This window comes from Mchenga conophoros, linkage group LG4 (assembly GCF_057382185.1).
Source record: "Mchenga conophoros isolate Kocher_MC1m ecotype Shallow Benthic linkage group LG4, M_conophoros_male_GT1.1, whole genome shotgun sequence".
NCBI lineage: Eukaryota > Metazoa > Chordata > Actinopteri > Cichliformes > Cichlidae > Mchenga > Mchenga conophoros.
Window position 1 is genome coordinate 5604307 of NC_140529.1, and position 71536 is coordinate 5675842.

The 71536-nt window shown below is 42.0% G+C and overlaps 3 protein-coding genes across 12 annotated transcripts in view; 2 read left to right on the forward strand and 1 right to left on the reverse strand.

Annotated features, from left to right (window-relative positions):
• Positions 1-3727: 3727 nt before the first annotated feature.
• On the forward strand, positions 3728-43282 carry LOC146575387 (neurabin-2-like). Of its 3 annotated transcripts, none has more exons than XM_085270060.1 (15): positions 3728-4161; positions 9961-10356; positions 12282-12490; positions 12585-12917; positions 13033-13740; positions 28573-28705; positions 29133-29253; positions 29969-30073; positions 30530-30665; positions 35559-35702; positions 35838-35891; positions 36078-36209; positions 36363-36460; positions 36600-36696; positions 37009-43282. In XM_085270060.1, exons 2-15 carry the CDS (start codon positions 10047-10049, stop codon positions 37060-37062), a joined length of 2634 nt encoding a protein of 877 aa, XP_085126186.1. In that variant the 5' UTR covers positions 3728-4161; positions 9961-10046; the 3' UTR covers positions 37063-43282. The 3 variants fall into 3 exon arrangements, with proteins under 3 accessions (XP_085126186.1, XP_085126184.1, XP_085126185.1); XM_085270058.1 differs by having other exon boundaries at positions 3729-4161; positions 12279-12490; XM_085270059.1 differs by lacking the exon at positions 3728-4161 and adding an exon at positions 4248-4384 and having other exon boundaries at positions 12279-12490.
• A 2371-nt stretch (positions 43283-45653) lies between these two features.
• prpsap2 (phosphoribosyl pyrophosphate synthetase-associated protein 2) lies at positions 45654-60770 on the reverse strand. 3 transcript variants are annotated; one of them, XM_085270063.1, is made up of 11 exons: positions 60658-60770; positions 58027-58187; positions 56886-56938; positions 51676-51742; positions 51415-51587; positions 51167-51282; positions 50300-50355; positions 49960-50108; positions 49793-49863; positions 47075-47221; positions 45654-47007 (listed from the first exon to the last, which is right to left on the reverse strand). In XM_085270063.1, exons 2-11 carry the CDS (start codon positions 58107-58109, stop codon positions 46849-46851), a joined length of 1074 nt encoding a protein of 357 aa, XP_085126189.1. In that variant the 5' UTR covers positions 58110-58187; positions 60658-60770; the 3' UTR covers positions 45654-46848. The 3 variants fall into 3 exon arrangements, with proteins under 3 accessions (XP_085126189.1, XP_085126188.1, XP_085126190.1); XM_085270062.1 differs by having other exon boundaries at positions 49793-50108; XM_085270064.1 differs by lacking the exons at positions 56886-56938; positions 58027-58187; positions 60658-60770 and adding an exon at positions 55311-56001.
• A 4826-nt stretch (positions 60771-65596) lies between these two features.
• The window catches only part of caskin1 (CASK interacting protein 1), a 120255-nt gene continuing 114315 nt past the window's right edge, over positions 65597-71536 (forward strand). For all 6 annotated transcript variants that reach the window (XM_085270065.1, XM_085270066.1, XM_085270068.1 and 3 more), the window contains exon 1: positions 65597-66341. In XM_085270065.1, coding sequence (XP_085126191.1) covers positions 66248-66341 — 94 coding nt within the window. In that variant the 5' untranslated portion in view covers positions 65597-66247. The remainder of the gene's footprint in view (positions 66342-71536) is intronic.

Below are 71536 nucleotides of genomic sequence, written 5' to 3' on the forward strand. Positions count from 1 at the left end.
AGATGAGGGGCCAATCTCCAAAGAGGCTGACAGCATCACCACTGATGAAGAGTACTAGCCAGTGCCTGAATCCTCTTCTTTGGGGGAGGGTTGGGGTTGGGGGGCATGGAGGTGGAGGCCGAGCAGCTGATGGAAAAGAACATAGGAGCATTTTCTGAGACCGAGGAGCCGGTGACTGAGTGGATCCCTCATGAAAGGAAAACCATGTGGGTCCCACCACTGAAGAGAGACTGCTCTACAATCCAGTGCCCACTGGTTTCAAACCAGGGCTCAGCCTGTATGCAGTTTTCTGCATTAGCAGCCTGAGATCTGCTTTTATAACAAAGGAGATCTTTTAGCTGCTGTGCACCTTACAAACCTGCACGGGAGGCCAAGGTGTGAGGACTGGAGGATTATAGATGAAGTGGAGATGTGAGCCTAAACCACAATAAAGCAATACATAGCATGTTGGATGACAACACTGGAAGTTCTCAGGAAGTAAAGAAGGCATGGGGTTCAGACTCCAACTGACGGAGGAGCTCCGAGGACAACGTCTTTCCTTCGGTCACCTTGGCAGAAGAACTCCTCAGATGAAAACTGGCACAGAGGAAACAACCCAGAGCTTCCTCCCCAGCTCCTCCAGATGCAACAGAGGAAGATTTTGTTGTCTGTCTTTGGCTTCACCAAAACTACCACGACAATATCCCACATGCCAAAGCAACGGAGGAATGTGCTTCTTTTGACAGCAACACACAAGGAACCAGCAGTCAGTGACGGGGAATAAAGGATGTGTGAAAGCAAGAAGCAGTCCTGGACTACAATACGCACAAATACAGCTTGGATAACTTAGAGGGTGTTGGCACCTCGAGCTGTTGAAGGAAAACTAACTGATGGCTGATGGCTCTTTTCTCCAATCTCCTGGATGTCTTGGGATACGATGTCTTTGTCCTGCCGGCAGTGTTGGGAAGGTTACTTTTAAAATGTATTCCATTACAGAATACATGCCCCAAAATGTATTCTGTAACGTATTCCGTTACGTTACTCAATGACAGTAACGTATTCTGAATACTTTAGATTACTTAATATATTATCATGCTTTTTACAACTACATGAATGTACGATTGCTGTGTGATTTATTACTGTTACTGAAGGTCCGCGGCTCCGAACTGTAGTAAAGGGACCTCTGACTAATACTTCGGGTCCCTGTCGGCTCGTAGCAGAAAAATAGCTTTACTTTGTTGTCTGGGTCAACTTTTCTTGCGAGAGACAGAGAGAGGCGTTGAAAGGCTGCTCCAACGGAACTTATTGTTTCGGAGGAAAACACGAACACGGTGTACAGTCGAGTCTTAATAGCTTACTTACAGCTGGGCTTTTGGCTGCAGTGGTTATTATTATATTTACATGCTGCTCGATGACAGCTCGTACTTTTCTCCTTTTTCTCCCTCCGTCGCTCACAGACACATAACGGGTATGGTAGTTCATTCTCCCTGCAGCGCGGACTACACTGCCCATGAGGCTACATTCTTTAGCGCTATGCCTGTAACACTCTGCCTAGTGCATTCATATGAAATCACAGCCGTTTATTTTCCAACAGAAACACACTGCTGCTAACCAAAATGAGAAGAAGGTGCAAAAAGGCACACCTCCAGGATTGGAACAGCAGCCCCTCAGGTGTAGAAAGTGTGCCTACAAAAACCACTCTAATGTGGTTAGTACATCCTGCTGCTAATGAGGATGCACACAGAAGCACACACTGGAATATAAATTTTGATCATTTTATTGGGTCATTTGGTCATTAAATTGCTTTTCTGCCCACTAACACACCATGTGTGATATTCTTTTTAGCCATTCACCCCCCCCACCAAAGAAAAAATGTAACAAAAACAAAAAAACAAAGTAAAAATAAATCATTGTTACTGTTACTGACCTGCAATGATGACAAAAGGAAATATTAGGTTTCATCATTTGTATGCTAATGGTGCTAATTTAAAAAATCAAGTCAATGAAAGTAGAAAAATGTTTTAATATATATGAATTTTATAGCATTTTGTAAACATAAACAGGGGGTGGCCATTTTTGGCCACGAACAAGCTGAGAGGGAGTTTTTTTGTTTTTCTGTCACTGCACAAAAAAACAAAGATGCATAAAACTTATTGATACTTTTAATTATTGCTACGCATCTAACCTCCATCATGGTTACAAAATAAATCAGTTTGCATGTATTATTTAGAAAAAAATTGTGATTTTATGCTTTTATCCCTATTTAAATCATTAAAATTATGTGATTTAACTGGTATTTAAGGGGTTAAAATTCTGGATTTGATTGAAATTTTGGTCTTGATGAACAGCACTGATGCTAATCTAAAAAAACAAGTCAAAAAATTGGAATTTTTTTCTTAATACATATGAATTTTATCATAAGTAATATGATACAAACATATGTTTAACAATTATATAAAATTGCGAGATTTGAGGTTGTCTTCCAGCTAGTGCAGTGGACAAACAAACTGGTGTTTAAAGGGTTAAAAATTTAAAAAGTAATAATTATTTTATGTTCATGAAAAGAACTAAAGTTACTTAAAAGCTTTGTGTAGAAAAAATGGCAAAAAAACATGAAAATAATCAAAATTACAGACCTAATGTGTTGGTGGCCACTTTTGGCCACGAACAAGCTGAAAGGTTGTGATTTTGAACAAACCCAGAGGGTTAATAAAGTCAAGTTCAGGTTATCATCTATGAATATTTACAACGATGCAGCTCCTTGTGACCACTTGTATATGGTGAACTCTCTTGTTAAAGGATCACAGCATCAGCAAACGTGTGCTTTTAACAGCTTTCTACAAAGCTGTTTCCTTTACAAGGAAAGATCTTGTGGATTTAAATATTCTGAGGACTTTTATTCACTTGTATTTAACAAAAGATTGTGTTTTTATTGAACTCACAGTTCAGAATAATCCTTGTTTATGTGAAAGTGGGTCGTGGTACGGCCTCTCAGTTCTGCCTGAAACAAGTGTCTCTCCCTTCGTCTTTATTCTGACTGCTTCCTGCTTGTCAACAGAAAGCTTTAAACAGCAGGTAGGCTGTGGTGCTGCTCGCATTCATTTGAAACGTAATTTTGTGGTATTTAAGCTATGTGGATATTTTCAATTAACACTGTTTATTTGACTGCATTTGAGAGATATGGCATGCTTTTTACTCCACAGTGACAGTTATAGTAACCACCTGTTTTTATCAGATTTTTATTATTTTACACTTTATAAGTTGTTTAAATAAAAAAAATCATTTCCATCACCTTATAGAACAAAGCACTGGCTGACATATGCTCCCTTCCTGAGACTTGCCTTGTGTATAAAAGTATATCAAAAGTATTGTAAACACAGCAGAAAAACAAAAATGAAAGTGATGTAAATGAAAATACACCCATAACAGCATCACTGGAAAAAATGTAAAAATACAGTAAATTAAAGCTATAAAGGTAAATGAAAGTATAGAATTACAATGATGTTAGTAAAAAAGTTCTGTATGTACTGTAAGGTATTGAAAATGCAATAACCTGTCAATAAAAAGCAGTAAAATCACAGTAAAAGTACAGTAAATGAGTGCAAACAGCTGCTGCAGCGGTGGCGTCACTGCACCTTGCGTTTGGCAGTGACAGCTTCTGCCAGCAGAGGTCGCTGGAGCTCTACTGTATCTGGAGAGGAGCTCTCGCTGATCGGTTTCTACCGAGCAGCTCGTAAAAGTCATCCAACCACAGAGACACAAAAACAACAACCAAAAAAAGCAGCTAACCAGCGGGGGCCGGCAGGACCCGCTTTATATAAGATCAGGTAGTTGCTGCTTGTTTAACGGAATGAATTCAACCACACCTGATGAACGACGACCGAGGAGGGAGAAGGCTGTGTGTGTGGACAGAGTGTGAACAGATAAAGGTGTGAGCGAGCAGGAAACGGGTTGGGGGAGAAGATGAGGAAGAGGAGTAGGGGTGAGGAGGAAACAGAGAGAGAGAGGGGGACGGAGGAAAACAGATGATGTGAGGGGGGAGGAGAAGGAGGAGCAGAGAGGAGGCAGGCACTCAGTCTGCTTTGCTTCGCAGGAGGAATCGGCAGCAACAGAAGGACAATGGACAGCGTTCACCGCGGGTCCTAACGAGCACCGGGCAGCTTCATCAAGCTGGAATACAAGGTATGGCTGAAGGTTAGCACACGGGTCAGTTCGTGCCGTCGTTTTACCCGCGTTAAAAAAGCTGCCGTGTGTCTGCGGGAGAGGAGAGAGGCTGCAGGAAGGAAGCGACGCGGCGCAGCAGACGCTGAGCGGGGCCTGCGTACCGGCTGCCTCTGGGTCCTGGAACCGGCCGGTGAAACCGTCCGATACCGCCACAGCTCTGCGCCTTCATCGTATCAACCGGGTAATAACGGCCGCGCTGAAACACAGCAGGGAAAGACACGCGGGAACACCCTATTCCACTGCTCACGCTTATCCTTAGAGAACGCCACCCCAAAGTCCTTTACAAAAACGTGAAATTTTGCACTCGACTCACTGCCAGCAGGGCTACCCACCCTTTTATCAGACCATTTGAAACTTCTCCGGGTTCCTCGGGGTACTCTGTCGGATTCGGCGCCAGACTCATTAGTCAAACCTTTTTATTTCAAATTAAAACCAATGATAACGTGCGAGCATAGTGCTACAGCGTATTGGTATTGACGTGCAGTGAGCGGGACCACGGCACGCGACCCGCAAACAATAGTTGACATTAGTGTGAGATAAACGCTGCTGTGTGTGCTGCTCGGACGCCGATTTGTTGAAAAGTGTGCGCTTACTAACAGTACGTATTCAGTCTTATTTGGCGATTGACGTGTTTGCTAGAAAAGAAGCGGCACAAAAAAGGAGCCGTTTTCGGATAGGAGTTTGGTGCGTGGAGCATATGTCGCTATGCCAACAAAGCCTCTCTCGAGCTTGTGGCAGCAGCAGCAGGAGGAGCACGCAGGCAGACTGTCTGCCAGAATGAACCTTTGCACTAGCCGAGGCCCGATGCAGCGATTGTCGTGTGAATAGATGGAGTCATTGTGTTTACCATAATGTGCCTTCTGTTGGACACTGTGCGTGACGCACGCAGGGCATAAGGACTTTAATGCTCGCGTCTGAACGGCCAGTGTATTATCGTGCCAGTTTCAAGCATTATGTAGCTGAGCTACTGCAGAGACTGTGACACAGACAGATGTGAGCGGTTACAGTGAACTGAGCACTCCTCGGTTTTACAGTATATCATGAGACAAGGTCACTTGTGCCATACTAACCACCCAAACACTTAGAAAAACACAGGGAAGGCTGTGCGTGTGATGTAGCCTGTATTTAGTGATGGGAGGAGGCGTTCAGGGACCTCCCATAAATAGATTACAAGTCAATAGATGCTTGCCTCCATATGCTTAGGGTGACTGGTGCAGGCAGTGGTTCTGGTGCATTGTTTTTATTTTTTGGATCGTATTGCCGTACTTGATACTGAGTGTGTGTGTCTGTGGGTGGAGGATGGGAGCCCTGTCTGTGAGTACAGGTGAAAGCAATATCCTGTTATCTAGTTAGAGATTAGAGAAGTCAGTAAGAGCTGAGGCAAATCAGTGACCCTGATGTTTCGAGAGTGAGACCAACTGGTTATAATAAACTGAAAAGGACGCTGCTGCGTGTGAAACCATGTGTGTTATTGAACAGGAAACCTGGAGCCCAGCTGGTAGTTAGACTCTACACTGAATGGCAGGAAGCAACCCCAAACCGCGAGGGATGAGAGGCAGGCAGGAGGCGGATTGAGTTGTTCTTCGAAAGAGGTGCTTCACCATACTTGTGCTGGATTTAGTTACGTTTCTTTTAACTGGTGGCTACACACCAACGAATGAAGAGGCGCAAAGGCCCGCCCACGTCACGGTGGAGACTGGAGTTGGAGTCTGTTTGCTGGTGTTGTGCGTTTTGGGGGTTTATGTGTGTTTGTCATGCTGTTTGTCAATCAGAGCGGGAGCTTCATTTGAACAATATCAGGAAACGAGCCAAGAACTATAAAAGCTGTGTGTGTGTGTCTGTGTGTGTGTGTGTGTGTGTGTGTGTGTGTGTGTGTGTGTGTGTGTGTGTGTGTGTGTGTGTGTGTGTGTGAGAGAGAAAGTTATTGGCTTTACATTCAATTTGCTCACTTGACTTCACATGATCTGTATGTGAGAATTGAGTATTTAGCAAGACAGTGTCACAAGACCGTTGTTGCAGTGTGTGTGTCTGCCCCCCCACCCCACCCCCCATGGCCGGCAGTGCCATCTGGAGTAAGTGTGAGGCCAGACTGTACTATAAACACTGCTTCTTATTACCCAGACTGCCTTTCAGCTATGTTTACAAGTAGAATTCATCATTGTTTTGTCTGATAATTTCTTTTTAATTACTGGTTTTCTCCATAAAAGGACTTCCTGCAGGCAAAGATGGCAAAAGTTCAGACATGTGACCCTTACGCTAGCATCCAAAGATATTCAGATTGCCCTCGTGTCTGAGTAAGAAATCATTATGTCCTCATAGGAGGCGTCGAAAAGGTACATATTGACATCACTGGATAACACTTGAGCCAGTCCATAATACTGTTTGTTTGCCAGGTAACTACACACTACTTACATTTACTTACAATGTAAATTTATCTTCTACCTGAAGTGATGCAATACTTAAAACTGATCGTGCATCACTTATAACTAGTTGCACATTACTTAAAATTACTTACAGTTTAATTATTTGTTCTTTCCTGTAAAAACATGACCTTATTCTAGTGTGTCTACCTTAAAATGTTTGTAGGCAATTATAATGATTTCAAAATAAATGCATTGAGATTCCACGTAGCTACAGCCGTGGGCGGTAATATAAAGTGTTGCCTTTGTTTAGTTTAATTAGTTTCACATCTCTAAAAATGGTTTCATCTCCATCGACATCCTGTTTGTTAGCACCGTCACGGAAAGCTAAACGGTTACATGATCCAACCTGCTCGGGGTTCCTTTAGCAACGATGCATGTTGCTGCAAAGCATTTGTAAGTAGCTGCAAGTGGGAATGAGAGGAGTTTTATGTGCAACCGCAAACGCTGGAACGTCAAACATGCACCATGAATCTCAGTCAGTATCTCAGGCTTCTGCAAACATTCTGTTTCAACCATTTTTCCTACCTTTGGGCCTCTGTGATGTCAGCTACTCCAGCTATTCCTAATACGTCATCTTAGGCTCACAGCTTTGGTTGTGAGCACAGAGGTCAAGCCAATCCAGACCTTCTGTTTATGAGGCGCAGCCAATCAGAATGAAGCTGTCTTAGAACAACTTGCTAAAAAGCTATTCCAGAAGTTCCAGCAATAAAAACATGGAGATGGAAATGTTTAAACCTTAAGCACAAGCCACTGAGGAACATTCATTTTCATTAAGTTCTAGTTTATCATGCAACAAAGGAAAACATCTGCTAGTTCTTGTTACTGAGCTGTATAGATTTCTTAGTCTGTTGAGTAGAGAGTTGTTCATCTTAAGAGTTTAAAATGTAATTGCTGCATTGACTTTTGATTAACAGCCAAACACAAACTCGACTACGTTGCACAGAAGATACTGGAAAATGTAGCGATTTAGTTCAGGCAGTTTGTGGTGACCTTGTAAATTCAAGTTGTGGAAGACAAATGAAACACAGCCTTAGTTGCCCATGAAATCGCGGGCTCCTGTATCGGTGGCTATCCTCATTTGGAGTCCGTTTGGTACAATCCTTAGTGGAAATTCTGATTCAGGTTTTATACTTGAGACTCAACGAGGCAAAGTACAAGTAAATGCTGCTCGCAGTAAAATAAACTGTTGCGCTTCTTTGCATTGAGCAATGATAAGTTAAAGTAGAGGTAACATTGTGACAGTGTAACATAAATGACAGTATGAATTTTCACACAAATCCCACAGTCTGCTGGAAAAATCAGACGTGTCTCTGGCTGTGTCCACGTTCCATTAGATAATCCTTGAAATTACAAATGTATTTATTTATTTTTCATCAGGGTTAGATTATTGAAGTACTAAAGAAGGGGAATCACCTGTCTTATCACCTTGATGCTACTTCGGCTAGCTAAGAAATGTATTTGCACAAAACCCCATGGCGCTATTTATGAAGATGTAACAGAGAAGATTGCTACAAATTGGTAACCATAGACTGCATGTAAAAGATGGATGCCGTGGTTGGTTCTGATTTTACATTTTAAGGCTTTAATGTTAGTGTTTTGGCTTCTGCCATGTTCATTTCTTTCAGCCAGAAGTTAGCATATTTAGTTGAGAGGCTTAGATGCTAATTAGTGCAAAACAACAGTCTACTGAAATACAAAAGCTGAAGCACATATTCCTTGGGCAGGCTGTACCACACAGCAAGCCATAATACTTGTCTGATAAGTCCAAAACAAACAAAAACACTCCAGAATGGATCGATACTTCACAAGTGGTAGAGACGTTCAGATCAGTGATGCTAATAATTACAACTGTGGCGTAGCACTAAGCTATCAGCTGTGTATGCAGACTCGGCAGCAGCCACACTCTTTAGCACCTTTTAGGGCGTAACAGATGTTTAAAAAAACATGCATTATACATTTGTTATGAAGAGGGAGACTAGGGATCCAAACCTCTTGTGCCAGGTTCACTTTTTAATATTGAAAAGTTGGACGTTTTAGCATTGGAATCTGTGGAGATTGAGTCGCGTTTTTTTGTTTTTGTTTTTTTTAAGTCAATTTCAAGTGGTCATTAGTAGAACTGCAGGTTGTTTTGTTGTTTTTTTTTGGGAACTTGTGCTTTGCCAGGGTTGTGCAGTGATGCCAATGGTAGCATGTGAGGGGTTGCGCAATGTAGGAGCTGGAGGTGCTAGCAGGAATTGTTTGTTTTGGATTGTACAAGGCTAGCTGTCTACCTGAGTTAAGCTAAGCTAATCTAACTTTCCTAATTTAGTTTGATCTGTTAAATTTGGTGCACTCAAAACTACTGCCGTGACCTTAAATCATAAAAGGTCACGCAACTATCAAAGAAAAAAAAATCAAATCAAAGTTGCCGTTATTTTTTTTTGTAGTTTAGCACGTCATTGGCAGATTATCAAGAAACCTCGTTACTCTTTCTATAATTCATTGTGTTCTAATTGCTGTCTCTGTTATACTACATAGTTTTTATAGAGTCAATCAAGCCTGATGAAAACATCAGGAATCCCTGTTGCAAAGATCTGACGGCACAAGCCACAAATGCTGTCAACCAGTAAATGAGATGCTATCACGAGAAAACACTGTGATATCTTGGGACCAAAGGGCTGTTCTGTGTTCGTGCTATGTATTTATCTGGCAAGTCTATCACGAAGCAAGTTTGGCATTAGGAGCAGCAATATAAACACGCGGGGGGGGGGGGGGGGGGGGAGTTGTCACACTGCGTCATTGTTTTAATTGGATTATATTGACTGCTGCGGCAGCGCCGTGTGGGTGTACACAGAGGGGCGATTGTGATGTCGTCTAATGCCAAGTTCGCTCATCTTCAGCTTAGTTATACTCTGTTAACACTCTCCCAGCTGGCTCCTACAGGTGGCACAAATACATGTGTTCGTTAAAGAGTCTTTGATTATTGATCACAATCATATGCAACCTAATTGTATGTATCAAAAATCTTGTCTGAGCGACAGCATACAGCCAAGAGGTCCTTTGTAAACTAGGATAGTTACCCTTGAGAAGCTGGCACCGCTGGCTGTTTGGCATTTTGGGCTAAAGTATTACTTCAGTGCAACAAAATGAAGGCCTGCTGGGTGGCTTCAGCTGTTCACTGTGAACATCTGTGGTTCTTATCTGCATGTTTGCAGTTGCACAGCAATTTGCTGGTTAAAGCTTTGAAAAATGCAACATGTAAATTTCATTTGCCTCATATCCTTCAGAATGTTTAAACCGATGCACAGACGTGTCCAGAGTACACGGCTCATTGATCTCTTTCTGTTTTATTCAGGAGGTGAATGTCAGACAGCTCCAGGATGCTGCCCCCCTCATTCATGCCAACCTGCTATTCACCACGGGACATTTGACTCACCAAACATGATGAAGACTGAGCCTCCGTCGGCCACGGGAGGCAACGGGGCCTCCGGTGGGAGCAACGGGAGCTCTAATCTGCGAAGTCCGTCTCCCCACCGCAATGCCTACGAGGCAGGTCTTGCGGCGCTGAAGAAGGCCACAGACCACCTCAACAATGCCGCCAATGGAGGCGCTGACCCTGCCTCAAAACCCGCTCCTCTGCCCCGGCCTACTGGGAGGGGCCGGAAATATGGCTCAAATGTTCACCGTATCAAGAACATGTTCATGCAGATGCAGTCTCCCGGCGATGAAGAGGATGGAGCCAAAATGATTGGTAACTAGCCTTTTCACAGAACCCTTTAGAATCAAGGAATGTAGCAACTTGTAGGGTCGGTTACCGAATTCAGTTAAGGCAGCGGTCCCCAATCCCCGGGCCGCGGACCGGTATCGGTCTGTGAGTCGTTTGGTAATTTCACACCCGGGCCTGTGAAATTTATGGTTTTCAGGGTTTTTATCTGATTATTTTTATCGTTTTTAATAGTTAACTCGGTTTCTCTGGGTCTGTCTGTTATGAATAAATCTTGTTGTATTTATCCGAGACACCTTAAAGGCCAGTCAGAGAAAATATTGTCGGACATAAACCGGTCCGTAGCGCAAAACAAAAGTTTACGGACTGCTGTTTTAGGGTACCGACAAAATTACATTGGTACTAATGAGGACTGATTCATAGTAGATAAGGTTCGGCTGTTCGTGTTCCCCTCGATGTCACACGTAGCGTCACCAGTGATCGTGTTGGGTTTTACCATCATTTCAGTGCTGAAAATTACAAGTTATACAGAGAGCGATGCGGCAATAGTTTGGGGGGAAAAATTCTGCAATGTGTTGATGTATTTGCTTTCTGTCTCGACTGCTTCTACTACTATACCAGCGCTGATGTGGAGGTTTTGTGTCAAGTGTCGATCAGAAGACTACTGCAGCAAGTGCGGCTCTCAGACACCAAATTTAGAATATATTATGCCAAAAGTAATATCGGTTGGTACCAGTATTCAAATGTGCAAGATAAACCCAATACTTTCAATGACAATGATTCCTTTTCTGACTTCTGACAATAACAGGCCAAGTAACAACTGGTGAAATGAAGTGGCTGAGTATCAAGTTAAGCTAATGTGAAAAATAAGGCGAGATTGAATGACTACCAATGGAAAGTTGGTAGACAGTAATGTGAGTGATATGTTGGAAATATACAAGAGGGTTACTTACACAACTAGAACCACAAATATCCTCTAATTCTCAGGTGTCGGCCATCGAAAGACAGAAAAATTTTAAATTCTCCAGTGTTCACAAAGAGAAGCGGGTTTACCATAGTAAAGGTTTGATCTAGAAATCTTTAAAAACACAAATTATCTGATAAGTCAGCTTCGAATGTTAGCACGGCTAGTCATGTTTTTGTGTGTGTGTGTTGAGTGCTGTGCTCAACAACTCTTTTTACCTCTCACCAGTCAAACAGTCAGAGAGGGTGGGGCTTTCAGTATCTGCATTGTGATCAAAAGATGGTTTTTTGTAACCTGGAAACAACAAAAGCTTGAGAAGTGCTCTGAAAATAAAGTCACGGGGACCATTAGTCCTCACACTCAAAGCATTTTGCTGTGATGATTCAGTTCTCCTCTGCCTCCTGTCAGAGTGGAACTGAGCATCCAAATACATTAATAAAAAGATTTTCATATCCTCAAAAGATTTTATCTTAAGCGTAAAAACACTGTAGCTTCTGCATTTTTCCACCTGGTATTTGCAACCTTAGCACTTGCACTACTGCTACACTACAGACAGAAGAAGCCCTTTTTTACATGGATTAGCTAGTAAGGTTGCTAGCTAGGAACTAGCTAACTAGCCTTTAGCCGTTAGCCTGTCTTTTGTGACCAGTATCCTTATGTTGCATATGTGTGTATTCTTTTTACAAGATTATGGTTTTGAAGTGAGTTCAGATTTTGTTTTTAACATATATTATTAAGCTCCTGCTAAAGCGGCTAAATTTAACCACCAACACTTAAGGCCATGTTTATTGATAGTAGCAGGCATAGAAACTGGGTTATGAACAAAGACAAATGTGTTGATGATATCCACGCTGTGATACTTCGTGTAGCCAAAATTCATTAATGATAAAAACCACCTGCTCTGGTGAACTCCAGTGGTGTTAGCCTGTACTTCCCTTAAAGGACAATTTCGTTTTTTTACAACTTGTTTATTTTCTGTCATTAGTAGGTAAGGAACAGGCAGTGAAACTGTCCCTGCCGAGAGTATCCAGCCTCAATGAGCACGTCGACCACAGCGCCCTGCTGAAACTTGGGGGCACGGTCTCTGAAAGGGTCAACCGTTTTGACTCTAAAGTTGGTAGGGAGGGCAGTGGCTCATCTGTGGGCTTGTCCAAGCTCCAGGAGACCAGGAGGATCTTTGAGCAGCGGACTCTGCAGGTCAGATGTTACACTTGCGTTGTTATTTTTTATCATTTAGTTGACATAGCTCGCTTGTAATCTTTAACTGACTGGTTATTTGTGCGTCCTTCAGGAGAAGCAAGCTGCCACTAACCGCATCTTGCTGAAGAAAGAGCGGGCGTCAGGCTTCCAGGACAGCCGTCTAGATGTTGTGGCTCGCTTTAATGGGTCCACCGAAGCTCTGGACCGGCTAGATGATCCCCCTGTTCCCACCCCTCCTTCTATTTCGTCTACTGCAGCTTTAGCCGGGCCAGGCGAGGCCGTCAGTCCCACTGTGAGCCAGCTCAGCGCCGCATTCGAAAAGGGTGACCTGCAAAACAATCTCTACCTCCCCCAGCGTCGGTCAGCCCCTGCTTTGGCACCAAAACCCAAACCTCCACCCAGGGTGGAAGCAGCAGACAGGAAGGTGAAAAGGATTTTCTCAAAAACTTAAAACTTTGCAATTAAGCTGTAGGGAAGTTCTTGAACTAGAAAATCTTTTGATTGCACTACTACATGATCTCCCTGTGCTTTTCTTCCAGACAAAGGTGATACCTGCAGATAAGGACGAGAAAGATGAGGTAAAAGCAGGAGTTATAAGTAACCAGGCAGCAGAGCTACATGAAGAAACGGGTTCTCTAGAAAGGAACATGGAGGGAGCCGCGACCAATGAAGAGAAGGATGCATTTGGACTGTCGGGGGACCAGCTCTCCAACTCTTCCTATTCCTCCTCTTCCTCAGTGACTGTCACTTCCATCTCCTCTTCATCGGAGGCCAAACCAGAGCCGGCAGCAACTGAGGCCAAGGGTTCGAGTACAGTGGAAGCCTCTGGGCTGCAGCCACAGTCTGGCGATCAGGACAGCGCCACTGCGGGATCTGAGGCCGCGGGTAGGCTGGTGCAAGCTGAGGTTCATGCCTCGCTGGAAAATGGAGAGAAAGAGCCTCCATCTTCCTCTCCTTCATCGGAGGAGAAAGAAGAGGACTCTGAGGAGAGGGCCAAAGAAGATGAGAATGACGAGGATGGTTCAAGGAAGGAGGATTATTCTGAGGGAGATCTGATAGATATCAGCGCATACAGCGGGCTTGGGGAGGAGGACTCTGGGGGAAGCCAGCTGGACGATGAGGACGACGAAGACGAGGAGGAGGCATATCAGCCAGAGTCCAGCTGCTCAGAAATCCCTGGCCTTCCTGAGGAAGAGGAGCCTCCGCCACCCAGTAGAAAGATTCGCTTCAGCACTCAGCCAATCAGAGTGAGTTTTTTCTTCTTCTTTTTTTTTTGTGCTCACATAGCGCACATTAGTCTTAATTTTACTGTATCCACCACTCCGATTTCATAAGAGGAAGTCAATCTTGAGCCACTTCCTCTGTGGTTTCATCTTCCAGACACGGCAGTTACTGCTTTAGTGATATTTAAAGCAAACGCCACCGACTTTCCAGTAGTGCACAGACTCTTAAGTGTTCATTACACTTAATATGAAACAATCAGCTTCATTAGATTCTCTGGATTTATGTGTGCATTTTGTGCTGATGTCAGCACAGAAAGAGAGGTTAAGGAGCGAGCTGATCGTTAGGATTCATCCTCCTGAATTAAGGTGCTGGTCGAGGGAAAATGTTGAAGGTAGCACCAAACAGAAAGCGCTGATCTTTTAATAAATATGAGGACTTGACAATTTATTTAATTGCTCATAAACTTGTACCTGTTACATATTTTTCTATTAGATTGAATAATAGAATAATAAGTCCCTTTTGCCTCAGTGTTTTAGCATCTTGAAGTTATATATGTTGGTATTTCAGAACCACAAGTTTAGTTTCACAACAACCCGAGTAGCTGCTGTTTTCAGCAAGGAAGCGAGCGCTAGCTGCTAAGCACTAAAAAGGCAGGAAGACGGGGTCAGTAGCATTAAGTTAGAAAGGCCTTCTGCTCAGTATCTTGAGCTCCAGACTCTTGGTTTACAGTAAGTTAGATCATAACTAACTTAGTCGAGCGATGGCACTCGCTTCATGCATGCTCTGCAATTTACGAAACCACGGAAACTCAAAGAAAAATGAACACTGCCCTAAAACAATTGAAAAACACTCAGTGACTTCCTTCATCACACACGAAGGGTGCACAGGGGATTTTCACTCTTTGATTTCGCCATTCTACTTCCTGCCAGTGCTCAAAGTGTTTGTTAATGTAGCTCTTGATTCAAAAGAAGCTCTCCTGTCTGATGGAGAGCTGTCCTGCAGCCTCGCAACAGTCAGCTGGTTGAGCTTGTTGCGTCGTGCAACTTGTCTCGACCTGCATTAATAATAATACGACGCGTCCCCTAATATGTTTAGACAGCCCTCTGAATGACATACCACAGAGTTTGATAATGTAGCACGTAACACTGATAAGAACAGGAAGGAAGAGCGCTGCATGCCGATCTAGAATTGATGTAACTGTATAACGGCAAGTGATGGCGAGCTTTGCCCGCTCGGTCATGTTTGCTACTACGGGGTGGTAGCAGGAAGAACGGGTTTAATTTCAGGCCAAGCGTCAGGGCAAAAAAAGGAATTCCTTTCATTTTCATGGACCTGGAAACGTTTAGCTTCTGACCTCTTTGGCCACAGAGCGGCTAAAAGTGGAGCTGTGGCCTGAGGCTGTGTTGTGTTGTTTACTACAAAGGTAACAGCTGCACCCGGGTAGATTTACAACTTTGGGTCTCAGATTCAGATCGGGTTTTTTTTTTTAAAGTAAATATGTGTCCGTGTTTGTGTGTTGCCGTTCTTTCCTCTTGATTCAAAGACATATTTAAGTAACTGTGATAGATTTACAGAGAAGATGTATAATTCTTGGCGATGAAGTGCAAGAGTGGGCTGCAAAAACATTTCAGCCACAGTGATTCAGTTGGTTGCTAGCTGCAGCTTTGTGGCCAGCGTTTTCAAGGTACACTTCCTCCATGCCCGCCCCATCTTTGCATCTCTGCATCATCAGAGTGGGCTCTCACTTTGAATAAAACACAGCGGCTTCTAAGATTCAACATTTGGGTTGTTTTTTCTTTTCTTTTTAATGCACTTCATTTGAGTTCTGCACTAAACACTATCTGGCTCGTGCGAGTTAGATGATGTTTGTGTGCGTGGCTTTTCTGCTGTGGACAAAAACAGCAAAGATACAAGGATGCACCTTTATCCAGCCTGATACCTGATGATGATGATGATGATGATGCATGCAGGTGAAGTGCTGATTGGCCGACACAGGGAGAGTAATGGAACCAGAGTTTGCAACAAAGAAAGACAAAATAATAAATCATTAAAGACGGAGTAAAAGCGAGCCCAGACGATTAGCACAGATGACATCGTTCGTTGTTTTCGACTCTTTGTCCTCCACATCAGGAGGATTTTTCATTTACTCTGTTCTTCGTTTTATATTTGAGCAGCTGTCTTGAATCATTATTCAAAGTTAAGGTTATTATTGAAAATAACTTTGACTAAATTTACTTAACTCTACTTTAATGGTTATTAAGATGTAAACACTGCGTGTATGCAATCAACAGTTAAATCTGAAGACAGCATTCAAACCTCTTTGTCTTTACTCCAACAAATTGTTCTTTTTCTCATGAAGGTGTCCTTCTAACTTCATTCCTCTGATAACATTTTCTGAGCATTTGAACCATGCCTAATGCACATTAATGGTTGTTCTACATATTTTGACAGTGGCCCCCAGCTGTGTGTGCACTAAGGTTGAAACACGTAGACGTGGGTCTACAAACGTAACACCTACACACTTCCAACACAGCAGCAGCTTAAAGCACAGCTTCTGTTGTTTTTTGGAGGCCAGCAACACAGTTTTAATCAAGTTTGAGGGTCAAAACAGGGAGAAAAATATTGGTTTACCAGTTTATCCTCTGCAGTGTGGACATGAGCTTAAAAAGAGCTAGAAAAACATCCACAGAATTAGACCTAAGCTAGCTAAAGGCTGACTGTGCTGACATGGACTCAGTTGGGAAGGTTCCAGTTTCCTCCTGTTATTTCCTTTCAGTCACACTTATGAAGCTGACTTATAAAGTCACAGAATAAAACATGACATGTGGTCCACTTTCGTGCTCCTGTTCACTTTGTCGTGCTCCAGTACAACCCTGGCACTAGCTGACGGTAGATTTGGCGATCGCTCTAAAATGGTCAAAGTCAAGTAACATCCGCCACTTGGTCGTCACCCTGAAACACCTCGGGGCATTTATTCTAACTAAAGTGGTCACTGGGAAATAAAAACGCCATGAAAAGTGCTAAAAAATAGCTTAAAGAGTTTGACAACTTTTCCCCAAAACAAGGCTTTATCAAGCTAACCTCTCCTGTACCTTTAACGACTAGTTTTGACACCTTGTACATATCAACAAAGAACAGTTTCAGGGTTTTTCCAGGGGCAGCTGCATGGCAGAGACCATCCGCTCGAACTTCTGATAAACACCCTGTCGTACAAGCAGGTCCGAAACATGACAAAGCCACTCAGCACAGAGGAGAGATTCAGGGTTACTCCTAATGAGGATAAAGCGTTGAAAAGCCTCTTTCCACTGGAAGTTACGCTTCTAAAACCATCTTTTTTTTTTGCACAATTCTTCCAAAGATCTGAACTCAGGATTCTTTGAGTCCCTTTATCTACAACTTGCTGTTCACGGGGAACTTATAGACGATTATACTTAGTAAAGAATCTGACAACTTCATCCACCTTTGTAAAATGTAAACATTTTAGTATACATGACATCATCTCAGACTCTTGTGACCTGTTAGAGTTTCAGGAGAAACTGAGTAAGCATTCATGTATGAACTGGTGCCGTTTCTTACAATGCAAAGAAGAAAACAGTGATGCTTGTCCAGTCGCTTTGACATTACTGTGTTACAAGAAATGTCAGACATGAAGAATTATTAATAAATCAAATCTGACACAGCAGAGATCATCGTTTTGGTTCAGAGGAAGCTTCAACAGTTAAAGCTAGACTCAGCAGTTATGTGCACACACACACACACACACACACACACACACACACACACACACACACACACACACACACACACACACACACACGCTTCCTACTCATATGCTCGTTGCTATAGAAGATCTATAAATGACGCCGCACTGAAGCGGAGGTTTATGAGGGGGAATGAAATGAAATCACAGCCAAGCAGCAGTGCAGATTACTCACAGTCTAAAGGAGGAAAAACAAAACAACTTGATTTCAGAGTACTGAAGCTACCGGTCAATAGCTTCAGCTGGACCAGGGAACAATAGTCTTTCAACAGGCCTCGCCTCAGGGGCATCTTCTGTCAGGAAAAGTTGTCCAGTGCTGACACGGTGCCAAGCCAGCTAAACTTGGAAACATAAACATCCCGTCTGACAGAAAGTTGGCTTGCTTCAAAAGAGTGTTGGACCTCAACCAGATGCAGGAAGACCATTGGTTGCTGGGTGAAGCGCCTGATAAGCCTTTAGATGCAGGTTATATGCTTTTGGAGGGGCCTCGGTTCGCGGCACAACACAAGCAAAAGAACATTACGTGATATATCGGCTGTTTCGGGGTAGATATGAATGAGTGTGGAAAAGCTTTAATTTCAGGTAACACAAATGAGTCTGACATATTTGTTGGAACAAACACACTTGGTGTACATGAAGCGCCATTAGAGGAGCGGACGTTGTTTGATTTGAACCCATCGCTCGTCTGAGAGGTGTCCCGCTGCAGGGAACAGAGACGCTCACTGTCCGAGCATGTCGAGTGCCGTCAGCAGCCGGTTTCTGGAACGGAGTAATTGCTGTTCTTGCATCATGAAGTTGGCGTTAGCCAGCACAGCTCAGAGCTCCTCAAGTGTTGAGCAAGTCTGCAGAACATCGCTTCATTAAAATGTCCTCTGCAGCTGAAATGCCATGTGATTACAGCACGGGTTAATCAGCCTGTGTGAGAGGTCTTGTGATTTTTGGACTTGCACGCGGACGCTGTGTCATCATAAAGGTTAATGCGTGATGAAGACACGTCGGAGTGGCCGCTGTAGGTTGCTATGCGATTGGTCTAAACTTTCTCTCACACACACAGTGCAGATGCTGACTTGTGTACAAGGCCACCTCTGTAGGACTGTTAAAAGCAGCAGTTGGAATGTGGATGGGTGTGTTTGTTTTCCTCGGGGAGGAAAAAAAAGCGCGCACAAGCAGGGGAAGCCGGCTGATAAGAATCACAGAATAGAGCTTTGTTTGGATTTAAAAAACTACCTGGTGTGTACAGTTATGTGAACTGAAGGGGGAAAATCTCTTTACAAAGGTAATGATGCTCCCAGTTGTGACTGAAATCAGTTAAAAGCCGCCTTTGATTACGTGCGTCACAGATTCAACAAGATGCTGCAAACGTTGCTCAGCATCACATAGCGGCTGCAGATTTGCCAGGATGTAAAATCTCTCGTCTCATCTCGTGCTCCACTGGATTAAGATCTGGGGACTGTTCAAACTGGTCTCTTTAACAGGTTCAAAAAACCAGTTTGAGATGATTGGAGCTTTGGGACATGGTGTGCTATCCTGCTGGAAGTAACCAGAGATGGGCAGTAACGCGTTACTTGTAACGCGTTACTGTAATCTGATTACTTTTTCAAGTAACGAGTAAAGTAAGGGATTACTATTGCAAAATCGGTAATTAGATTACCGTTACTTTCCCGTAGGAACGCTGCGTTACTGCGTTACTAAAACCGTGATTTTTTTTGCGAGAATGTCTCATGACAGTGACGTAAGCGAGTGCGCCGTTAGTGGCAACAGCTGTGTGCAGATCAACAGTGGATCATATATCGAGTGCAGAGAGAGTATGAGCGTGCAGCGTTTAAAGCGTGGAAGTACTGACCTTACTTTGAGTTTGATTCCATAAAAAGTGACAAAAACATTAGCGTCCGTTGTGCGTGGGAAGAAAACTTCTTTTTACAGCAAAAAAACCCTAAACTTCCAAGCAAGCACCGAGTAGCTACGACGTAATGGGAAACTCACAGAGAAACTCACGGATTCTTCCACTGACTGCGGCACACCTGCACCAGGGTAAACCTCCGCCTACCCTGCTCCTGCTTTACAGGTGAAAATAGAGCAACAGGACCGCTGAGTCTTTGACTTTATTTATTTTCTGCTGTGTTTTACTTGCATCTGTTTGAAAGACTGAGTGTAAACACAAAAAATATTTTATTTTATGTGCTGGAATGTGCAGAAAATAGGTTTAAATGTTAAACTAATTTCTTCCAGTCAGAGAATGTTGCAGATAATTAAATTTTTTGCTTGATGCATAAAGTTAAAAGATTAAAACTGATAAAACAAGTTTAAAAAAGAGACTTTTCCATTTGATTACATTTTGTATGATGATTATGTAGAAAAAGTAGAATTGGGCTGAAAGATCTATCGCTTTATCACCTACTCAGGTTGTAAATCGTGTTTTTAAAAAGTAACTAAGTAACTAAGTAATTAATTACTTTTGAAAATAAGTAATCAGTAAAGTAACGGGATTACTTTTTGGGGGGAGTAATCAGTAATTAGTTACTGATTACTTTTTTCAAGTAACTTGACCAACACTGGAAGTAACCATCAGAAAATGTGCACACTGTGCTAATAGAGGGATGGACGTGGTCAGCAACAATACTCAGATCAGCCCGTCTGCCAGTTCAGTCACTTAATCTCCTTTTTTCTTCATTCTGGTGCTTAGTTTGAACATGTCCGGACGTCTGAATAAATGAGTTACTGCTGCGATTGGCTGATTAGATAACGGAGTGAATAAGCAGGTGGACCTAATGAAGTGGCTTGTGAGTGTTTATAGTGTTACAATAGTGGATGTTCATATTAAACAGGGTTTCACATATGCAGAAATGTTTAAAGCTTCAGACTGCTCTGTTTCAGGCCTTTTTTCTGCTCTTGGATCTTTATGATGTCATAAAGACAGTTTAGGGAGTGAATGTGTTTGAATGTCCTCATTGAGTCTGCAGCAGGAATAAGATAAGTAAGGATTATTTAAAGTTACCCTAGTAGAGTCCGAGAATAAAAATACTGAGCTTGAAATGAGCATAAATAAAATGGACCCAACCTTAATGGCTGCAGGACCAGTGTGGAGGGGGAGGAGGGTCGATGGGATGTGGCAGGAAGTGCTGGAAGAGTGGCTTCCCTTTGACTGTGACATGAGCAGAAACTGAAAGTAGTGCGATTCACAAATTCAGAACTATTTATGCAGATCCCCAGAGGAGCTCTGCCCACACACTCGTGCTCAGTGTCACATCACTAATCAAATCGATTAAATCTGGTGCCTGTTGTTTATTAACTCGAGGTTCACTCAGAGGTCACGTGTCCACAGCGCTACGCAGCCATACCCCGAGCCGCCCAACGAAGACTGGCTGGCTAAAATTCTGATCCCATCTGAAATGAATGAAAGACGGCAAAAAGAAATTCGATTAAAGATCCAAATTCAGACGTCACCGTGGCAGTTACAATAAAACTTACCTGCAGACCTGTGATCTGGACTCAATCCTTGCAGCATTCAGTGAGAAACTTTCCTCTGCCAGCTGCTTCTCGGCTCTGTGCTGCCTTTCAGTACGGACAAATTACAACCCAGGAGATGCCAACGCCTGAGGACTCGTCTCCACCAGATATGACTCAACCTGAATTTTCTTGTGATCCATCTGTCAGACCTTAATTTAGAGCCATGCTTCATCCAGGTGGCATTCACATAAGACGCTTTTTCAAATATTTATCAAGGCACACCTCGCTCCTCTGTTGTACAGCCTGTGATAGTGCTCTCAGTTGACCGGCGGCTAACTCAGATGGCGGTTTTGATATCTCTCTGGCAGCTCGCGCCACTTACAGAGGCGGTGTCGGCGGATTCGATTTTGTTTCTACCTGTTGGGACGCGCCAGCCGCCGGGACAATTAGATCACATGACTAAGCTGAACATATTTGAAAGAGGTGTTAAAATTCAGACGTTAATTCCAGTTTTATTTTTCCAGCTCCGGCTCACAACAACAGTTGTCTCACGATGCTTTAACGGAGAGTTTAAAACTGTCAATTACACTGTGACTGACCTCCTGCTTACACAGGCCTTCGGAAAATACTGGTTTTAAAGACCGGCTGAGACAGGCAGACCTGCAGGAGGATACAAACAAACTGAGAACACCCACACGTTTATAATTACGCTGACATTTTACAGTGGCAAAGGCGAGTTTTCTCTGTATAAACACTGTTTAGCTTGTTATCACATGGAAAACTCGTTTTTTAAAAAGGAGCTGATGCTCACGTATCAGAAACCAGAACTAGGAAGTCTCTGATAAAGTATGAGGTGATTCACCAGTACACCAGTACACCAGTATAAATCGATACATTTCAGCATGACTGCAAAAAACTCAAAATATCAGGATGTGCTTGTTTGCGTTTTGGCTAAAAAAAAGAAGAAGCATGTTTACATGATTAATACGACTTTAAAAACCTCTACAGTAGGTAAACAAAAACCGACGGGTGCTAACCAATGTTAGCCTGACCCACAAACAAGCTAGCTGCTTCCTCCTGTTTCCAGTGTTTATACTACGCGACATTATCTGCCTGCTGCTTATAGAGATCTAACAACATGTATGTAGCTCATGTCAAGTGAACGCCCCAAAGCTTTACTTATTGCTTTTATTTTTTACTTAAAAAAAAAATTATTACATTTTTATTTAACTTATTACTTGTAGGGTATTTTTAATTGAATAAGTAAAATTAAATGTTTAATATCAGTAAAGAACGGCCTCGTATATCCATCCATCCACACTGAGCCCGGCCGATATATTGGACCATGTCAGCTATTTGCTGATCTGAGCAAAGAATTTGAAATGAAATAGGAAATTAAACGAGGATCTTTTCAGATATAACCATCAGATATAGTTACATGAGATTTTTAATTGCAAAATATTGGCACCAGTTTGGATCTGACGGGCTTTAAATCAATCCTTCATTCCAGCTTTTTGTGTAGCTTCACGAGTTTTGTGGGGCTCCTCTGATTGGTTTAAACTTCACATGACGTTGGAGACAAAGCCTACTGCTGTAAGCTACAGAGAGGCTACACAGCCCTGTCATGGCGGCTGTGTTGGAGGCCCGGGCTGGTCCCCGGGGACTTCTCGGTGGCTTGGCTTTTATCCAGCGTGTAGTAAGTTTGTAGCTTCTGACTGGCCCGGTTCTGCTGAGGCTTCCATTCACAGCATTGTCAGTCGAAAGAAAGACATGTATTGTTTTCACATCATATTCACTGAAGGGCTGAGCTGATCTGTATGAGCTTCACTTGTTCCCAAAGACGCGAATACTGGTTATTCATTCAAACTGACAAAAGACGAGGTCTTAATACACAATTGTGAAGCGGTCTGCAGGTTCGATTTGATTCTTGTCATCAACAGTCATCATTACAGAGTGACTTCTCTTTTTGAAGTAAAAATGTTCAAATACACCAAGTTGCCCAAGTTTAAATGAACATTTTAATATTTGTCGGTGTTTGTTTCTCTGGGACTCTGCAGCAGAGTCTGTGAGCCACGCTGCCAAACCCAGTGGAGCTTTAAAGTGGATACTGTTATAACAGGACGGAGCCTCTTAGCTGACCCGGCAGCTAGCTGGTCAAATCAGTAAAGAGCCTGATACCAAGGGTTTATTATGATTATGCAAAGTGAACAAACTACCAGCATATGTTTACAACAACAACAACAACAATCTTTATTTATAGAGCACATTTAAAAGCCTTGGGCATACCAAAGTGCTTTACATAAAACAATAAAAGGTTCAAACATTGATAAAGGATAAATAAAAATAACGAGTTATGTTCATAGATAAAAGCTACCAATAAGAATGACTACAGCACATGGGTAATAGCAAGATAAAAGCTGTACCACCATAATAAAAGACACCAATAGAAAGATAGGAGGGAATTAATACAAGAGGTCAATAGGTCACAGCAACCAAACAAACAAACAAACAAACAAACCAGCAATTAAAAGGTGGAGAAGGCAAGTTTAAAAAGATATGTTTTAAGCTGTGATTTAAAAGAATGAATAGAATCAGATGCCCGGATGCCAATCGGGAGATTGTTCCACAGCACAGGTGCAACAAGAGCAAACGATCGATCACCTCTAGTCTTAAGTCGAGATCTGGGCTGAGCCATGTTTACCTATTTCAAGAGAGTAACATTGAACGTATTGATCCTGTGTTAAAAAATCAATATAGATTAGTAAAGTAACAAACTTCATTGAAATACATTAAGGAGATTGTGAGTATGGATTGGACTGTAACTCACGTTTAAGTGCGTAACCTCCATTGGTTTTACTCACTGTTTAAATACTATGTAGTACCACAATCAGTACTGTGGAAATGTTCTGGACTGGAGGAGGAAGAATAGCCCAGATTAAGTCATAATGATGTCATTAGGTTTATCTCAGCCTGAAATCTGAGACCATAAATTTCAGAGAGATGGCGTGAGTGGATGAAAATCCCTGTCATGTTACATTATGGGGTTCTTCTTCAGAGTGGGCCTAAATTAGGACTCTAATGCTTCTCCCAACAACCACACCTTAATCTTAAGTTAATATATTACTAAACTGCTGAAGAAGCCAATTTATCTTAAACCGTGTTTGCTGTTTAGTTTTGTGGCAATTTTGACTTTTATTTTAAGGCACCTGTTGTAATATTGGAACGTGTATTGATCTTCTGTAGAAACTTTTCTATCATTGCTGTTATGTTCTGGTCACGGCTGATGGCCCCGCCCCTCCCTGGTTCTGACAGTTTCTTTCCCGCTGTCAGCAGATGCTTTCTCCTGTTAGTTTTCTCTCTCTTATTGTTTACCTTTGGCGCTGTACAAGTAACGCTGGACTGAGTCTAGGTTGTTTACTCCCATGAATCTAGGTTACAGGTGCATGTTAACTTTAAGGGTCAGCTTTTCAGTTCAGAGTACTTCTGCAGGGTTACAGACTTTAGAGGCGACCTTGTTCCTGTCGTTGGGTGCACTTTACTTTTTTTGTTATTTTGTTTATGTTCTACCTGCTGTTTTATCTTTCTTTGTTTGTGTGTTTGTTTTCCTGAGGAACAGTAGAGATTGTGTTTCTGACATCTTAAAGGAACACCCTAAAGCTTCATGTACGCACAGACACACACGCTAACTAAGCTTTAAAGTTACTCGACAGGAAGGAAGCGTGACAACAGGAAGCAGTCTTACAATCCCGCCCTCCGACCCTGTTTGTGTCACAGTATTTGTGTGTGTACCTCCTACGCTCGAGGGAATGTAATAATACTGTTACATAAAGGCCTATGGGTCTGTGTGTACACACACACACACACACACACACACATTAGCATATCTACCAGACAGGGACAGTGAGAGAGAGCATATCAGTGCCAAAATCCCACTGGGCAAGCCTGAGGTTGCCATGGAAATGAAGCCACGTGATCACAGAGGTGGTCACCAGGGAGACAGATGCTGCTGACCTTTTTTAACAGGGGGGTGTGGGGTGGTTTGGATGGGCTTCAGTAGAAAGATATGGAGCACAGTACAGTGAGAGTGTACGGACTGTGTCTAAAGCCACAATAGATGTAAATGGTTATTGTGAGATAATATTTCTGGATGCTTCGCCCAGTATTGCAGGCTAATGATGTGCAGTGAAGATCTAATGCATCAGTTAAAAACAAGGGAAGTATGTAGAAGCGTACTTCCCTAGCATGCAAACATGCCACCTGTCAAAACCAAGCCACAGCGAGACCCAGCGTCCTCCTGCATGTCCTGGTCTGTGTGCAGTGTTTGTAACCTTATGGCTCTAGAATAAAAAGAGCTAAAGCTGCACCTTTTTCAAAGCAGCACTGGATCAGAGTTGGAGATGGAAAAAGTGTTGAGACGGAGGTTTATTATGAGGCTCTCCAGCTCCCCTCAGCTCATTAGTTCTGGTGTGTGTCCTTGCACCTTTTGATTGACTCTCACCGTTCTCGTCTGCTCCCATTGGAGAGCTTTAAGTTTCTCTTAGGAGTTGATCAAGATGAAGCCAGAGGTAAATGCATATAGAGCTTATTCACTGTGTGGACGGGAAGAACAACTTTAAGTGGCTTCAAATGTTGCTGTATGATGAGACATATGTATAATCTAATAATAATACAAGAATAATAGTATACACACTAAATATATACATTCTTTCACATTATGATCATTTCTGAGCTTTAATTTGTGATTTTTAATTAATTAATCAATTGTTTTGCAACTAAGAGGTGTCTAAAATATTGAATTAGGTGCACCTTACAGGATGAACCACTTTTCCCTTCATAACTTCCTTAATTATCCATTGCATAGATTCAACAAGGCGCTGGAAACATTCCTCAGAGACTGTAGTTCATATCGACGTGACAGCATCACACAGTTGCTGCAGATTTGTTGCCTACACATCCAAAGGTGCTCTATTGATTTACGACCTACAGGCCATTTGAGTGCAGTGTGTTGGTGTGAGATGATTTGAGTTTTGTGACATGGGACAATATCCTGTTGGAATATGGATACGCTGTGGTCATAAAGGGATGCACATGGTCAATAACAATACTGCTGTGGTGTTAAAATGATGCTCAGTTGGTACTCACGGGCACAAAATGTACCATTAAAATATTCCTCACACCATTACACCACCAGTGGCCTTATCCAGTGATACAAGGCATACAGTGCTTTGATGCTGTTTATGGCAAATTCTGACTTCTGAGAGTAAGAGAAAATGAGACTCATCACACAAGGCAACATGTTAAAAATAAGCTTTTTTAACCTTTATTTGACAGCCTTGCAGTGAAGAGTAGACCGTAAAGTGTTTCCCCAGAGAACTGCTGCTCACTGGATATCAACTGTAAACCCTGCAGATGGTGGTGTGGGGAAATCCAGTGTTGTGTTGTCTGAACAGCAGTTTGTGAAATACTCATACCAACCTGTCAACAACAATATGTTCAGACTCCTCTTTCTTTTGGGCACAGCTACAGCTTCTTTGTGCCTTCCCTTGTTTCCTTTCCATTCTCTACAGCTCCTGTCCAAAGAAGAATAATTGGAGAGAAAGAAAATCCCCAGTCTTATGCTTGGTCTTCTTAACCATACCTCAGTGCACAAAGTTCCTGATTAGATATTCTGTTTAACAAGAGGTTGAACAGGTGTTGCTAACGTCGTAGCCATCTTCGTTCTTGTCTACAACGTGAGCAAAATATCCCCAAACAGTTGAGTGAAAAAGACCTTTTTCAAATGGCAGATACAGTTTGATTGATGACGTTTAAGGTTAAATATTTCAATTTTTGTATGAAAAATGATTGGGACATATACCTGAACATGCAAAAAGACGTGTGTAGCACATCAGCATCAAACCTTCACCAGTCACTGTGAGCTTATGAGGCTTTCATGTAGGAGTTCCTCAGGGAACTTTCCGAGTGCCTCTGTTTTTACACTTACAGGGCTCTAGAGTGCGACCAATTTGGTCGCAAATGCGACCAAATTTTTCAGTGGTGCGACTAAAAATAAATATTTGGTCGCACAGGTGCGACCAACTGTTCCGGTAACAAAAAAAAATCTCTGTAACTCTCCGTGTGGTCAACAACAGACACACATTATGCCCCTATCGTGGACTAAACCAATCAGAGATAGTCAGGGGCGGGACCTCTCTGATTGGCCGTGGTCCAGTTGAAAGTGCAGGTGGAAGAGAGAGGTGAGTAGCTTGAATAAAGCGATATCAATTCATTAACGGATTCCACACAAAGACCTAAACACGGAGCGGACCCAACACATCAGAATCAGCTTCGTCTTTCTCGGCTTTCTCACCCGACGGCCTGAACACGGACATGCTGTCGGAGCTTAGCGATTCTTCGGGTCCGCGCTGTGTTTACGTCTTTTTGCGCTGATTCTGAGCTGCAGGTTTTGCCTCTCTCCAACCAAAATTCACCGAGCCTGCAGCAAAAGAAGCAGCAAACTGCGCTTCACATTTGATCAATGTCGTCATGAATTCCCTCTGACTTTTGCTGTTTTGCTTCCACCACGATAAAAATCACACTTCCTGCACAGCTCTCTCTCTCTCTGTACTTCAGGAACAGTTTCCCGTCTCAAATCTGTTTTCTGCATTATTCATTCGCTTATTACCCACCAGTCTAGCGTTGTTTACAGCGCTTTTTCTTTTTTCACTTAAATGACCTCGGACAAGAAAGCCTAATTTCTGCTGTTCAATACTGAAGAAATTTAAATTTCTTAAAATTATGCAAAATTGCAGAATATTTTTAAGGTTATCTGCTATAAAAAGCCAGACCAGGAAAATCTCCTTCATGTTTTCCTGTGTTTTATTCTCAGTTACTTTCACACAAAGGCATCTGCTGTGATTTTCACAATTCTGATGAAGTCTCATGTGTATCAGTACTGATAAATGATCAGAATTATAATATTTCTGACTGTCTGAGGCTAAATTGAATCAAATCAGGACTTTGAGAACCGGAATTGAATGGATTATAGAAATCAGTGATGATACTCAGCCCTAGTGAGCAGCCTAGGCCTGAGAGAAGTGGATGTACTGTAGCTGTGGGTAATAAGAAAAGATGAAAAGAACTATTGATAACTTTTTTGTTAAGTTAAGGCCTGATCTGTCTGAAATTCATAGCCAGTGCTCTGACACGGTGCCATCAATATTTGAATGCTGAAAAAGCACAGTGTATCCAGAAAACACATTATATGCTGCAGTAAATGCACTGCCCAAGTGTCCCCTCTCCCCACTGCCTTTCAGCAGCAGACAGCAGCAAACAGGTCGTCAGAGGAGGCCAAGATGATGATTAAGTTTTTAACATTTTCTACAATATTGACAAAGCACTTTAAGCACAAGTTTGTTAGTTAATAATTTAGAAATTAATATTGTCTGTATGGACTTCCCCCCCCAAAGAAAGTGCACATGTAAAACTGCGGTGTTAAGCGATGCGGTTGAAAAATTTGAGTGCGCCTAACTTTTGTGCCGGTACGCCTAAATTTTTAAAGTTAGGCGTACCGGTGCGCCCATGTCAAAAAGTTAGTCTAGAGCCCTGACTTAGCTAATCCAAATGCATCTAACTGAGAGGGCTATCTGATCGTTTGCCCTCTGCATAGGTCTTTACCACCTACTCTAATGAAGATTACGACCGACGTAATGATGACGTTGACCCCATGGCAGCGTCAGCTGAGTACGAGCTGGAGAAGAGGGTCGAAAAGTTGGACCTGTTTCCCGTCGAGCTGGAGAAAGGTTTGCATGCGTCTTACATGTCACCGAGAGTCACTCAGTCAAGCCTCTTATGTAACTGTACACACTCACACAAGAGGCTGCAGTTAGTGGACATACACTGTCGCTCTAACAGCTCCATTATCCCCTTATGGGATTAAATTTAGCACAGATTGGCCTAATTAGTAGCCAGTAACTCTGAAGGTAATGGATTTGAACCAGCAACCATGCGTGACGGCTGCTCTCAGCACTGTATAATAGCTATAATTTCACTAATATTTAATAGCTTGAATGTGGATAAATCCCACATGCTTTTCCCTGCCACTCTATAATATGATTAGTTATTATGATAGCAAAATAAATATGACAGGATTCTAATTAACAGTAATGATGTATTTATGTTTTAATTTTCAGCACTGAGATGTGGCTCTGTTGTCTGTGTGTCTTTCAGACAGTGACGGCCTCGGTATCAGTATCATTGGTATGGGTGCAGGAGCTGATATGGGCCTGGAGAAGCTGGGGATCTTTGTTAAGACGGTCACTGAGGGCGGAGCTGCGCAGAGAGACGGCAGGTACCTTCTTCAACCTGCCTGCCCCGACATGCATTTTTCATTCTTTCAGTTTTATTTATATAGCTCGAAATCACAGCAACAGCTGTCTCAAGGTGCTTTATATCGTAAGGTAAAGAGCCTGCAGTAAATCAAAGAGAACAGAGAAAACCCAACAATCATATGACCTCTATGAGACAGTGGGAAGGAAAAACTCCCTTTGAACAGGAAGAAACCTCCAGCAGAACCAGGCTCAGGGAGGGGCGGCCTAGACCTAATGCAGCATAAGGGACGAGTCAAGGTCACATGATCCAACACTAACTATGTGCTTTATCAAAAAGCAATAGTTGGCCCTTTTTTGTAGGCTTAACACTATTTTTCTTTGGACAGCAGGCATGATTATTGATTATTAGCTAAATGTACACTTTTGCCTTAAATGTATTTCTTTGCAAACTTGATTCTTTAGCTGATAGTTGCTCACTACTGTTACCTTCTTCTCATTAGTGTGAGTGCAAGTTTTTAAAGCTCTTTGTTAGAGACACCAGTTTAAAATAAACAGGCAAAAGCATAAAATGCCACAGGCTAGGATGTTACATGGAGCCAGTGCTAGTCCACAGGCCTGTCTGGTCAAAGACACTCATAGTTACATTTGTCGTTGCATGTGAGAGGTGTGTTCACTGAGCGACCTTGGTCTTCTCCAAACATCGCTCTGCATACAGTGTTCTCTTTGTGTCTGTAGGATCCAGGTGAATGACCTCATAGTGGAGGTTGATGGGACCAGCCTGGTTGGTGTTACTCAGAGCTTTGCTGCCACTGTCCTCCGCAATACCACCGGCAAAGTCAGGTCTGTGTCGCACTCACTCTAAACACGCACACAGTTGTGTTTTCATATCTTTGTGAGGACATAATGCTTCCTGTAGCTGCTTCCCCTAACCATCAAGAATGAGTGTCTAATCCTAACATAACCTCATTGCAATCGTCACGCTAAAACCACATTTTGTCCCCATAAGGGCTGCTGGTCCCCACAGGTAGAGTAACACTCCAACGTGTGGTCCCCACATCTCCATTTTTGAAACACATTTCACATTATGGAAGCTCTTTTTGTCCATTAGTGGTATAAATTGCATATTATTACTTTTTTTTTTTTAGTTGGTGTGTTTTGAAGCTCTGGAGTTTTTCAGGTTTGATGTTGATACAGTGAATTTTTTCATGTTTTCCACATATGCAGTTTGTGTAAAATGTTTCATTGTTTCCTTTTCTTGCGAATGACAAATCCTAAGTTTTTGGTTTTGTTTTCTAGGTTTGTGATTGGCCGGGAGAAGCCGGGGGAACAGAGTGAAGTGGCTCAGCTGATCCAGCAGACTCTGGAACAGGAGAGGTGGCAGAGAGAGATGATGGAGCAGAGATACAAACAGTACATGGATGATGATGAGGAGGTACATGCTACACCTCTCCGTCGTGTGGGAGGGAAAAGAACAGCCACTGATATCATTTTCGAGGCACAGCTACCACACCAACGTTGGCTGGGTGCACGCCGCGCAGACATAGCTCAGTAGGCAACTCCCCCGTGACATTTCATTGTCCTGCCCTGTTGATGCGCTGCTGAGGGGCGGTTCTTGACACATGCCATGTGACACATTGCAGCAGCAGCGCTCTCAGCTTGAGAGGGTGATAAACACAGTGAATGCTCAAACACAGTCAGTTCTCCTCACTGCACCTCCTTTGTCCTTTGAAATAGTCAAAAATAATGAAAAAGTCGTTGTTTTTAGTCAGTAAACACAGAATCCAAACGCACTTTGGCCTGCATTTGGAAGGCAACATTGCTCTACTTCACAAAGATATCCTGCATGTAGTCATTAAATTCATTTTCACAAGCCTTTTGATGGTGTTAGTGGTTGTTAGCCACAGGAAATCCAACATGTGTACATGGGAAAATGCCTGTCTGTGCTCCACCACATGCCATTTCAAACTTAGTCCAGCATCTCCACCGTCTGGTCAGAGAGAGAAACTGCATCAATACAGAAATCATTAAATTCCTAGTTTCTAGGGTCAGGTTTCATAATTAAAACAGTGGGACCAGGCTGTTTCCTACACATGGCTCATGGGACAGAGTGTGGCTTGTAGGCTGGGTATCGTCACTGATTTCCAGAATCATCTCAGTTCCGATTCACAAGGTCCTGATTCGATTCGAATCGGGGAAATTTTGCCTCAGACAGTCAGAAATATTATAATTCTGGTCATTTATCGGCACATATCCATATTTTTATAGCTATAAAAAGAAAGCTGAGACTTATGAGACTTTGTCAAAGGTGTGAGCATCACAGCAGACGCTTTAGTGTCAAAGTAACTGAGCATAAAACACAGAAAAACATGTTATTGGGTTTTTATAGCAGAGAACCTTAAAAATATTGTGCAGTAGCATGAATCAACATGTAAACATCACCTGATGCTGCTGAAGTGAAGCAGAGGATTAATTAGAGACACAGCTGAGCATTTTGCAATTTCACATCATTTTAAAAAGTTTACATTTCTTCAGTATTGAACAGCAGAAACTAGACTTTCTTGTCGGAAATCAGTTAAATTTAAAAAAATAAAACCAGCAGCAGACAGCGCTGTACACAACAGTAGAGAGAGAGAGCTGTGCATGAAGTGTGATTTTATTGTGGTGGAAGCAAAAGAGGAAATTCATGACGATGATGATGTGAAGCTTAGTTTGATCTTCAGTCGTTTTTGGTTGTAGAGTATTGAAACCTGCAGCTTCGGAGTCTAGCGCCAAAAAGACGTAAACACAAAGCACGGACCCGCCGACGCATCAGAATCTGTGCGCTGACGGCTGAGAAAGCAGACATCTGTGATGCGTCGGCGCGTTGTGTTTACGTCTTTGTGCTGAATGCGTGTACCTGCTCTGGTTTGCTGTTTGGTTGTTGTCGAAATTTTGTGAGGTTTAACCTGAGATTCTGGCATGTCGGGCAAAATAAATTTACATTTAAAAATCGATTCAGGATTCTAATGATAGACTCCTAACATTTCATCACTCTACAGCCTAAAATGAAAGAGCTCTGATTTCATGCCTGGGGGCAAATGTCAACTCAAGGCTTGTGTACTTTGGTTTGGTTAGCCAGAGAAGCCACAGAGCACAGCTGCAGTTATCAGAGGATGTTGATATGGACGGCAGCGTGCGCTCTGGTTTGCTGCAGTCTTGTAATAAATACAGTTACTTTACAGTATTTACCTCAAATTGTGTCCGAGTAGGAAGAGTAAGCAGAGAGGAAGACACGGTGCAGTCATTGTGCAAAGCAATCATGTATTAAGTAATACATTTTAGTTAATGCGTTTGTTAGCCTGGAAGAAAACATGCTGGACACGGGCTAATGTGAGGCTAATTTACTTTGTAACACAAAGAAGAATAAGACGAATGATCAGCAGGCTGTTATCGATTGTGTGAATGCTTTTAGTGGAAGACGATGTGCTGGCTGCTTTTTGTTCCAAGGGAATGAGTCTGAACTGTCAAACCACTGACCAGATCGTTTCTTTCACTTAATTTGTGACTGCATACTTGACCTAGTTGCCATTTATATCATTTTATATGACGGGTACTCCCGCCAATTAGATTATGAAGAGACAGACGACTGAAATGTACCACACAGTGCTATGAGTGTAAAGCTAATGCCAGCAACTAGCTAACATCTAACAAATGACTAAGTTCTGTTTGAAAAAATAAATAAAAAATAAAATTCACTAATCATGTTTAGAGTTTTTTTGTAACGGTTACCTTTGGAGATGTTGGTAGGTGACTGAGATACCTTTTGTCTACCAAAGCAACCTGGCTTTGCACTAAGTAGCATAAGACTGTTTTAAGCTAACTAGCTTAAAGAGTATAAGCCACCAAACTGTGAAACCACATGCATGAGCTTAGCCTAGCCAAGAGTCCTTTTTGACTCTTGGAATGACCAAAACTTACCAAATGGACTTTTGACTTCAAACGATCGCAACTGAACTCCTAAACCCAAAGGGACAGTGTATAGTGTATCAAACATGAGCATTGAAAAACCAACTAAATGTGGTGGTGCTGTAAGCCTGCATTAGATCTGAACGCCACCAGGGCCCTATTTCAGGAAGCCGGTTTAGAAAACTCAGAGTGAAAAACGATACTCAGGGTTGAGTAACCCCGAACTGTCCAACTCGGAATATTCCGTTTCAGAAAGGCTGATAACAAGTAGTTCAGTCAACGCGGAGTTGCTTTAACCCTCGCGCGCGCACGAGGATACATAAAGCCCTGATTAGTGGAGCACAGAGTAAGCGAGTCACCATGGAGACGGAGGGAAAGAAGGCGCGGTCAATGTATTTCACAGCGCTTGAGGCTGAAATTCTGATGGCAGTATATGCCGATAACATGCAAATTTTGCGGAAAAAAAGTAACACAGCCTCAGCTGCAAAAGAAAGAGAGCATGCATGGCAAAACATAGCCGACAGAGTCAATGCGTGAGTGTTAATATAAACATTGATCGAGGGATTTCCACCCATTTAACACGTTATTTTATCATATGTTATTTTATTTGTTATTTTATACATTTGATTTTGTGATGTGATGTGAGCGCAGGTGCAACCCAACAGGCCCCAAACGTTCCTGGCAGCAAGTAAAGATGAAATATAAAAATATAGTCCAAACAGGTGAGGTGTAATTGTATTATGAGCCATAGTGCTTGGTCTGTTTGTCCGATGTAAATCAATTGCAGTTAGAGGCTACATTAATTTCCCCTCTGTAAGCACTTATTGAAATTATCTGAGCACATTACAAGTACATATTTGCTTACTCTGTATGCTCAAATGTGACCCGTTATAGCCAACAGAAAAAAAGCGGAGGCCTGAAAAACAGGTGGGGGTCCTCCACCACCACCACTCACAGAGGCTGAGCAGTTGGCTTCCACATTTGTGATAATGTTGGCAGCATCACATATGATCTTCACAGTGCAGAGAACACAAATTAGCATCCATTACTATAATGAAATGATTTGTTAGTTTGAAATGCTACAGGGAACTATGTACCTGTACATTAATGCTGTGGAAAGACTTCCTGTTCACATAGTCTCCTTCATTTACTGAAGGAGCAATGATTGGAATGTGAGTGCCATCTGTACAGCCAATCACGCCTGGGAACCGTGAGAATAAATGTAAAATTTAAGTAGTAGTCCAAGTATCACCACATCATGAATTAAGTTTCATTCATCCTGATACCTGCAATTTTGTGGCATCCCTCTTTGATAAATCTTGTGGGTCTATGACCGGGGAACACCACAGACGAGTACAGGAGACGTTTCAGTGCTACTGTAACATTCCTGACTGCCCGACAGACGGTAGCCTTGGAAACGTGCTCAGCTTCACCAATATTATACAGAAAGCTCCCGTTTGCAAAAAACCGAAGTGCAATACAAATAATATGTACAGAACTGAGAGGATGTCCGCGATGTGTCACATGAGCAATATTAGGCCTGAGGATGTTATTCAAATAAATTATAGATTGTGCTGAAAAACGGTAACGTTCACACAGGAAATCATCAGGAAATGATCAAATGTCCAAACGCGCTCTAATCACTCTCTCCCGGCGGAGAGCTCTGCGGAGAATTTGGGCTTCAACATCTACTGGCTCTTCAAGGAAGGAGCACGCCATGTCTGACACTTCCTACAGTCAGGTTTCTGACAAAGAGGCGGAGAAGGTCAGGGTTAGTTGAAGTAAACCTGCTAGGGGGCAGGTTAGCTTCACGGAGTGTGTCGTCATAGTAACTCACTCAGAATTAATCTAAACTCGCTTTGTGAAACCGAAAACCCAGAGTTTCCGTTAACTCAGGGTATACTTACTCAGAGTTTGCACTAAACCGGCTTCCTGAAATAGGGCCCTGGAAACTAATGAAGCACAAACCTGGAAGTCAGTCTTTTATACCATCTATACCAGGGGTCCCCAATCCCAGTCCACGAGGGCCGGTGTCCTGCAGGTTTTAGATCTCACCTTGGGTCAACACACCTGAATCACATGATTAGTTCATTACCAGGCCTCTGGAGAACTTCAGGACATGTTGAGGAGCTAATTTATCCATTTAAATCAGCTGTGATGGATCAAGGACACATCTAAAACCTGCAGGGACACCGGCCCTGGTGGACTGGGATTGGGGACCCCTGATCTATACTAACCAGCTGCTCCAGCTCCATATCGGATGCAATCATTGGTCTGCTATGTAACCTGATACCTGTAAAACCTACTCATACAATATGTATAAAATATCACAACTATTACCAAATGTAACTGTATTTGTTGCGCGTGTGTTTACCTGCAGACAGGTGAATATGCGACAGACGAGGAGGAGGAGATGAGTCCGATGTTTCCGAACTCGATAGAGGTTTTCGATCTGGCAGAAAACCAGGAAATGCTGTCGCCTGTGGAGCTGGACCCAGAGAAACTGGCCCACAAGTTCAAAGAGGTACATGTGATATAAATGATTTGGATGTTAATGTCATTATTTTATTCAGTCTTGTTTACAGTTTTACCTAGCTTGATTTTTGTTATGTTTATTTGTTTGTTAAAGAAATCAGATTGCTTCTCCCTCTGTCTGCAGCTCCAGATTAAACATGCAGTAACCCAGGCTGAGATCCAGCTGCTCAAGAGGAAGGTGAGCCTGTTTAACACACACTTATACACATGCAGGCAAAAAACCCTCAAAACAACGGCACATTCAGGTTGCACTGCAGAAGAGAATGTACACATGCATAACACCAGTTCTTTTTGGCTCTATGATGACTTAATGCCTCCCACATACCACCTCCTCCTCCCACACTGACCCCCACCCCGCCTCCAGCTGGCTCACGCAGAGCAGGATAAGTTGCGTTGGCGGATGGAGCGTGCTCAGTTGGAGCAAAATATCCGGGACAGTAAAGAGAGGATGGAAAAACTTGAGGGCTACTGGATGGAGGCACAGTCTCTATGTAAGGTAAGATAGTAAACCTAAACTTCAAAAAGGCACGAGTGAATCAAGTGTTTCTTTTTTTCCCCTCATCCCTTAAAAACTAAAAAAAATGAGCTCACTGCCACCCTAAAACTAGTTTTGTTATCATTTACTCACAGCGAGTATTTGTCTTTTCAGGCTGTGGATGAACACCTGAAGGAAACTCAGGCTCAGTATCAAACCCTGGAGAGGAAATACAGCAAAGCCAAGAGGCTGATCAAAGAATACCAGCAGAAGTAAGGAAGGAGAAGGAGGGACAGAGTAAAAAGATAAAAGGAGTAAAAAAACACCACCACTCCAATGTGTGTGTGTGTGTGTGTGTGCGCGTGTGTGTGTGTGTGTGTGTGTGTGTGTGTGTGTGTGTGTGCATTTTAGGGAGATCGAGTACCTGAAGAAAGAGACTGCTCAGCGTCGGGCACAAGAGGAGAGCGAGGCAACACACAAAGAGGAGACAGACAACCTGCAGGAAAAGGTTCGCAGTGGACTCACCTGAATCTCTCACTGTCAGGTAGCAGAGCTTTTCCCGAGCAGGAAAGGCAAAGGAGGGTCACATCTTGATGGCAGTGTCCCTGCATTATGTTTTAGTACACTGCTCAAACAAGTTAAAGGAACACGTCTGATCTCAGTCTATGCTGCTACAGAGGGAAATGATCAAGCTGCAGATTATCGTCCCACAGGTTTTGTTCACTTGATGCTCTGCTTCAATTAAGTGTTTCTTTAACACTTTTCATAAAAGGTTTAATGTTATATTTCTTGAAGTTATCATCCACTATGTTTTCCACAGATTACAGACTTGGAGACCAAAGTGGATGCCTTGAAGACCCCCAATCCCTCCTAGACTGCTGCTACTTCCTGCCTCCTGTCTGCGACTGAAGGAGGAGGAGCTCCCCCATCCTCCCCCATCATCCTACCGCAGGGGGGCTGTAATTTATTCCAATCAACCATTCACTGCAACGGACAGGTAGCAGAGGAGGGAAAAAATCCCAGCAAGTAGAAGAGAGGACCGTGGAGAAGGAAAGACTCAACCTCTCATGTGGCATCTGCCAGTGGCTTAGTGCTCCGTCAGTCAACAACAAATCCCAGAATGCACCTTCTGTCATATCCAGAATCCTCCTTTTGTGTCTTCCTGGCAACTGGCTTGGCATTCAACCCGGAAACCATATTCAGCAACTCAGTTTGTAGACGATGTGTTTTCTCCTCTCTTTAGCAGCATCTTACCCAGGTTCTGTGAATAAATCCGATTTATTAAAAACAAAAGGCGCTTTTAATAACCAGGCTCGTCACAAAGTGCTTTATAGAGCGACAGAGGGAATGAAGCAGAGCAAAAGGGACAAAAGGACTGCTGTTATACGACCTTTGAGAGAAGAGGACGAGCGTGTTCTCTGCCCGTGGCGATGCTCGTTTTCATCTGAAACTACCAGGAGAAGCGGTGACCTTATTTTTAGAGACACGACACCTTTCAAGAAGTGGAACCTCGGTAGTAAGACTCGACAAAACTCTGATGGCCACCGCACCGCCCATTAGCGAAGTAATAAAAACTATGGAGCAAGATGGCCTCCGTGTTTCAAAACTGTCAAAGCCCAGCTTTTTGCTTTCTTTTTTCTGACCTAACTCTCTGCAAACGGTGGTATTAGTAAAGAAGAAGTGTGCGTTTCAGGTCTGAACTACGTGGCGTAATGTTTGTATATATTCTATACATTTATTTAAAAGTGTTAAAGTGGCTTAAGCAATTAGATGGATCTGGAATCTAAGAGTGAGGCGGTGACGCCTTACTGTGGAGGGAATGGTTCAGTAGTCCTCAGTCTGTTTCATCTCTTTTCTCTCAGCATCAATGGCAAACAGGGTGTGAATAGTCTAATTTGTGCTTGTAGAACTTCTAATTGTGTATATCTGTTGGTGTTTACTATATACTCTGTGGGTTTACATGCACACAAACCTGCTTTCAGGTCAGCCGTGCACTATATTCTCACGTGTAGGAAGGCTTCCTTTCTCGTTTTAGAATATCCTCTTAGCTCGCACTCTTAGCTACTACCATATACATAAAATATTAAAAAAATCTATCATCCAAACATGTCATGGAAGCAGAGAATGACTACAGATAGAAACTGATTCATTGAATTGGCAATTGAGGTCAAATCCAAAGTGGAAAACAGCACTAAGATTAGAGAATTTGCTCATTTAAAATCCTATAACAATATACTGGATATTTACTAAAAAGATAAATTCATAATTTGTCCAAAAGCAGGTCCAATTATTACTAACTTTTAGATTGGAGTTTACTATTATTACTGCCACTAATATCCCCCATCAATAATAATGTTCCTATATTGCGCAGTAAAACTTTTCCAAGCAATTATATACCTAACTAAAGACTCATATGAAATGTAATTTTCATTTTAATTATTATTATTATTTTATTAGCATGGAAGACTAGTATGGCCACGGGGGCCTTTTTTTTTTTTTGTCCCTAAAAACAGGTGAACAGAATCAGCCTTTTGGGATTTACTTACCTGGATGATTGAGCATGCACCAAGACTCCCTAAAAAACCAACTTTGAATTTAACTTCAGTTTTTTCCCCCAGAACTATCACACGAATTCTCTTCCAAAACTAGCAAGTATAAAAAGTAAGTGGAAACTACTACTGAAAAAATTTCAATTGATCCCCCAGTTTTTGTTTTTCTTCATTGGCTGACTTAAATTTCCAGATCATAAATTGACTAACATGATATAAACGGAGTATAGTGAAACACTGGACACTCAAATATTAGATTTTATTTGAACATTAAAAAAAAACATAAAATCTTAAACTTTACTAGCTAAAAGTTACCTTTATGAAGTGGTTTCTGTTTCTGTAAGTGTTATTGTAATAGTTTAATAGTTTCTTTTGTTTGAACATTACATACTGACTAGTCAAATGTCACTAGTTCTAAGTTAGTGACATTTCTCCGTGGTTCTGTATTGGCTAATGTCATTTGGCTGTCGGTTAGCTTGTTAGGCTATAAGTGTCGACTGACAGTAGTAGTTGTTAGCTGGCAATATGTTAATTTAACTTCCCAAAATCACAAACTAGAACTATCAAGGATGCCAGAGTCTTTGCCAGTTCTGTTTTATATTGATATTTGTATCAGTATTTATCAATTCTCACTAGCTAGTAGCACCTCACTAGCTAGTGAAGCCTGCTAGCATAACAGGATAGTGTAGCCACTGAAGTGTTTGTGTAACAAGACCGTCACATGGATATGAGCATCGGGGTTATTCAGAAAACTGTGTGCATGTAAACACACTCCACATATCTTACATTAGGAGAAAAGTAGAGGGTCCCAGTGCCAGTATTATACCTATAGAAAATGAATTTAAGTTAGCGATACATGCCTGACGTAGTTGAACTGGTTGAATTTAAAAGTGTTATTATAGCCATTAAAGGTCAGGTGTTTCTTCAGGAATTCAGTAACCAATGTGTCAACTCCATCTACCTGAATATGATTTCTTTTCTTTTCCCCAAACTCCTCTTTGGTCAGATCAATGTAATGAGTTGCAACCTTTTTTAAGATTAGCAGAATCAAAAGGTTGATTTGCTGAGAATAGACTAATTAGACAAGGATTGAACCTGTGATACTGGTTACTGTACGCTCTATGTTTATAAAAAATTATGTGAAAATTATAATGTGGACCGTTTCAAATATGAAACTTGTATTCATGTGAATGGCAAAATGGTGCTCTGAAAGATGGCCTTTACATGTGAAATGAAATTCTGAACTGGTAGATTATGTATTTTGCTGCTGTCATTCCCCGTGGTAACTGTTGTTATGAGCGCCTGTGTTAATCAAGATAGTAGAGAGAGTAAAGACAGTAGAGCTTGCTGGCAAGCTCTGATTAGCTCACATTATTTGAAAAACCACAAGTGGAGTACAATCCCGAGATCTAATTAGGCTACTTAAGCTTAACTCATAATGAATGGAGCAGTTTTGAGGTTGACAAGTTAAAACCAATCTCTACAGCTTTTTCCCAAACCTTAGCCACACTAGCACCCTGGTTCTGAGAATGGTACCATTTGCATTGCAACTTTGCTCTCATTATCTTCAAGCCCATTGTACCGATGTTCATAGTGCCCAGAGGAAGCATACCGAGTTTCCCTTTTGCACCAACAGCCGGTTATAAATGTTAATTCATCAAATATTAAGGTTCTAAATTCCACTAATGTTAGCATGCTAACGTGTTGAATGGATTTCACGAACACGGTAAGCCTGCTCAACATTACCCTGCTGGGCCTGCGATCACGCTCGTATGCCAGTGTTAGCATTTCGAAGCACTGCTGTGCCTGAGTATAGCATCACAAAGCTTATAGCATGGCTACATTGAAAACGTATCGTCGTTTCTTTGAAACCCAAAATAATTTTGACAAATCACGACTATTTAGATAAAGCTGCTATCTGCTTGAAAATGAAAAGTTGCATTTCCAAGCTTACTTGCTAGGTAGAAGCATGTTTTCCTGAGGTATTTGCTTTAAAAAAAAAAAAAAAAAAGCTTGTTTTGCTAAGACCAATCTGCCCCTGCCTTCAGCCTCAGCCTGGCTTTGTTCTTCACACCCACTCTGTTGGAGCTGAAACTGATCTGAATCTGTGCTTCACCTTTGACCTACAGTATTTGTGCATTAACAGATATCTAGAGAGACATGGGGGCAGAGTTTTAAGTCTTTTTGCACGTTTCTGTTTGAGAACTGTCGGGGGACGTGGAAACAAACAGGAATATGAGGACATTCAACCACCAGAAAATAATCTTTTGTGTTTGTACTGTCTGGCTGATGAACATGGAGGAGTAACTCCAAAATCACAATGTATGATTATTTTCATGTAAGAATTCTTCTTCTTTTGCTAAAAAGACACCAAGTATTTGTTCCAAACCTGCAGTATGTTTTAAAGTGTTGTCTTAATAGATGGAAGCAAAGGTGAAAGAGCATTTTTTGTTTTAAAGGAATGAAAATCAGCCATAAGCAACTCACTTGAGTATTTTTATTTCTTAAGTATTTTTTATTACAGTTTCATCTCGGTGTTGAAACAGTGTGAGCTGTACAAAAGCTGTTGTATCACCAAATCGAACCCTGGTCACTTTGGGTTTTAATGTCTAAACACAGGAAGTGATCAGCTTGCCTTTTTATGACCTATAAGTTAACCTGCTGCTTTTGCCTCTAAAAAGCCTTCCGATGTTTGCTAACTGTAGCTGACTGTCATTTGTTACCCTTCCCGCCCCATCCGCTGTGTCTACGTTGGAAAAAACAAAATTAGCTTGTCCTCATCAGTTTAAAGATAATACCAGTGATTACAGACAAACTGCCATATTGGTAGACTGACTGATTGTAGCACTACGCCATGTAAGAGCTGTTACAGATTGATTTTTGATAATAAACTCATCATTTGCCCCCAGTTCATATTTCGGGGAATGACCTTCAAAACCATTTTCGTCAACAGGCGGCCTCTGAAGTGAGAGGGTTCAGTGCCTTGCTTGTAGGTAAAGGATTACGGTTCTTGTCTAATCACTTTGTACATTTCAAGGAGTCATAACTGATTGTTGTTGTTGGTGGAGGTTATAATCAGTGTTAAGTAGCCAGTACACAGAAACTGCTTAATAGGTCATTCACAAGTGTCTCAGGTTAGTCCAAATTAGATCTGTTTGCGAAAGTCAGACAGTTAGCCTCTCCATCTGTTCATGTCCTTTATGGACAACATATTCTAGATGTAGCTAAAGGCCGTGTTGGTTTTGGTTTGGTGGCGTTGGGAATTCACAAGTGATGTGGTCCTTTTAGGCTTTGTCAAGTGGTTAACCTCTAGCTTACAATGTTGTGCTTTTCTGCGAGGATGAGAATTGCCCTGCCCCTGATTGAGGATGAGGTCCTGCCTTGGGTATCACCGGTTCTTGTTCAAGACTGGAGAAGTGGAGCCAGAGATTAACAGATTGATTGGTGAAGGGTCTGCAGTAATGCAGATGTAGTACCAGCTTATTGCTGTGAAGAGAAAGCTGAGTGTGGAGCAAAGTTGTCAATTTACTGGTTGGATCTATCCCCATCACCTGTGACCTCAAGCTGTGGGCAGTGACCTAAAGATTGAGATAGTGGATACAAGCATCAGCTTCCTCCGATGGGCGTCTGGTCTCCTCTTACAGATAAGATGACTTATCTGTAAGAGGAAAGGAGGAGACTCTGGATGAACTGGAGAGATTGCGTCTCTTGGCTGCCATTGGAACACCTCAGTGACCCTCCTGAAAAGATGGAGATGGTTGAGAGATGGAGGTGTAGGTACTTCTGCTTGAACTGCTGACCCTGCAGTTCAGACCTTGATAAGTTATACTGGATGGATGGATGTTTGCACATGTACTTCCTGTTATCTCTGCCTTCAGATCGCCTTGGTTGATGAGCCTCAGTCCAAATTGCACTGAAATGCTAGGACCCAAAGTCAAGTTGCTTCTGATTGTGTTTGCATAATGACCGTTTTTGATGTTCAAGGTGAAAAGCTTAAAAACTCTGGCATGTTCTGCGCTGTAACCACTGGTAGCCAATCCTTAAACACTTTACACCCAGCCTCTATAGAACTAGAAGAACAGATGCTTGCTATGTAGAGCAGATGCAATCTTGTGCTCACATCACGCGTGTCACACAGCAACTTTTAAGAAACTGGAAGAAAAATGGTGGTGGGGGTGGGGGGTGAAATTACAAGAAACAAAAGCACTATGAGAATCCTTGCAATTTGTTTTTTGTTTCTTTGTTTTTTCTATTTTCATGCATCGCCAAAATTTACCGCACTTTGGAGCAGTTCTGTCCTTTTCTTTACAAAACTATTAGTCCTTGGCTTGAAATTAGACAGTGAAGTCGTGTGGTTTGAAAGACTAACAGTCATGCGGTGCCAAATGATGAGAGCGGGACAATCTGACCTCGGAGTGCGTCTCGGGTCTGAAACAGATTTCCTTCTCTGCCTGGTTCTGTTTTCAGTTGATGCCACCATGTTTGTCTGAACCAATACCTGTCTGTCAGCGTTAATAAAGATCAAATATGACAAGAAAAAAACAAGTTTTATTTAACTTCATATTTCACTGTTCATATATGTTTGAAGTGTGCATTGATTTACAGATCTTACCTCCCCAACCGCCCTGCGACAGACTGGCGACCTTTCCGGGGTGTACCCCGCCTCTCGCCCTATGACAGCTGGGATAGGCTCCAGCGCCCCTGAAAAGGATAAGCGGAAGCGAATGGATGGATGGATGGACTTCCCCAACCTCTAGCTAACTGTTCTCTCAGAGTACTGGAGGAAGAAGAAGGGCAACACAATGGCCTCAGGCTTCAAGGGGGATTTCTTGATGCTCTGGATGCACCTTCCATTTAGCAGCAGCTGTATGCAGGTATGATGGAAGAAATACTGAGAATTACCTCAATACCTCAATTCACCCCCTGCTTCAATGAAGCTGTTTTACCTCAGAGTCTGAAAAGTGAAGCCAACATGTTGAAACCCCTTAAACAGGCACTTTTGGTAATGGCCAGCAGAATAGTTGCAGAATCGCATGCAGTTGTATAGAAGTCTGTGGAGAACGTGATCATGAGTATTTTGTTTTTAATCACCTTAGTAAACACTTTCCTAAAAACTTTCAGTTGCTAATTTCACATCTAGTTTAATACAATGTGGTTTTATGATGTAAAATTATGGCTCCCAAGCAAAGTAGACAAAGCAGGAGAGGCCTGTTGAATGGTTGCAAGCAGTGCAACTTCCTCATGAAGAAGCGTCTTGGATGAGCCCTAACTGACCCTGCAGATACTCATCAGTGTAGCTAGCGCTACAAAAGAGGAGTGATCATAAAGGGAGTGATGTTTTTGAGTATCAGGTCAATTCAAATGCAACTTTTCTATCAGCACAAGAAACATCACCAAACACACAAACAGTTTGTGTGCAGTTTGTCACAGTGTGATGCTAGCTGAAGGTCCAGCTACTCTATTTCAGAGGGAGAGAAAAGAAGGAGAGCTAACTTCACTCAGAGATGGAGAAAGAAAGACGGGCAGAGGAAGAAGAGGTTAGATTTAAGGACTGTTCAGTGGAAATTTAAAGCTTACATGTAAGTCCTCATGTTTTTAAATCAGATATTGGGTGACATGTGACATATTCTCAAACTGGAGCAAATCAAACTGAGACTATTCAAAGGTAACATGAAAGTCCTCTGCAGGTTAGTGCAGGATAAAGAGGTTACTTTCTGTACTGTGATGGGTTTAAAGTAAAGAGCAGTGTGTGACTGGTGCACAGTGGTTTCATGGTCAGAGTGAGGTTGCATCAAGTGTAAGTGAAGTTAAGCTGATGATACTGACCAACGTTATTCTGTCTAATTTAAAGACAGCATAAACATCGTGTAGAGGATGGAAACCAGCCAGGACGCCTCAGGAAACATCTGCTGACATCTTGTTCATTTCAGTTGTGTAAATCCACAAACAGCAGTGACCCTCAGAGCAGTAGTAGCCCAAATCAGCTGATCACAGCTTGCACATTAAGAAAATCTCCTGAAAATCAACTGATTTTAGGGTTCCCACCTGCTGAATCCACTTTGACCTCTTCCCTTTATTTCCGTTCAAAGGCAAAGTCAGGTCTGCGACGTAGGCGTCAGACAGCAGAGCGATTTTCCATTTTTCTGCTCATGTTCGACTTAACTCATTCAAAGTACCTTTATTAGAATTAAAAATTTGAGTGAAATAAAGTTTGCTTTCATATCTACTGATATTATTTTATTATTACATAAAATAGCACAAGGTTCAGCTAGCTTTGCACACAGGTACATTTCAGAGCCTGTACTTAAGAGGTTGAATCAGTGCTTCAGCTTTTACTGGACTATTTTTAACACTAGTATCTGTATGTCTACTTAAAGTTCGCAGCATTGTACAAACCGATGGGTGACATCATCAATATTCCATCCTTTAAATACAGTATATGATTGTAGTTACATTAAACAGATATTTCAACAATATGTCCGGACTCATTTGGTTTCATCCAGTCCACTTAGATAAAACAGTAATGACATTAAGTGTAATATTACTACATTAACCTCCTAAGACCTGAACTCTTTCATGGCAGCATTTATAATTTTTCTTTGCTATTTGGGTTAATTGGGACCAAAAGAATGTAAAAACAAAGAATTACCAATTTTTTTTTAACCTAAAATAATGAGATCCACATATGAGGACATTTGTTTCAAATTTTGGTAGAACAGTGGCAGCATGATGTCCTCGTAGGTGGATATCAGGCTGTTGTAGAGAAAAATTACGTATTTTGGTCTCGACGTCCCAAAATGTGATGTCCACATATGTGGACGCCAGGTCCTGGGAGGTTAATATGGAAACAGCATTTCATGCTTTCAAGCAAACACGGTCCCAGTTATGAAGCTACAAACCACCACAGCAGAAGACATTTTCCTTTCATAGGTTATCTTTATTCATATTAAATCCAGAAAATAAATACAAAACATTTTGGGAGCATCTGATAAAGTGACAAAGACCCGCTTCAGTCAAGTTTTGCTAGTCAGAAAAATGCATTTTTCCTGTTTTAGCCACAGTTTGAAGTTTTATTTAAACTTGGACAATGTGTTGAAACAAACTTCTTCAGTCTCCCTCACAGGGATCTAACAATGGAAGATTTCCAGTTTATGAAGAACAACCTCAAACTTCTAACCAGAGACTGACTGCACTTTAAATCTGGAACTGGAGCGTCAGGTTTTAATCATCCAGAGCCCTGTTTATTTGTGACACGAACAAATATTCAACACTAAGTATTGAGATGATGGCACATTTACATGGATGACTTACTGTCATTAAATGGAACATCCAATTATCAAGATCCAAAGACTTCCTGTTAAACGCAGGTCAACATTAGCGTTTAGTAGATTTGACACCAGATTAACATCTAAACACTATGGCATCCACTCAGACGTATGGCTGCTGGGACCAGTCGAAATGAGCCGTGTTAGTTGCACATTCAGACACCACAGAAATAATCAAACACACATTTGGATTTGAACATGCACAACATGTGGTCATTAGCTGTGAAGCGTATATTCCAGAGTTGCTAACGAGGGCGAGGTGTAAAAGAGCAGCGAAGGCCTGTGTGTTGTGTCCTGTGGAAGGCACCGACATTATCAGTACAATCTCCTTTACTAATAACATCAGACACATTCAGTGCTAACAAACGAGTGCTAACATGAGCTGATTTAACCTCGACATCATTTCTATGGGGGAAAGATACAAGACAAAAGGAACTGAGGCGTGTGGAGCGCAGCCACCGGAGAGCTCGGCAGTAATCCCTTAATATCCACTGGGGACACTAATCAGAGAGTGTGTGTGTTTGGTCAAAGCTATGAACAAAACTAGGTGTGCTTAGATACGCATGCATGAGAGTGTGTGTTCAGTCACCACATCCTTCAGCTGCAATCAAAGGACAGGTTAGCATTCATATTCGTATGTTATGATAGAGGTAGCACTTCAGGGTGCTGACTACGCTCATCGTTCATCTATGTATCAGGAGAGGACTGAGAAGGCAAAGTGTGTGTGTGTGTGTGTGTGTGTGTGTGTGTGTGTGTGTGTGTGTGTGAGAGAGTGAGACAGGTTATTCAGTCGTCCACTCCGATGTTGCGGAACAGGTAGGACATGGACTCTCCGTTGTGGATGCGGCGGATGGCCTCTGACAGGATCATGCTGATGTCCACCGTCTTGATCTTTGGACACTGGAGCTTCTGGAGTTCGTGGGGAATCGTGTTGGTCACCACCACCTGGAGACAATGACACACGTGAGGAGGCGGCGGCCATGCTGACGGAAGCCTAAGAACGACGACTCACCTCATCGATTGCCGACTCCTCTATGAACCTGGGGGCGTCTGAGGAGAGGAGGCCGTGTGTCGCCATGACAAAAATCTTGTAGGCCCCTCTTTCCTTCAGCGTCTCCGCTGCTGCCACGAAGCTGTCCACATCATCGATGATGTCATCCTGGGGACAAACGGGCATGGTTTTAAACGTGCTGAGGACAGTCCGCCCCACCCAACCTCCTTTCGGTGTTCCTGATGCGGCGCAGTAATTTTGCCTAGCTCACCCTCCTCTCAGTTCTTCCCATATGGATGTTGAACTTTTATTTTTACGTTAACATCATCGGTAATTTGTTCCGGAAACTTACATTCAGTAAATCTTCTAGTGCTCCAATTAATGATCAGTTTTAGAACTGATTTGCACACTCACACCCATCCAGAACTGCAGTTTACTGAAATATGACAAAGAAAAGAATCTAATTCTCACTGAGCGTTTTCCACCTGGGACACCTACTGCAGGTAAAGCTTGTTCCTCATACTTCAGACCTGCTTATGGAACAAAATGTCTGAGTTTGCGTCAGTTAGCGACTACGCAGCTTACTGGGGCTAATCTTTGGAAAACACCCAGAAGCTGTTCTAATGGTCATCAAGCCCGGTCTGTACTGATATATACCAAGGTTTCAAAACTGCTCGTTCAGGGCACAGAGGAGCGGGATCATTTTCCACATTACTCAACAACATTCCTCCTTTTCTGACTGAGTGAAAGAGTCGACCCACACCCAGACAGTTCAGTTCGACAGGACAAAAATGAGCAAAATCACAAGATTTAATGTTACGTTATGGAAACATGTTACTGTAACAGCTGTGCAGCTATCTCCTCTTTGTCCTGCTAGTCTTTAGAGGCCAATTTCTGCAGATTACCAGTGTGACTGAATTCAACTTCATGTTTGTATGAAAGACCTGTGAGTGAGTGAGCTGGCACTCCAAGAATCATTAACCCTTTAAGACCTACCACAGAACCAAGTCTGCCAGAGCTTATATTATATGTTTACATGCTGTGGAGCCATTTTTAGGAGCATTTCAAGTTGCTATACATCAATACAACCATTATAGCCCAAATATTAATAATATGCATGCATTAAGTGCATAGTAATTACATAAATTGCAAAAAACTACAAAAAAAAATAAATAAAAATTGTATTTTTTTAACATATATTTCTAGTTAGAGAAATTTAAGAGGCTTATGCCTCAAAACTGTAAATACAAAAAAGTTGCACAAAATAGTTTCCCACCACAGGAAATTTATTTTGAGTGTCTTCATAGTTTTATTTTTGAAATACACCAATTTTTATATACTGCAGGAAAAACGAAAATAAATATTATACTGCAAATTTGCAAAAAAGCAGCATATGCATCAAAATAAACTATTTCCAGCAGTGCAATATGAAGCATCCCAGAAACAACACAGGAAGTCATAAAGTCAAAGATAACTTTTAAAAACACCAGTATAGGCTCATGAGGCCCTGATGGTAAAAAACTACATTTCCGCAAAATGACGTCACTTCCGGTTTCGGGCAGGTCATGGCGGACATGCGATAGTTCGCGCTGATGGACGTAGGAAGTGTTACAAACAGCTGATCGGATCGGCGAAGCGTGTTTCTGGAATATTATGTTTTTGTTGCTGCTTTTTATGCAGCTTTTGCAAAGCTTTATGTGGAAGGAAACTGTGACCAAGGACAAGCTGATGGGATCAGATGTAAGTACAACTCCTCCGGTTTCATATGCAAATAAAACTATCGCACTAGCTCACGTGGTTGCAGAGCTACCGGGATTTAAAAATAGTTATGCAAAACGGAGCGTGCTGCTCTGACCGGCTCTAAAGGGTTAATAGAAATATATTCTGTGAGGGAAACATGGAGGCTGTCCCACCTCTGCCCCGAGAGATCCAACCAGCAGTCACACAAGGACAGGATCAGCATCGTGTGCTGAGGCACTGATGCATGACAGTTTAAAATATACATATATATAAAATGTAACTGTACTTGGCTAACTGTGTTCATAGCAGGAGTTATCAGGGTATTTGTCGAGTGCTGGGACTGGTATGAGTAAACAGACACAGATTAATGAAGCTGTGTAATGTGTGACAGAGATCAACATGCTTTAAACTTTAGTTTAGGGCAAAGTCACCATTCAGGTGTGTTTGAGTGTGTTTTCTAATCACTTATGACTAATAAATCTATAAGTGACACACTTTCATACTAACTACTGCACCACAGAGACGACTCCTGATTGGCTAGACTCGCTTTCTCACAGTTTCCTCTCAGTCTTTGTGAAAACGAGATGACTGCTAATGGTAACGCTGTGCTTACATCTAATGCTGGTTCACCTCAAAAAGGATTCAGCGAGTGAAAGGGTGGATTTCATTTTGAAGTAATTAAAGGACTTTTCCTCACAGCAGTTCATGCTGATCATGTTCGTTTGGGGCTTTTTTGTTAGACTGTTGATTAATTGGAGGGAGCAGCCACCACGAGTCAGGAAGTTGTCAGGAAGCTCACAGCTACATCCTCTCAGCAAACTACTAACTCTCACTGTTACTGTGAACTCATTATGGCTGCAGGTACCGCTGACCGACTTCTCAAAGTGCTGCCTCAGTTTCCTGCAGCCACTTTCACTCACACGCATTTTCAAGTGGGTCGATTTGACATATTGTCTACATTGACATCCCAAAATTCAGAAACTGTGCGTCATCTCTCACCACTATGATGGCGATGCGTCCTCCGACGTCTCCCACCACAGTGATGGGGGGCTTCTCTTTAGGGATCAACACTGGAAGGGAACACAGACAGTGAGTCCTGCTGTGATTCATACGGGGTGCACAAAGTCCTGCGTGTGACGAGTTCTTTGCAAGTGTGCGTGCATTACATGGTATCTCCATGCTGGGGTGAATGGCTCCGGTGGTCTTGACGGTGGGTGGGGAATGTCGGCCGTCTACTTGGTCTGATTCGGCGTCCTGAGCTTCTCCGTGGATCACTGCGATACCCAGACGCAGCCGCTCGGCGAACGACTGAGCCCTGCGCACACCAAGTCAGCAGCGCTTCACAACTTACTCCAATACAAGACACACAGACACCAGCCTGAACTCATGTCACACTGTGACAAAAATAAAAGCACTACAAAAAGGAAGTGAGCAACAAGCTGGCCTCATCAGCAATGGTAACACAGATAAAGGCGACTTCGTACAGACGAGAGGAGATGAGCCTACCTTTTGGCAGAAGCTGGCGACTTGGCAACAATCACAGCGTTTCGGTAGTCGGGGATCTGAGGGGGAGGAGACACAAAACTGAGGTCAGAGTTACATACGGTTAAGCACACAATAGCTTATCCAATCAGAACTCAGCAAGCAAGAATATCAAGCTTCTTTGTTTCTCTACGTGTTTAATATATGTTCATATCCAGGTGTCAGCAGGCATGCCTGGATAGATAGTTTAGCAGGTGTGTACTGCAGGTTACAGACTCCTAAATTTAAATTACATCCTAAATAATATCCCAGTATAAAAATGGACAAACTGGTCTGTTTAAAGAAAGTTCAAAACAAGTTTCTTTGTTGTATAAGGTGACCTTTGTCCATGTGCTACTTCCAGCAGAAGTGATGGTGTTTCAGGTGTGATGGTGCTCTGCAATATTACACTGGACCAGGTAGCTTTGGACCTTGTTCCCATTTACTAAACTGATTTTGTATGTAATAGCAGGCAGAGAGCCCCTAACGTCAGCAAAACAGCCTTGCTAATATGAACACTGTAACTGGGTGGATGCTCATGCTAGATGTGGTGCAAGTGTCAAAGAACGATGTCAGGAAAATACAGCTAATCCCTTCAGACTGGCTTTTGTTTACGAATGAAATTAGTAAGGAAAACGTGGCCATCTCGGGCACAGAAGCCCCTCCCACCTGCTCCCACCCGAGTCAGCCAATCAGAAGTAAGCTTAAAGGGAGAGGAGCTAAAATGACACACAAGAGATGAACTAATGTAGAAAAGTATCAAAAAAGCATCAAATTTGTTAAAGTTAAGACTAGAAACAATAAAAGTGATAGAAATGAGGCGTGTGTGTCACATCTGTTTTTAGAAATGACCTCTTCCTGGATATATTGCAGCAGAAACGGGGAGGCTCTCAAATTGTCCACTGGGATGTTGAAGAAGCCTTGGATCTCTTTCTGATGGAGGTCCATGGTGATGAGGTGGGTGAGGCCTACACAAACATGGTCATGTCAGCTTGTAACATGTCTGTGGTTTGTACAGATCATGTATTTGAAATACTACGATATGTGACATTGAATATTGTCCTGTCTTCTTCTTGAGTGCTTTAAAGGGACAGACTCACCAGCTTTACACATCATTGACGCAACAAGCTTGGACACGATGGAGCCCCTCTTCCTCATCTTACACTGCTTGCTGTAGGGGAAGTAGGGGAGAACGCCCGTGATGCTTTTGGCGCAGGACGTCCTGCATGCGTACACCATGATCAGCATCTCCATTATGGTGGTGTTCACGTCCCTGAAGTGCAGAGAGACAAGCAGACGATTACACGTGAGGGACACGTTTCTGGGGAAACGTCCAAATAAATATTTGTCTTCTCTCTTACTTTGACATCGTTTGGATGACAAAGACATCTTTGCCTCGCACCGACTCTTGGATCTGTACCCGCGTTTCTATGGAAACAAAAAGCGGATGTGAGAAGGAAAGAGCAGAGAGAGAATGTGCGCGCACACAAACATGCACTGAGCCTCACCGGTACACGCCCCCTACAAAGCCACCTCCACCCTCACTGTCCTAAATCGTAGACACTAGCATTCCAAAAATGTGCTTCCCAGGAAAAACAGATGAGAAAACAAAATACTTTCCACACCTGAGAGCTACGCCCACGTTTTATATACAGACCAGGTCTGCTGCTGATGACCAACCGATCGGTCATTTTAAGGAGAAGGAAAAATAAGAGTAGTGGACTAATCTAAAAGTAAGAAAAACATTCTAACGAGAACACAAAGGCTGGTCATAGAAATGTTACACCGACCACGAAGAGCGTGGTTGAGCATTGCTACAATCGCATACAACTGCTCATTTATGTCAAAGCTTTGCTTGTTAACATTGTAGGAGCTGATGAGCCAGAGCAGCAACAACTCCTGAGTCACACATATCCCTACTACACACTGAGAAAGAAACACAACCCCTCCGGACATGTTAAACCATTACACCGTTAAATCTCCGTTACTGTTACCACACTGTCAGCTGAACTGAGAAAAACTGGATTAAATACTTTGCTGTGTATAAATGGAACAAGCTACAATATTTCAAGTCTGTCTGCAACTACTCATGTTTTCTTAATTTGTTACGTATAATGTGTCATTTTAATGTGTAGCAGTCCATCTTAATGTTTGTACTTCGTGCTTTCATTTAAACACACAGGTCTCAAGGACACAATCAGGTCTCCATCATGTGTCACAAAAGAGGTAATAAAATGCAACGTGTTTCAACATTAGATCCATATATTAGTGTAAGTTGAGTAAATATGGAAATTTAAGGTTATGGAATTTGCATTTTTAATATGCCCATGATGCAGTTATTTATTATTAGTAGTATTATTAGAAGAAACTAACATAGTAAAGTAGCTACAGATTGTTATTTGCAATTGTATCCTAATGCTGGACTAAAAAAAAGCTTGTAAAGGGGTTTAGCTGCGTCACTACACAGCATGTTGTACAGTAGCAGCACAGCCCTCAGATATGCAATATATCTCCCTCCATAAATTCAACGCCATGCATTTATGGAGGGAGGTGCACATGGTGTCACGTTTTAAACAGCCGTATTCCTCATTATGGTTCAACCCTTCTGTCTGTGTTGGGAAAACTGTTTACTGGAAACAATGGCTTACAAAGGGAAAACACAATACAGGTGATTTATGTACAGAAATCATGGTTAGAACTAGAGGAAAATAAGATGGTACACAGATTTTACTTTCTTGCATCTAGGTTTCTACTTACCAATAACATATGCTGGAAATGTCAAGCAGAACCAGAAAGCGTTATACAATCTGGGACTCTAAATGCATTTTCCCATTTTGGAAAATAAGATTACAACGTTACAACAGTGTCACCAGGAATATGCCTACTGGGGGACCAACAGTAATGCCTAATATTTCCAAACACCAGAGTACAGCGATCCAGGTACAAGGCTGACTGCGATTCATATGAACATGCTGCTGGCCAGGCTAACTGACGATACCGAAAACTCTCTTGCAGGGACGATCTGGCGCCACGAAGGAACGCAGATTCTGAGAAACACTTTTTTTTGTTTGTCACGGTTTTGTTCCCTCTGAGGACATATGTAAAAACATGAAGCATTTCTTTTATATTATTATTTTGGTATGATATGTGCTGACCTGGCTGCTGTATGTTGTAAGTTTTGTAATTAGTTTGTTTGTTATAAAAATAAAAAGGATAAATGACATAAAGGTTGCAGCTGGGGGAATAACTTGAGTGACAGCTTCAGCTTTTCTTGCTGGGCTAACAACTTGACACAGGGCCACTTTCTTTATTGGTTAGTATTATTGGTTAGTACCAAGTGCCTTTTCAGGGTCAAATTCAAGCACTTTTTAAGCACTTTCAAGGTCCATTTTCAAGCTTTTCCAGCCCCCTCCCTCCCGCCAAAAAAAAAAAAGAATGCATGCTTCAATTCGCATCACCTCAGTAAGACCATGTGAACATTAAAACAAATCATCCCAGGTGAACTTAAACACCTTTGTTCCCCTTTTGTTAAGACATAGAAAAACGTACAACACAAATATACTGCAAAAGGAAACGGTCGCCTTATCGTGTATAAACTCAAAATGCACATTTCACTTAAAAATTAAGATGTGAACAAATCAACTTGTTAGATTCTCCTGTTGGAAAACAAAAAAGAAATAAATAAGTCTTCTCATCAGATATTGATGCTTCTTTCCTGTGTGACAAGAAATAGGAGACAGATATTTGTTTGTTTTTTAAGTTAATTCCCAATAAAACCACATGGATCACTCATATTACCATTATTTCAAATACCCCAAAAAGCTGGTGTCCAGGGTTTAACTGGCTGTTTTTGACTACTTTTGATTTGGCCTCTATATTTCACCTTTAAAAACTGTTTATCTTGCCAATCTGTTATTTTCTCATTTTGACATAATGTGTCAGCACAATTTATCTAAATTCAGACAAAATGTAAAATACGAGTAGAAAGTGATATTTTTGACTGTAAAAACCACAAACATGTTTAACGAATCATTTTCATAACTTGAAATGAAAATAGAAATTTTACATTTTTAAAAAATATGCACAAGTTTTGCAAACAACAAAGTTATGTGGTTATATAGAACAATCAAGTGTTCTGCATCAAATAAGAAGGCACAGAAATTATTTATGCAACTCCAAAAAATAGTTTGTGTCACTATAACACATGAGAACAGCTCAGGGATAAACCTGCAGGTCTGACAGCAGCTGTGTCACTCAGCGTTTACACTGCAGTCTGCCTTTGGTGGCTTTAAGGCAGCAACTGTTCACTAGTAGAACTGACACACAAAACAAAACAACGACTACACACTAACTACACAAGACAACACACTAACCTGAGACTCCAAACACGGCAAACGTCACAAACCTCTCAGTATCAAAACTCTCGCTCTCTCTCACTCCTAAAGCTTCCGTCTCCTCCCAAACAACCAGATGCCACATGTTGCCATATCATTTTTTGATTGGTCGACATGGTACATTTTTCCACCAATAGGGAAGGAGTGTTTTTTCCTTTTCTTTTTTCACTCAGAAGCAAAGCGTGTTTGCTAGCGCTCTCCTTAGAAAACGCTGTTTTTATCGTTTCTTCCGGAGTAAACAGCTGTTTTATTCAGAAAAAAACAAACAAACACCGGTTTTACGTGGCCTATCAACACAGTTTAAACACTGGTATGTAGTTTGAAGTCCGCACGTTGACCCAAGTTGAAATGGAGACTTTGGCTCCGTCAACCCCAGAGGGTTAATCAGAAAGCCTAAGTTAGCTAGTTATGCATCGGGCTAATGTTAAGTAACGTTAGCTAAGTTCACAGCATATTCCATAACAGCGCTGCCATACTGCATCACACTCAGTGCGTTTCAATCATTTCTCCAGCGAGTTTGATAGCAAAATAATAATAATCATAATTTTAAAAAATAGCATGTGTAACGTACACGTACTGGAAAATTATTTACTAGGACTCACCTATCATGCTGGAGAGCGCAAACTCCGCCATTGTTGTTTTCCATCAAACACTCATTAAAACAGCAGCCTACAGGTATGTTAGCGCACTCATCCCCGACTGTCCGAGGGAGGGGCGGGGTCACACGTTGAAACAGACGTAAGGCAGCCAGGCAGGGAAATTTTTCTTTTACATTTTGTGATTCATTTTATTTTTATATCTGATAAGAAAACTATTCAATCAGATAGTTATTTGTGGTGAATGAAATACAGCTACACTTTCAAGCACTTTTAAGCACCACATCTGAAATTCAAGCACTTTTCAAATCCTTGAAAATTCAATTATGCATTTTCAAGGATTTCAAGCACCCGTACGAACCCTGTCAAACCCATTCCCAAACACCAGTAATGAGAGAAACTGTTCCAGTGGTGAATAATGCGAAATGCTTCGTGTTCTACTGCTTAGAAACTTTTAAAAGTCAGCACAGTCATGGCCCAGTACAAGCCCAGTACAAGCCCAGTGGACGGTTGTGATCTTCTAAGAGGAAATTTATTTGCAACAGGAACAGACTCAGTTGAAACGGTGACCTTGTGTCTAGCACTGCTGTCATGAAAGGGGAACAAGAAGTGTTTCAGTTTCTGCTTTAAACGCTCTCACAAGCTCAACGATAAATTTAAACCTACACTTTTGAAGCATTTTATTAAATGTACAAGGAGAAAACTCCACAAATACAAGCAGAAACACTTATATAGTATGTTCCATAAAAATTTGTCACTTTTTAAGGGGAACATTTTTTTTCAAGAAACCTAAATCGTGTGACTTGCAGCTGATTAAAGGAAGTTTTTGTACAAAAATCAAAGACTTTGTTTCTAAACGTTTGAGATATTAAATATAGGATGGCAGTACTAACTGTTGGTGGGTGAGAAGGATTGAATAATACTAATAAAAAATGTCACGACACTACATATCATACACTTTACAACAGACTTGAAAGAATTCAAAGAACATGAAGCTTTAACTTTGAAGTTAAGGTAACCTGATGACAAACACAGTAAAACTAGAAATCATTTTTCAGTTTGCAATTTACACGATCTCGTCCGCTTTAGTTCGGATGAGGTTTGTGTGATAGAGCCGAGACGGCACCAGAAGGCTGTAAGCTTCATGTATTTGGAATTACAGCCGCAGCTAACAGCATTCCCCAGCACTTATTACTCTGCCATGTATTTTCATTTAGGTTGTTGTTGTCCATCACATCAATGTCCACCGCCCATTTTTACCTGGTCATCTAATTGTCAAAAGCCCAGAGAATTAATTTTGTTCCAAAACAGTTGCAGATATAATTTTTGTTAATCGACAAAGCAGTGAGCTACATATAATATTCTTTTTTATGCAGATGATGCGTGTCCAACTCTTCTATAACTCCTGTACTCTGCCTTTATAGAGGTTTTCCTCATTCTCAGCATTCATTACTCGCAGAGCTATTTCCAAATAGAATCTTTTCATTTAAGCATTTTCTAGCTGCTACAGCTTTAAACTAGGAAGACACTAAATGATTGTTTTTAAAGAATCTTGTAGCATGTATTATTATATGAGCTTACCTCTGTTAGCTTCCTGGTACACCTGCACCTTGCCAAGCTCCACCCCTAAACGCCTGAGAAAGAAAATGACAAAACAACAGTAAATAAGTTTGTTTAAAGTTGAAACAAAAAAATGAATTTTTAAAAAAACAACCCACAACCAAATATATGTATAACATTTAAAAAATGTACTATTCATTTGGAAATGCAATAAGAAGCAGTGTTTACATCCTGGTGCACAGTGAGGTATTTAGTGTCCACTAAAGCAGCCAAACACTGTTTGTTCTATAAACACATGCAGACTCAGATGTCCTTGTGCAGTCCAGGTTTGGACTCTGTGCATTTAAAGTACGTTTGGACTGTAGGAATTTTCGGTTTACACAGAACATGATGAAACACTAACAAAGCAACCACACACGTTCTGTTAAAATGAGGCTACACACCCTTTACCCATTATTAGTTTAGCTCTGCAGACAGCTGTCTTTTGAGTCTTTTATCTCCCTTTTAATTAGAAAACGGTTCCTTTTTTAAAGGTTTATGCAATGATGGGAGTTAAGCGTATTTGATGAGCTGGTGACAGGGAAGGTGGGCAGGACAATCATCCTGTTGTTTTGGGAAGGTGGCTAAAAACAGAAAAGACAGCACATAAGGACTGCGTATGTAGGCTCATGCTATCAATAAACACACATGTTAAACAGAAGAAGCATTTAAAGCTCCAGGTGAATCTCCAGAACTGGGAATATAAGGTCATCCTTAATAATCATTTATTTTGGCACTCTGGGGTAATACAATTTATGTAGACTAGAAGACTCTGAACATGAACCTCATAAAGAACACACCTGAGTTACAGAAAGAAACCTTATGCATCGACATTGATCATTTTCACTGTTTAAACACACACTGTGAGAGGGGCATGTTTAATCTGACACCAAGCTGCAGGAAACTGTCATTATTAACCATTACTGTTGTTGAGTGATTTTGCTAGCTTTGAGGAAGCAAGAGCAAAACATGTCTTCTTGACACATGTGAGTTTAAATGTCCCTTTTTTACCATATGAGACAAAAGAAAGGAGACCGAGATTCTCCTGGAGGACGTGTATGGGCTTTGACTCTAAAATAACCCGTCTTGCTTTGTGTGTCTGAGTGCATGTCTAAGAACTTACTCTGCAATCCTCTTGCCCAGCTCACGGCTCGAGGGGTGCGAGTTGGCGGTGAAGATGACCAGGCCACCCTTGGTGTGGTTCATGTCTCTGGGGTCTCGGCCGCTGCTCTCCCCACACTCAGGCAGTGGATCCCTGGGCACCCACGCTGCACTGAGCCCTTCCTGTAACAAAAGAGGAGGGCGGTTACTTCCTTTAAAAAAAGGTCCTCCAAAAAATGGAAACAGGAAACAGATTTGGTTTAGTCCTTAAAGACGTACAGTCAAAATGCCACCTGTAAACTTAATGACTGCGACATCATTTAGCACCTCAGTTTGTAACATTGATTACAAGCTTAACATGTAAACTTTTTATGAAATCTCAAGGAAAATTAAAAATAGACAGAAAAAATAATGGAATAAATCCTAGATTTAAAACTAAAACGTTGTCGTTTTACTGATGTCAAGTCCAGGAACCATTTTTCTTCTAAATGGTTTAGTGGTCACTGCCAGACTTCCCTCTTTTTAAATGATCGAGAACAGTGCTTAGTTTCAATGCACAGCAATCACCACTCTCACAATTACTGAAGTCTGACACTCACTCTGCAAACTAATGTTCACGGATTTAAACAAGTTTCTGGTAACAGCAGCCTCCACCACTGAGCGACAGCACTGTAGGATTCATGGTAGAATCCTTTTTTCCACAATATCATGAATAAAATGCATATTGGTTAAAACACCATTGGCTCTCACAAAGAATCATGTGATCCTGCAGAAAGCAGATACCACAGCTTTGCAATGCAAGCCCCGTTTACCCAGTCACACAAAGGTCCTTTTTCTATGCCCGTCTCACATGTGCAATTCAATTCAATTTATTTATACAGCGCCAAATCACAACAAGTCGCCTCAAGGCGTTTTATATTGTAAGGTAGACCCTACAATAATACATTTATAGAAAAACCCCAACACTCACATGACCCCCTATGAGCAAGCACTTTGGCGACAGTGGGAAGGAAAAACTCCCTTTTAACAGGAAGAAACCTCTGGCAGAAGCAGGCAGGGGGGGGGCAATCTGAACCGGTTGCAGCCGGCCGTATGTGCACACATACTCACACTCCAGTAGTTGCACTGGAAGCAACTGGGGGTTCATTATCTTGCCCAAGGATATTTTGACATCCAGACTTGGTAGCGACTGGTAGACAACGATCTACCCCCCAAACCACGGCCGCTCCAAATCATTAGCCAATGAGCAAGTGCTTTCATCCATACAGTCTGCTTGGTTTTGTTTGTTTTTGTTTTACAACCAACACGCATCTCAAGAACAGGACTTCAGAAACCAATGGCTGACATCACAGAAGTTGCATCCATGTTTTATAACAACTATGATCCAAATATATGCAACTCCCGCCAAGTTAAACCATTTCAATAAAAATATACCAAACATCTAAATGTACAAAGTCTAGAAGACTAACATTATGTAACAAAGTAACATTTAATGATTTCAAAATTTTGGTTCCCCAAAACACAATTATTAAAGAAGGAAGAAAAAAAAACAGAAAAAGACCCAGTGTCCCACTCACTGGATAAAACAAACAATGGCAAACAGCCCAGGAGAAAGAGAAATATGTGGCCAATGTGGTGGCTGCAGCAGCATTTAGGACAGTAAATGGTAACCATGCAGTTTTTTGTGTGCACTTTGAATTGATTTAAATTTGAGTATCAGATTACCACGTGTGGGACTGGGACAGGTGGTTTGTTGTTCATTTTATTTGCTTGTCTTTGTTTATGTTAAAATATGATAAATATATTTTCTTTTTAAGGTAAGAATTAAACAAAAAGGGAATAAGCTTTTATTATGGGGGGGCTCCTTATCTTTTTTTTTTAAACACAACACTATCCACATCTACTCAGATGCCACTTTTAGCTTAAAAATTCATGCTTCTCTTCACAGTGCCTTACACGTCTGTCTTGCTGAATAAAAGGACTTGCATATGCATTAGAAACAAAAAAAGGTTATAGTTTGGAGTATATGCAGCAGGAAAGGCTTTTATTAAACAGGTTTGCATGTGCATGCATATTACAACTGTAGAACAATAGAGAAAGCAAAGAGACTGGGAAACAATGAAGTGTCAATACAAACCCAAATGTATGCGACCACTCTATTAACCATTTATTTAAATACAAAACACTGTTTTGAGAGGTGCACGACGTTTAATAAGGTCCCTCTATAGCATGTAATAGGTGGTATAAACAGTACAGTCACGACATTAGCTTCCTCGTGTTGCTAAGCTAGTCGGATTTCACAGTGCATGATGCCATTTGTTATTCTGGAATGAATACGTTAAGAAGTCAAGCTGCGTGGTGAAACTGTGTCTGCATGACTATTATACACAAGAAAGTAGAGGAATAACAGCCCATTCAACCCCAGCTACCACCAAAATGTATAGCTGTAACATCATGATATAGCTTTAGGCTAGCCTGTGTTACCATAAGTACTAACGCGATAGCTCAACACATAATGGCAAGCCAAAGCTCCTGACTGCGCGAGTTGATTCTTCACGCGTCGGAAAGCAAGCCTGTCTGTACGGTAGGCAGAAAACACAACCTTTTTTTTTTTTAATCCAATAAATGAAGCAAAACTAACACGACTCCTCACCAGCTTGTGTGTTAGATCCGGTTACAACCTGCAACCAACAGTATTTGATTGTACGAGCCTCCGTCGGGCTCTTTCCAACCTGTTCCCCTGACTCGAACAGACTGTGAGGTTCGGTTTTGACGGACGTATGACTCAACCAATCAAAGACTAGAAAATTCTAAAGGGTCGGCCTTAGGCTGCATTCAAGTACTCTGAAAAATATTACATTTAAAACACGTAGACAAGACGAGTTATTGGAGACAAGCGATTTTTTTTATCATTAGTCGCAATTACATGTAAAATGCTAAACGGAATACATTTTTCAGCGAGGTTTATTAATATGTTGTATTTCTCCTTCATGTTTATTCGCTAAATCTTGTTTCAAATTGCCTACAACTGAGGTTGGCTAATTTTCAGAATTTCCTGAAGATGTTGAACTCAACCTGTACTGCTGTCGTAGTGACACATGATTTTCAAAACACTGAGCAATAGCAATGGCTGCTCGGTCACAAGTATTTTATAATGTGATTTGCCCCTTTTCTTTAGGTCTTTATGATAACTATACACAGGTAAAAATTACTAACGAAGCCAACCATATACTTATATATTTACTCATATATTAACCACTTTCTACATAAAACTAGGTGTAAAATCCCCAATGCTTTTATCCATCACAGATCTCTGGGAAACAGAGGTTCAAAGACTACCCAATAAAGGTGTGTGCTCTTGGACCGGCCACTTGAGGGCACTCTGTTTTTATGGAAGCTTCACACGAACACTCCCAGCTCCAGCACATGCTACATGAAGTGACTTTCAAGCTTTAAATAAACACGATTTCATGATGTAAAACAGTCCTGCTGCCTAATTAGAATTACTACATTTTCCCCCTATAATTTAACCCTTATTCATGTGACCCAGACAGGTAGATGAGTACAGACAAATCAAATGTAGTTTGAAGATATTTATTTCAGTGGAAAAAAACTCTTGTTTTTCTCCCTTTTTCTCATTCTTTGTTGTGAATGTGAATTTCACTAAAGTGTCAAGTGAAAAGTGTCAACACGTGCTCAAAGATATAACAAGAAAGGCATGAGCCACTTGTCTCTGAGACAAGTGGCTCATGAGTGTCCAGTGTACATATATTGAATCCACTTCTGAAAGCCTCTGCACTTAGCAATAACAGGAGATATGCAAATAGAAACAGGGGGAGGGGCTGCAGGTAAGCACTCTCTAAGTAAGCTTCTATGCAGCAGGTATTAGCATTAACACGCCTCTGGGGTAGTGTGGTTCTTTTGCATTGACAGAGGCATATTTATAAATACTCTACCGGTACCATACGGGCTACACTTTAGAGTTCTTACATAACTCGCTGGTTATGTGGAGGAGGAAGAGAGCAGCATCCAAGTACTGCTCACTGCCCACACACACACACACACACACACACACACACACACACACACACACACACACACACACACACAATGGAGAAAAAAGTGAAATAAAAAACGTGGAGGAGGGTGGAGAGGGAAAGAAAACATTAGATTTTGCAGTTGGAAGTCAGGGTCAAATTCTGCAGTGTGTGTGCTCTCTAATTGTCTTCATGACCGCAGCACATGCTGCATGTGTACGAGTGATTATCCCAAAGATCACAATGATTTTTGGCAACACAAGTTTTAACACAAACAGGCCTGATCTTATAGAGAAGCCTCGGATAGAAAGTAACAGTACAATTAGCCAAGTACTGAATTACAGCTTCCCTGTGCTTCTAATTTGTTCAAGTATTTCTCTGTTTCTGCTGCTTCCCATTTCAGCACCACTGTACTTTGGATGACAACACCATTGTTTGAAGGCTATATGTGCGGCTAACAGATGTTGTTAAAGACAAAACTACCCAGCAGCATATTAGTAATCAAAATAACTCCCACCTATAATATCAAATTGATGTACATGTTAATAAATCAAATGTTATGATCCATTAAACTTCATGCACTTGATTCTGCATAATTGAAGTGCATGTCAAAGCTAAAACATTTCAAAGTACAAGTACTACTTCTACTTAAAGGGTGTAAATACCCATTTCTGTACTTTGCAAAGCAGTTAGGCTGCTCAGTGCAAAGCCTATTTCATGTCCATCCATCCATCCATTCACTTCCGCTTATCCTTTTCAGGGTCACGGGGGGCGCTGGAGCCTATCCCAGCTGTCATAGGGCGAGAGGCGGGGTACAACCTGGACAGGTCGCCAGTCTGTCGCAGGGCTAACACACAGGGACAGACAACCATTCACACTCACATTCACTCGCACATTCACACCTAGTGGCAATTTGGATTATCCAGTTAACCTATCCCCACAAGCTGCATGTCTTTGGACGGTGAATTTCATGTCATATTTCATATATTTGTATGAGGAAAGAAGGAGCTGAAAAATTGTGCCCAGTGTTTTTGTTCACCACATTTACTTCTGATCAAAGAATCTGAATTCCCGTGCCACCCCAATGAAATCAATAAGTTCTAATCAATAAGTAATTTTTAATTAAATTAACAAGCTTCAGTGGTGTGGCACAGTTTTGGGTCGGTCAGCCTCAGAGCAAGACAGTCATGTAGGCGTGAATGTGAGCATAAAAAGTTGTCTTCTCTCTGTGTTGGCCGTCTATCCAGGGTGTAGCTGCCTCCTGACAGCTCGGACAGGCTCCGCCCCCCAATGCTGATTTGGATAAGCAGAAGAATATGAATGGATGGATGGATGAATGAATGGATGGATGGATGAATGAATGGATGGATGGATGAATGAATGAATGAATGGATGGATGGATGGATGGATGGATGGATGGATGGATGGAAGATCCTGTGCTATGCTAAGCTAAACTAACTTGCTGGAGGTAGTAAAATCATATTTGTAGTATTTGAGCTAATGCTCATAATGACAACGGTTAGCAGATCTTTACAATCTTACTCCTGCTTTTAACATGTGAGCCATTGTTTAAAAAGCATCAATGTGAGACACTTATGGCTTTGTAGTAAAAATATAACTGCTTTGATGGCTTTTCTGAAATTCTTTCACCTGTGAGATATTTAAAAAACTATTTTCTTTATTAAAAGTAGAGGTAGGTTTGTGTGAATGTCTTCTAGCTATCCTTGTCATTTATTGGTCTGCTACTTGTCCCAAACGTTGGTCCCCTTTTGTTGGCATTCCTACAAAAATGTCGGGAAGTTCATCCAAGGTTAGCCTCAGCCTACTGAATTCACTAAATTAAGCAATATCTTCTTACTGTGTGTTTTTTTAGAGAAATTATGTAAGATACTCAAGTGACTTGACAAACTCAGACTAGTGAAGCCCCACGTAGCACCAGATTATTGTCCAGATTTTTGCACTGAACAAGGACTGTGGGCTTTGTCTTTGATGAGATCTCCAATGAGCAGTAATGCCAAACATCAGCTGCATTTGTGGTTTTGGTGCTGATTAGAAATTTCTAGCATTTTAGCATTTGGTTAATATTACTCTTGGCATTATAGCTGAAAGCATGTGTATGTATTTTCCTCTAAGTTTAAATAGTTGTTCATAAGATCACAAACACACGCCTATATCTTGATTTTATAAAAGTATATTTATACATATTATTAACATTAAAAAAACATCTGAATTAAAAGACTTGAGCAGTGTGTGACTTAGTTACCTATCGATATTTACACAACGATTAAAAATATTAATGGAAAAAAGATAAAGGTGAAAATGAAGCGATGGCCAAACATTCAGAGATTCTCATAGATGCTAATCTGAAGGGGCTGCTGAGCACCTGCTCAACTTGCCTGTTTTAGTCGTGATACATGGTCAGAGCTGCCATCCCCTCTGACCATGTATCATTCCATCATCATCACAGTTTTTCTTGCTAACGTACTAAACAAGTTATCAACAACTTTTTCACACTCCATCTTCTCTAAACCACACATAGCGGTTAGCAAGAGGAAACTTATTTATTATGATGATAAATCACAGAAGCTTGTTTGCCTGCTAATGTTAGCTGTGCTTACACACAAAGTGCAGACTGTAAGTCGTCTCAGAGTAGTGAAAGTAGAGACAGCAGCAACAAGCTGGTCTCCCATCAGTTTACCATGAAAGAGCAGTTGCTTATTCACAATGTGCAAACCACCAGAAAGAAGTGTCTAGCTTCTCAGCTTGATCAGCTCAAGTAACGGGAAATGGACGTGCGGGTAAAATGGAGACAACTTAAGTTTCCTATGAGCACAAAACAAGTGGAGCTTTCAGCAACAATAACTCACTCCAGTCACAAGATGGCAGAAAAGTAATCAGCTAGGAGCTTTATGACAGCTATGTCTATTTTTGGATTTGACAAGGTAAGCACTGATTGCCTTGCTTGCCCTGATGGAATGCCATTGGTATATGGAGCTATATGGGTGGGGGTTTAATTTCCTCAAAAAATGTCTTATGTAACACAGTATAGTGGGTTAAATGAACAAAGTGCTGATCCTAGTAGTGTTTATCCAATACCAATGCCAAGTTTATTAGTGATACTTGCCTTGCCTTGAGGCCTTAAACATCTATGTAAAAAAGAAGGTAAGTTTTAATACAAATCTGAAATTGTTTGTGTCGTGCAGCTTTGAATTCAGTCTAACTCTTAGGCTAGAATGCAGGTGTGTAGTCTGATAAGACTTCATCGCGCCAATAAGCAGAAAGGCGTGGCACACCTCCACTCTCTCTGTGTCTTCCTCAATAAATCTCTGCAGCCTCTGCCACAGAAACAGGGCCAGAGAGAGAGACGAGGAGGAGGCGGGAGAGCACCGCGCTCCTGGTCCGCCCACAACTTTCAGCACGAGCCATTTAGCAGTGCGAGCTGGCCCAGCTGTAGAGCGCGCGGGCACGTGCACGTGCCCCCCTTCACTACCTCTGCACACCCCTACCCACCCACCCACCCCACTCGGAGAAAATCATTACCAAATAGCGAGCGCACGCGGAGCTGTGGCTGCAGCCGCGTCACCGCTGGGCTGCGTTTACGACGTAAAGCACACGAGCGGCACATCCTCGGCAGATACGAACAGGCGCGCACCCGCCTTCAAACGCACAACCATTTACGCGCAGTGTGTCTGAGCCTGCGAGGCTTCTCCGTTTGACTCCTTCCTCCCGGTGACCGTCGGTTAATCGTTTAATATCGAGGGCAGCTGCAGCGGGGGTGAGACCGAGGAGCCGGTGAGGCGAATCCTGGAACCCCCACCACTCATCCGCTCCGCCAAAATACGACGCACGCGACGCCGCCGCGCGGCTGCTGGGATCTCGAGCGGCCCGTTAGCCTCCGGTCCCGTCTCCATTCAGCAGCGCTGCACGTAGCCGTGGGAGAACCCGAGAGCATCCCTCCATCCCACCCAGCCTATCCCCACCCCCCTCCCCTCTTTCTCTCCCCCCCTCTCTCTCTCGCTTTCAGCCCCTCTGGACCCGTGCTATGCCGGAGCTCTAGGGGAGAGAGGAGGGGGGGTCTCATCAAGCCAGGGACCTGGGGGGGTGGGAGGAAGGAGGCTTTTCGTGGCCGGGGTGTAGACGTACCCTCCGCGTGGCGAGGCGCCTCTGTATCGGAGGATGCTGGAATAGAGCGGCCGAGCGCGGAAGATGGGAAAGGACCAGGAACTGCTGCAGGCGGTGAAGACCGAGGACCTGCTCACCGTGCAGAAGCTGCTGCAGAGGCCCCGGCCAGGGAAAGCAAGTAAGACAGTCGGTTCTCTCCCACTGCAGAGATGAGAACACAGCTGTGGATTTCTGTTGAAACCCTCCCCTATAGATGCCCGTGTTCAGCCATGGGCAAAAGCTTTCTCTCGCATAGGAGCTGTTCACCGCTGAGATGATGGTGATGTGTGAAGGCTGCATGTGTGAGTCTTCTGGGAGACAGGGGTTTGCATGCATCGGGGTGTATCCGAGAAGATTAGTGGTGTGATTGGAGAGTGGCAGCGCATCTTCAAACCCCTGTCTCTGTACACTGCAGCACAGAGAGAGGGAGGGAACACAGCGTGTGTGTGTGTTTGGATCTGTGTGTGACCCTGGCTCTCCAGTGACATGATACTGGTGGCCGTGTGATAGTTAAGGTTTCAACATCACAATCAGTGTGACACGACTCCCAGTGTTCTTCTTCTATCCTGCATACTGCGAGGCTCGCTTCACGACTGCTCCTCTAATGGTTTTTTTCTCCTTCGGGCAGTGTAGCACTACAACATCCAACAATGTTTCACTTGCACAGCCCACTCTAATGTGTGGGCAATACAGAGAGAAGCCAGAGAGAGCTGCAGATAGATCATTCTGTAGAGGCTGGCGGTGGCTTGCTGATACTTCCACTGATATATAACTGGCTGGTCCAGTTGTGAGCAGACAGCGAGGGGTAGCGTACAGGCCGAGCTGCAGGAGGTAGAATTTGCACAAAGGCATAACAAGTAATTCAGCTTTAACTCTTGTAATTATTTTTATAAAAGCTAGTTGACACCAAGCCTATTATCCAATTACTATAATTGTTCTGCTTGGGCAGGTACGCAGCAGCATCTGAACTGGTGCTTACACTGGAAACAGCAGGTGGGCCTCATTTGAATAAGAAGAGGCCATGCTAATGACAAATAATGGTCCACGTTTGAGCCCCTATTGCAAGTGATGACTTTATAAATTCACTTGTCAGTCTGTTTGTGTACTGAGTAACACTAGAGCTTTATTGTACTTCTTGACCTCTGTGTATTTAAAATGACTGGTGTTGGCTAACATAGCGGCTGAATATTCTCTTCTTGAAGACGCTGCACATCCACTCCTAAATATTGTGCTTACGGCCACTAGATTAGTTGGAACTACGTCTTAAAATAATATCTAATCGGCCAATTACATGACAGAAAGGAAATGCATTTGTAATATTTAAAATCCACATCCTCACATGCACGGTCTTGATTAATCAGGCCCCATCTTATCTTAAATACCTCATAGTACCATATCCCCCTATTAGAGCACTTGGCTCTCGCTCTGCAGGCCTACTTGTTGTTCCTAGAGTATTTAAAAGTAGAATGGGAGGCAGAGCCTTCAGCTTTCAGGCCCCTCTTCCGTGGAACCAGCTTCCAGGTTTGACTCGGGAGTCAAACACCCTCTCTATTTTTAAGATTAGGCTTAAAACTCTGATTTTTGCTAAAGCATATAGTTAGGGCTGGACAAGGTGACCCTGAATCCTCCCTTAGTTATGCTGCAATAGGCCTAGGCTACTGGGTGCTTCCCATGATGCACTGATGCACTTTCTTCCTGTTAAAGGGGAGTTTTTCCTTCCCACTGTCACCACATGCTTGCTTTTAGGGGATCGTCTGATTGTTGGGGTTTTCTCTGTAATATTGTACCTTACAATACAGAGTGGTTTGAGGGGACTGTTGTTGTGATGTAGCTCTATATAAATATAAACTGCATTGAATTCATAAGGTTGTAACTTCCCATACCCAATTCAGTCGTCTATTTCACTCTGTATGAGACCATAAACTACAAGAAGAGCATTATATTGTTAGTTATTCTAGCAACTGAAAACAGAAGCTCGTCAGGAGGGTGTTTACTGGGATTAAAATCAAATAAGAAGCAGGACCATTTTTACCTTGAGTTCAATACAACTGGATTTCTTCTGGGAACCAGTTCAGTTGACCCTACTGGGCATGAAAAAGATTGCAGGTTTAAGATGCTTATCCTTCATTTTCAGACCTGAAAGCTCTTGTCTGTCTTTTTGTCTTCTGTTTGTGGGTCAAGAGGACCTGCTGAAGTTCAAAGCACGAAAAGGGGAAGAAAAGTCGATTTAGGGGAGTTTGAACGTGTCGTAGCTCTCGGTGTCAGATGAGCTGATTTAACCTTTTTAGAAACTCGTGAGCTGTTGGGATTTTATGCACACAGAAAAAGGGATGGAGAAAGAAGATAGGTTTAAGTGAGAAGTGGTTCTCTGGGGGGAAAGGTCTCATTCGGTGACATAGCTTAGAGAAGCATGACCAGATGCGTTTCTGAATGCACAACATGTTAAAGCTTTGAAACAGGAGCCCACATTGGAACCAATTGACTCAGCTAAAAACTGGTAACTACAGCTGCAGCTGGACAAAACTGGGCATAAAAAGATCTCATGAGTCTTGATTTCTGCTGCAATATCGATACTTTAACATGAACAGCGTAAAGGATGAGAACCTTTAACGCTGTTGATGGTTTCTTAGTGTGGGGGATATTGTCTTGGCACACTTTGGGCCACTTACTGCCAATTGAGCATCATTTTTAGCCAGTGCTGTTCATAATCATGTCCATTCCTTTTTATCTTTCCATGACTACAGTGTTCTCGGCCACTTTAACAGGAAAATGTGCCACATCACAAAGCTCACATCATCAGTCTAGTTTCTCGACGATGACAATGAGCTCGTTGTACTAAAGTGGCCTCTGCGCTCACCAGATCAGGGTGGTGGTGTCATGGGAGAATCGCATCATGGAAGTGGTGCCCTGTGCGATGCTATCATATCAATAAGCACCAGAAACCCGGAGAAATGTTTCCAAGAAACTTGTTCAATCCATACCATGAAGAATCAAGGCCGTTCTTAAACCCAGCCCAGTACAAGCCAAGCAGAACTTCAAAGTAGTCGGTGGACCATTAAAGGTGTAATAAAAGTGGAGCAGCGGCGACCTGACCAGCCTAGAAGTGAGACAAACATCCCACCCATCCAACTCCTATGTGTGTTGAAGTTCTTTTATAAGTCGCAGGGTTCTGTGCCTCAGACGGCAGTGCTCACTCTGCAGGATTAAGCGAAGCATATGGCTTCATAACAGTGTGTAGCAATTAGCGGGGTTCACTGCATTGATGCAGGCGCTGGAACAAAAGTCTACAGCAGAGCAGGAAACCCCCTGGATTATAAACAGTCTGTCTACTGCAGAAAAAGACAGGCGTGACTATAAAAGAACTGGTAGGGTCCAGCACATAGAGGTTGTGCCCAAAATGAGTGTGTGTTTCTGTATGTGGAGCTCAGCAAAGTACATTATGTACAAGAGCACAAAACAACCTTTAGGCTACACTTAAGTGCTCTTCAGCTGGAAGCCGCTTTCTGACTACTGCTCAGTACATGAGATGCAGAGGACAGGTAAGGCCTCAAACTAATTTTTCATAGGCAGCAGACAGCCGCTGGCAGCATGCATAGATGTGCTCCAAATGGAGCCAGTCCTCGCCGGACTGCAGTGCATACAGATGGCGACTAAAGCGATTTAAAGCAGATACTGCAGGTGAAAGAGGCAGCGGCCTGACTGATGCTTGTTAGTGCACACAGTGGGTGACCTTTGTTTATTAATCTACACAGTCTATATGCTGCATAGACTGGGGAACTTGGCAACGTTACATTTACATTTTTGAATAGATTTTGTGATCCTGTATTTGACTTCCTTAGAACATGGTTAAATTTCTGTATTTCTGTTTATTTCGGTTCTATTTATGCTATTGATTATTTATTTAAAGGAAAATGCTTTGCTAAAGATTAAATGTTTAGAGACCCTTTTTGTGTTTTAAGATTTACTCAATAAATTTAATAAACTTGTGTTGAAAGTGAAATTGAGATTGTGGGACCTGGAAGCCCCGTAGTACAAAAGTACAAAATGCATGCATCTTATTTGTGAGCAGATTTTTTGTTGCAAAATCAACACTTTAAATTTCAATCACTTAACAAAAAATCACATTTTTAAAGGAGAAAGCAGGATTAACTGAGTAATGTAACATAATATGAAGGCAGTTGATTACCTTCAGTCTTAAAATTGGTAAAAATACATAACTATAAACATTAGATACAAAACAGGCAAAATCATTTATATGAAAACGATTCTGTACTGCAAAGTGTGATTAGTTAGTTTTATGTAAATACTCACTGACACAGAAAAGTAACAGAGGACCTAAAATAAAAGATTTATTTTGTGTGAGCTACACTTAAATAACAAAAATAGCATCTGGGATGAGTCACAGCAACTGTGTGAAATGTGAGTGAGCTCACGCTACTTCATTTTTAATTCAGTGCACTTAATATGTCTTGCTTTAGGGTAATTAGGCATACTTTAGTCAGACTTTCTGTAACACTGAAATCCAAAATATACATGTTTTTGTCATCATATCATCACAAAAGGTATGAAATTCACATCACATTTGAGTCACTTAGAGAAACTGGGGTTGAGGTGGGTTGCAAAGTGGTTTGCAGGAGTACGGCAGCTTTGTGGAGTGTGTTATCTATGTTGTCACATCGCTGGCTGAGTGGAGTGTTTCATGGTTCGCTTGCAGTTTAACCTTCTATAACTTACAGTGTTACAGTGTTTAAACGCAGACTCGAGGCTCGTCTCTGCTCCGCCTCCCTCTTTCAAATCCTTTCAGTCTGCTGTGAAGCGCTGTCTTTCCAGTATTAGGCTGAATTTAATTATTTGTGTAATTGGCAGCCGCTGATACCACAGGAACTGCTTTCTGCAAGACAAACTGTTTAATATGCCCTTTGAAATTTCATTTGTGGACGTGCAAAGCAAAAATAAGCCACTTTATTATTTATCTTTTGCTGCGTGTGTTTTAAGGGAGTGCCTGCAAAAGTGTCTGCAGTACTGACCTGTTTATTTCAGGGAAAAAACAAATAAAGAGGGCAGAAGCAGCAGGGCGGTAATGACAGAGTGCAGCTGAGTGTCCCAGACAGACAGCAGGGCAGTTTGACGCTAGGCTGATGTTCACACAGACCTGTTTGTCATCTTAGCATGCAGCACAAAGCTTACAGGAGACGTGTGTTGTCTGTGTGTGTGCAGCTGCCAGTGAAATGTGTGAGTGGTTTGTGGTGGTAACGAGTGGACGTGTGGCTGAGGTGTGCGTGTCCGTTTGTCTGTGGGTCTGAGGCTCTGCCCTAATGCACATCATTTACTCTC

What these genes read in the sequence shown, in the direction of transcription:
- LOC146575387 (XM_085270058.1), top strand. Translation starts at nt 10,047, where the DNA reads ATGATGAAGACTGAGCCTCCGTCGGCCACGGGAGGCAACGGGGCCTCC. An exon ending in AGGCACAGTCTCTATGTAAG is followed by an intron (nt 36,210 to 36,362) that starts GTAAGATAGTAA and finishes TTGTCTTTTCAG; the next exon opens with GCTGTGGATGAACACCTGAA. An exon ending in CAGACAACCTGCAGGAAAAG is followed by an intron (nt 36,697 to 37,008) that starts GTTCGCAGTGGA and finishes TGTTTTCCACAG; the next exon opens with ATTACAGACTTGGAGACCAA.
- prpsap2 (XM_085270062.1), bottom strand. Translation starts at nt 58,109, where the DNA reads ATGAACCACACCAAGGGTGGCCTGGTCATCTTCACCGCCAACTCGCAC. An exon ending in TGCAATATATCCAGGAAGAG is followed by an intron (nt 50,356 to 51,166) that starts GTCATTTCTAAA and finishes CCTCCCCCTCAG; the next exon opens with ATCCCCGACTACCGAAACGC. An exon ending in TCGCCAGCTTCTGCCAAAAG is followed by an intron (nt 50,109 to 50,299) that starts GTAGGCTCATCT and finishes TGGTGTGCGCAG; the next exon opens with GGCTCAGTCGTTCGCCGAGC.